Below are 60,948 nucleotides of genomic sequence, written 5' to 3'. Positions count from 1 at the left end.
CGATTTTCTATGAAATTTAATCATTTTTGTGCAACATTTTTATGCGATTTTCTATGAAATTTACTCATTTTTTTGCAACTTTTTTATGCGATTTTCTATGAAATTTATTCATTTCTTATGAAACTTTTTTACGCGATTTTCTTTGAAATTTATCATTTTTTCTGCAACTTTTTTATGCGATTTTCTATGAATTTAATCATTTTTTATGCAACTTTTTTATGCGATTTTCTATGAAATTTATCATTTTTTCTGCAACTTTTTTATGCGATTTTTTATGAATTTAATCATTTTTTATGCAACTTTTTTTATGCGATTTTCTATGAAGTTTAATCACTTTTTAGGCAACTTTTTTATCCGATTTTCTATGAAATTTAATCATTTTTGTGCAACTGTTTGAAGCGATTTTCTACGAAATTCAATCATTTTTTATGCAACTTTTTTATGCGATTTTCTATGAAATTTAATCATTTTTTATGCAACTTTTTTATGCGATTTTCTATGAAATTTAATAATTTTTTATGCAACTTTTTATGCGATTTTCTATGAAATTTAATCATTTTTGTGCAACTTTTTGAAGCGATTTTCTACGAAATTCAATCATTTTTTATGCAACTTTTTGAAGCGATTTTGACAACCAGCTGAGCGTGTTTTTACTTATGGATCTGCGTTAGTTTTGTATTTTGGTAGTTTAACAAATTGAAATAGTTAAACAAAAGTCTACGCTTTTTCTCATCACCCGTTATATCAAAATAATATTTATAGCATTTTTATTATTAAATTACAGCTTTGGTTCTTTGGCTTTATTTTTAATGTCTATGGTTAAGCTTAAAAGTATGTATGAATTCATAAAATGAATGTAATTTGAAAGATTTACTTAAATTACAGAATTTATTTGGAAGAAAAAATAAATTTTATAATTGTCAATTGTTACAAAAAATATTACTACTAAAAATATCGTTTAGCTAATCATATAAATATCTTATAATTAATGGCTGGAATCACTTAGTGTTTTTAAAAGCACTTACAAACTTTAATTTATAAACATTAATCACAAACATTATTTGTTGTTGTATACATTCATATAAATTTATTGTATAGTGTCTTTATGAATATTCGATTTTTCTTTTAAATGAGTTTAAATGTGTTTTTCCAAATGTATAATTGTCGAAGCAAAGCGTCTTTATAAATGTATTTTTATGCATTTTTGTTCATAATAATCATAGCATTTTTCGTTTGTGCGCACATTTTTAACTTTTTTAGATGAAAATTTAGCAATCCATTGCGAAACTACTTCCATCATCAGTCTCAACTATTCCCCGACTTATTGGCTCCTTCTTTTGGTGTGCTCATCGGCATTGATTCCGTATACGAATTGGGATCGTCGGCAATGTAGCCCACCTTGAAGGTTATATCTGTGAAATGAGAAAAATTTTTGTTTATAAACAAGAAAACATTTGTACTATATTTGCATGTGCATTGTTCATCACTCATCGTATATGGGTGGGGGGCTTCACACCGAGTACGTTGCTTCGTTACTTGGCAGTTTGACGTATATTTTGTTTTTAAATTCAAAGAAAGCGCCTGAGCGCCAAGCAACGAAGCGTCGCGATGGCAAGCTTGCTAAATTGATCGCTAGTTGGCAAAATAGCAATCAGCTGTTCTGACAATTGGCATTTGACGGCCAGGTGCAAAGTTTAATAGGAAAATAATAATAACAATAAGTGAAAACAGCAGTCATTTTGTAGTCAAAATTGTGTGAGTTTGAATGGAAAATGCACTCTTAGATGGATTTTGTACAAATAATTGTGCTATTCAAATTTCTTTACTTTCATTCAAAGTAAATTGTTCGTTTTAAATTGTGATTGCATATAATAGAATCGCTATAAATCAGCTGATGGGAAAGCGGATCACCAAACTGTCAGAAATTATAAATAAATTTGCCGCACTACCAACTAACAAACCGCCAAAGTAACGCAATTGGTTTGAGTACCCCTATCGTATGCGATGTACTTTTATTGTAAAGTGTCGAAAATTAAAAATTATGTGGTAGTGAGTGTAAAAAATATGCCAATTCGTTCAACAGTAGTACTTTATGTTTTCTTTGTTAATTAAAGGAAGAATTAAATTTTAATTTGAAATACTACCAAATAAGTAGTTGGGAGTTTTAAAAATAGGTTAAGTAATAAATAAAAAATTAAAAATTAAAAAAAAAAATTTAATGCTTCCTGTGTTAATTAAAGGAAGAATAAAAGTTATTAAAAATATTAAAAAAAAAAATAAAAAAACGATTTTAATTTTCCTTTGCTAATTATTAATTTTAAATAAAAAATTAAGAACAAAATTAAAAAAAAATTAAGCTTTTCTTTGTGAATTAAAGGAACAATTAAGTTTTTTTTTTATTTTTTAACACTACAAAATAAGTGGTTGGGAGTTTTACAAAAAATTAAAAAAGAAAAATTTAAAAAAAAAATTAAAAATATTAAAATTTTTTTTTTTTCGTTTGTTAATTAAAGGAACATTTCATTTTTATTTTATTTTTTAACTCTACAAAATACATATGTGGTTGGGATGATTGGGAGTTTTAAAAATAAAAAATAAAAAGATTATAATTTTCCTTTGCTAATTATTAATTTTAAACAAAAAAATTAAGAAAAAAATAAAAAAAAAATTTAATTTTTCCTTTGTTAATTAAAGAAGAATTATTTAAAATTTTTTATTTTTTAACGCTACAAATTATGTGGTTGAGAGTTTTAAAAATATGTTAACAAAAAATTAAAAAAGAAAATTAAAAAAAAAGTTATCATTTTTCCTTATTTAATTAAAGTAACAATTAAGTTTTTTTTATTTTTTAACACTACAAAATATGTGGTTGGGAGTTTTAAAAATATTAAAAAAAAAAATAAAAAAAGATTTTAATTTTCCTTTGCTAATTATTAATTGAAAAAAATGAGAAAAATATTAAAAAAACAAATTTAATTTTTTCTTTGTTAATTAAAGGAACAATTAAGTTTTTTTATTTTTTAATACTACAAAATATGTGGTTGGGAGTTTTAAAAATATTTAAAAAAAATAAAAAATAGAAAAAAAGGCAGAAGATTAACTATTAATAAAACTAATTTCTCTTGTCCGATTGATTTTAGATGAATCTAAATACAAGGACTTGTGATGATCACCGCAAGGGCTCTACACAAACAGCGATCACTTTTACAATTATCTTTTTTTTTTTTGAAATTTTGCTAAAGTCAAGTCGAAACCTGATGTATTAATGCTATGTTTTATTTTAGTAAAATAAGGAAATTGACTAGCAATTAATGAAAATCATCATTTTTTCGGGCCTCTGACTACACTGAACCCCTTAATTGCGCGCAGAGTTTTGAAGACTTCTCTAAACAAGATTGTGCAAATAACCTAGGGGGAAAAATTATCGTTTAAATTGGCTGTTTCACTCAACTACCAGGGATTAAAGTGAATGAGTTTTTCGACTTAAAATACATACATATGCATATGATATTTCACCTATCACTTAAATAGGTATACATAAATGTTGGGTATAGTCGCAATACACCTAATTCTGTTTTTACACGGTCTTTTTTACACGGTTTTGATATAACACGGTTGGAAAATAAAATATTTTTAATTTTTTACACGATTTTATTCCATTTAGCACGATTTAAAATTTTTTGTGCTTACATTTTTTTTTGTCAAATTTAATTTTTGGGAAATATGTTCATATCAAAAATTTAGGGGAATTCCCTTTTTGTGCATACAAGCAAATTTACTGGTCAGAGCAATTGAAATGTGTTACGAGTAATATTTTGTGAATTATCAACGCAATCAGACGTTTTTGGTAAAGAAATTTTTTTATTGGTAAATTTCTTTTTTCAACGTTACAAGATAAAAGGTAAGCCAAACATATTTTATATTTACTCAGTTATTTATATTTTTTAATTTTGTTAAATATTTTATGTATCCCTAAAAGAAAATGTCAAATACAAAACTAAAACGTAAAGCAATTTCTTTGGAAACCAAAATTGAAATTTTAGATCGCCTTCGAAATGGAGATGGCTCAATATTTCTTGGCAAAATGTTCGGTTTAAATGAGGCCACAATAAAAACTATAAAAAAAAATGAAATTTCAATTAGGCAATCGGAGATTTCTGGAACGAGACTATCTGTTAAGTCTTCATCATACATACACTAGAGGTGCTACTAAAGAAAAAATGGAAAAATCACTCATAATATGGCTTGAGGACAATGCACAAAAAAAATTCCCGTAGACGGAAACAATATCAAACAGCAAGCATTAAGGTTTTATAAAACGATAAAAGACGAACAACCGGCTATATCCCTACAATCAACTCATGAGAAAAGCTACGTATTTTCTGGAAGCACAGGATGGTTAACGGGACTTCTCCAAAGTCATGCGCTTCATAACATAAACATCAAGGGCGAGATTGCTTCTGGAGATCAGAAAGCCGCCAAAGAATTTCCACTAAAATTTGAAAAAATAATAGCCGATGGTGCATAAAGTCCAAATCAGGTTTTTAATGCCGACGAAACTGGTCTTTTTTGGAAAAAAATGCCGAAAAGAACATATGTGGCCAAATCGCAAAAAAACGCTGGTGGTTTTAAAGTTGAAAAAGATCGAGTCACATTTTTATTTTGCAGTAACGCTTCGGGAGATCGGATGTTAAAGCATCTACTTATCAATCGTACACTTAAGCCTCGAGCAATGAAAGGTTTCGATTTTGGTACATTGTCGGTTAATTGGATGGCGAATAAAAACGCATGGGTGACTAACTACAGTTTTCACAGAATGGTTCATTAAATATTTTTTACCAGAAACAAGAAAAAATATGAATGAAAAAGGCTTAGAATTTAAAGTTCTGCTGTTGGTAGACAATGCACCCGGGCATCCTCAGTTGGAACACGAAAATGTACAAGTTTTGTTCCTGCCACCGAATATCACATCCCTAATCCAACCACTGGACCTAGGAATTATCGCAACATTTAAAACTTACTACATCAAAAGAACATTCCAGTACATTTTGCGGCACTTTGGATAAGGATAAAGCTCTTACAGTATTTAATGCTTGGTTAAAGTTTTCTATTAAAGATTGCGTTAAACATGCTGCTTTAGCATTATCAGATTTAGGACCATCAACCTTAAACGGCTGTTGGAGAGCAATTTGGCCAAAATGTGTAAAAAGTAAAAATCCTAAAAATTCAAAAAAATATCCCAATATAATTGTTTTGGCACACGCAGTTGGTGGGGAGGGTTTGGATGACTTGGTATTCGATGACATTGATCAACTGATGATTGATAAAGTTCTTAGCGAAGAGGAAATATTGCATTTCGCCTCAAAGAATGCTGATTCTATAGAAAACAGTGATAGTGAAGAACCTGCAAAATTAACTGCAAATTTAATTCAAGAAGGACTTCGACTGGCAAAAAAATGAGGACACCATTCCATCACAAATGATCGCAATGTCGAAAGAGCTGCACAATTCCAAGGTGAGCTGAATTCTTGTATGGTTCGTTACAAAGAATTATACAAAGAGGTAGGAAGAATTGGCGAAAAACGGCTTATAATAGAGTTCATTGTGAAAAATTTAGATGCTGAACGAGCAAGCGAAAGTCCAGTACAAAATTATTCCAGCGATGATAGTGATTGTATACGCGTTCGAAGCAAGCGAATGCGAGTAAGTGATGATGACAGCAATTAAATTTATGTTCCTGTATTTGTCATTATCACTTTTTGACGTGATAACGTCTTATAATTCGATTTAACAGGCTGCACGCACGAAAAAATGTGTCGTTACCTTGCTCATTTGTCGTTACCTTGCTCATTTGCCGTTACCTTGCTCATTGCCGTTACCTTGAATGAACTGCAAGCGAAAGCGCGGAACGAACGACAAAGCAAACGAACGCCAACGTTCGACATCTTGCTCTCTCCTACTTAAGTCAGCGTATATATGTATGTATATGCGCATATGTACATATATAAATTCACGCATTTGTATTTGCATATGCCTTCTTATTGATTATTATTAATTTGATTTACTTGAAGAATTTAAAATAAAACCAAGTTTGTTAATAATACCTGTTGTTTTAATGTTAATTATTATTATTAATTTTTTTATTATATATGAAGGAAAACATGTATGGTAATATTTACCATATACCTTATAAGATTTGTTGTATACTAATATATGTATATAAACGTGCATATACATATACAATTTCGCGAAATTTTCAAAAAGAACAAATATATATGTAAAGATGCATACAAGTCATGTGGACATATCAAATATACGAATCTATTCCGTACGCAAGCAAATGTAAGCTAATGTGCTTGAACTGCAAGCGAGAGCGCGGAACGAACGACAAAGAGCACAATCGGCCCCGCGTTCGGCAACGTTCGACATCTGGCTCTGTCCTACTTGAGTGAGCATATATATGTATGTATATGCGCATATGTACATATATAAATTCACATACTTGTATTTGCATATGCCTTCTTCCTGCGTGCAAGGTAATGAACCATTTCTCTGTTGAGAATAAACGATGATAGGAAACATAGGAAATGAAAGGGAGTGTTTCAAGTGTAATGTGTCTTGAGAAAGTCAAATCGATGATGATGCCTCTTAGTGTTGTTGACTTATATGTATATTAACGTCTGATGCATAATCGAAATTGAAGATATCTTTCATGAATTTGATAAATGTTTCGGCATTTTTCACGTTTGTGTAAATGTAACTTGACCTATTCCATTGCAATTCCATTTACCTCCTCCTCTATATCCATACAAAATATCTATCAAACAAATAAAATTAAAATTTTGTTTTGAAAATTGCAACCATTCCATCAATATTTTCTTATGACGTTGTCACGTTAAACTATCGTCAGTAAACCGACTTTACAGACAACCTCTTTTTTTAATTGTTTACCTTAAAAATTGAATAACCTATTCTTTTCGTTAACAGCATTGCTGTTTAACATAATTCTTTTTAGTTCCTGAACTTGCCATACATTTAAATTATAATATTTTTAAGATTAGAGTGCATATATTTTTTATCTTTAATAACTATGCTTGTAAAAATGAATACTTGTTCTTAATAAATCCTAGTTTTTCACTAATTTTAATAGGTTTCAGAGATTAGGAACCAATCACCTATTTTTGCATACGATCAATGATTTTTTTTTTACACGGTTTTTTCTGGAACCAATCTACCGTGTAAAAACAGAATTAGGTGTATAAAGTCGAATCTAAAACTAAATATGAATTTTATTGGCACTGTTTTTGTTTTTTTTTGTTTTTGTACAAATAAAGGAAGTAACTGGTTATAAGCATAAAATCTATGTAAGTAGAAAAAAAATTGGAACTTCTCCACCAGCTGCAAGGGGAGATATTTTCCATGAATCCATTTAGACTCGAACTTTATTTCGACTATGAATCGTCTCATAACACAGAATACAAATTATGTTAAATTTCGTTTAGTTTTAGCAGAAAATTATTATTTTATTACGATAAATATGATTAGCGCAAAAATGTGTTACAAGTAGCACAAAAACAAAAAATGTGTTACAAGTTTGCAAAAATTTGTTAAGCATAACACAACAACACGAATGCAGAAACATAACCACAACAAACACGGAAACAATACAATACATAACATAATGCACATACAAAAATAAATACAATAACAAAAAAAAAAATTAAAAAAACACAATGCTTACCTCAAATACGATTGTCTTTTGGGAATTTGGCAAAGCAACTATGAGTAGAATTGAAAGAATTTCAGATGAATAAATGAAAAAATAAATAAAAAACTTGTTTTCAATTTAATGTTTTGAATTTCGATATATTTTTATTTTTTTTTGTTTGTTTTTCAATCGTAGTTTTTTCATGTTTCTTGACCGTTAAAACTAAAAACTAAAATCACTTAAACAATACAAAATAAAAATAATTATTTTCAATTTTTTAGTCATTATCAGCAAACATTATAAACCGTAGTTGAATTTATTTTAATATAGTTTAGTTACCTAAGCTAATTACAACTATTTAGTTATACTTAGAAAAATATGTATAATTAGCTTGAAAATTAAAAAATAACCATAATTTACAAAAAGTTTATTTTTAGACTCTATTCTATTTATTATTGATAGAAACGACGACATTTTGCGTGATTGTTTCTTTGAGTTATTGAAATGTTTCTGATGAAGTTTTTGCTTTTGATATTTTTTTTATTACAAAAACAATATATATATATATATATACATATATATATATATTCATTTATTTAGATTGAAATTAAATTATTACTTTAAATATTTTTTGCGCTAAATATTATCAATTTACAAAAGTGTATTATGACGTATTTTCGTTTTACTAAATACAATAAATTAATTACAAAATTACAAATATTTGGTATACGTTTTATTTCTGTTCTAAAATATTTTATGCATTATGCACTAAAGTGGTCCACTCCATTTGAATTTCAATTGCTTTTACAAACAGCACACAGTGTGTGTGAAAATAATGCGCAACAAAAAAAACAAAAAAATTTTTTTTAATTAAAAAAGACATTTTTAGAGTGGACATAAAATCGTTAAGCATCAGTGAAAATAGTTTTCTGCTTTCGAAGTTTTTTTTCGTAAGTAACCTAATGCTGGATATATGAGAGAATGCGCAACGTAAAAGCTAGGCGGCATGCAGCGCCAGTTACACAGTTACACTATGAAGTGTGAATAAATTAAGTAAAATTTTAAAATTTGCGTTAAGATTTGACTCTGTTATATATGCATATATGCATAAGGTGGCGCAGAATTAATCATCCATTTTTTTCTGTATAATTTTTTTACTTATTGTAGTAAAAATTGATGTTGCGTGGTGGAAATTTTTGTTTCGCGTTTTGCGCGCCATTGCCTGTATGTGTGTATGTATACTGCAGCTGTCTAGTGTAGTTGTTGTTCAGGCGTGTCAAATATGATTTACGTACGTCGCCATTTGCAAAAGTTCAAAAGTTCTAAATCTTCCATATATATAAAGGGTGGTTAAATTTCATAGGCCGATGTTGAATGTGAACCACACCTAAACGTCAAGTTTTTTTTTGCACTTCATTTGACATTTTTCAATTTCAGACTAACTCAATTTGAACCATGGAAAGATACAGAATCGAGCAACGCCTCAAAGTTATTCAGGCTTATTATGAAAACGGGCGTTCAAATCAAAACGCAAATCGCGCACTTCGTGACTTTTTCGGTCAATTTAATCGTCTAAATTCACCTCAGTGGATACGTCAATAAGCAGAATTGCCGTATTTGAACGAGTGATAATGCAAAAGTGATTGCCGAAAAACCAATGCACCCACAAAGAGTGACTGTTTGGTGCGGTTTATGGGTCGGCGGCATCATTGGGCCGTATTTTTTCCAAAATGAAGCCGGTCAGGCATTTACTGTGAATAGTGTTCGCTATCGTGAGTTGATAACGATCTTTTTATTGCCCGAATTGGAAGATATGGATGTGGACGATATGTGGTTTCAACAGGACGGTGCCACTTGTCACACAGCTAACGAAACAATGGTCCTTTGCGCGAAAAATTTGGTGGCCTCACTTCGCGGCGATGTCAATTGGCCGCCAAGATCATGTGATTTGACCCCGTTGGAGGTGGACTTCTTTCTTTGGGGTTATTTGAAAGAAAAGGTGTACGTCGATAAGCCAGCAACAATTCAAGAGCTAAAGGTTGAGATAATTCGGCACATTAACGGCATAGAACCTCAATTATGCCTCAGCGTCATCGAAAATTTGGACCATCGGATGGAGGTGTGCCGCCGAGGCCGCGGCGACCATTTGGCCGATATTTTGTTCCATACGTAATTGAGCCACACCAATATTATCATAATAAGGAGAAATGACAATAATTTCCTAAAAAAATTGTATTTTATTCAAAATCAACACCGGCCCTTGAAACTTAACCACCCTTTATATATACATACAATTGGCGCATGCACGCTTTTTGAGTGTTTGGCCATGCTGCTCCTCCTATTTGTGGTGTGCGTCTTGATGTTGTTTCACAAATGGAGCGATCTACAGTTTCAAGCTGACTTCGAACGGCAGACTTTTTCTTGTATGAGGAGCTTTTTCATGGCAGAAATACACGCGGAGGCGTGCCATTGCCTGCCGAGTGGCGACCGCTATTAGCAAAAACTTTCTCTTCATTTTGGTGTTTCACCGAGATTCTAACTTACGTTCGCTCTCTGAATTCCGTATGGTAGTCACGCATCAACGCATTCGGCTACGGCGGCCGTCATCTTCCATAGGGTGATAGATTTTGCGCCACCTTGTACAAAGGTCGCCTAATTTATATTCTTCAAATTCTTCATATTTCCAGCATTAAGTTGTTTGTTGTCAACTAAATTCAACATTTTTTATAATAACATTTTTACTAAAATTTTTTTTGTTTGCTTTTCTTTTTTTATTTTTCAATATATTCGTGATGTGAGTCGATTTTTTTGCTTAAACTTAGCACAGAAAACCAGTTCTAAATTTATTTATTTACAATTTAAATACAATTTAAAATATTTGCTTCTACGCGGATGTGAAAATATGTTTTTAAAATTAGTTGTTTGACTTTTAAATTAAACTCAATATTAAAATTATAAAACTAAAAGAAATAACACAAAAAAGTTAATTTATTTAATTAAAGTAAGCAGGAAACTTTTAGTTTAGAAATCATTTTGATTAAATACTGTTGTCTAAGTCGGCGGGTTGCCAAGTGCAAAACCGATACGCTCAAAAGCGAAAATTTTCAAAAATTTTAATTAACATAATTTATAATATTTTTTTTATAATTTTTATAATTTCTATGATCGCAAACATCGTTCTATTTCGTGGAGTTTTTGGTCTTCTATATTGCGCTCGCTCTTTATCGGAATATCCATCAAAATATAAAATTATTAAAATCAAATTTAATTCATTGATAAACGGCATGTTTCGCTTAATTGAAGAAAATGAAATTTATGTGTAAATATTCTCAGCAGCATAACTGACTATCGCTCTACCCACTACTGTTCGAGATTACATTTATTTTGTACGTCTGTATGCAGGTTACCAGCTTGCCACAAACCGTCCTCTCTTCAGTTACATTTTCAGGTTAACAATTAATTTTTTTTTTCATTAAATTTGTCAGCAAATTTTAAACAAATAAAATTAATATTTTAATCAAATTTAAAAAGAAATCACTAAATGTTATTCATCTTAACAAAGTATGAAAAAGAACAAAAACAAAAAAAAAAAAACGAAACAGAAATCAAACTATTAATAGTGGTAGGTATTTGGCCGTAGATTGCAACAAAAAATCTGTGAAAAAAAAAATTAAATCATAATAAGTTAATTATTGATTTGCTGTGTGTGTATGTTGCAAATGAAATTTGAGTACAAATTATAATATTTGAAAATTCGGAAGTAATCGTTAAACAAACTAAACAACTAAGGTGAGTGAGTATTCTACTGGTACTATGACTAAACGCACGGAGCGTAGACACGTGATCCGTGGCAGTGAAAGTGAAGAGTGGAAAATTAAATTAGAAGCTAAATCAAACGATTTCTAAAGATGTTAGAAAAAAGCTGCCAAACTACCCAAATACCAAATACCAAACCACAAACAATAAAAATGTAGTAGTGCATCTACAGCCAAAGTGTTAATCGAATATAATAAACAAAAAACTACTTAGTAAAATCAAAAACTTCAAAATGCTTTCAATAAAATAAATAATGTAAGAAAATTTTTTTTTAAAGCGAAACATTATTTTCATATATAAAAATGTATTTTGCCCACAAATTCTGCGGTTTGTAGATAAAAAAATGTATTTTGCCCAGAAATCCTGAGGTTTGTAGATAAAAAATGGATTTCCCTCATATAAAATCCGTAAGAGAGTCACGCAAATGAAATATGATTTCCGCAAAAACTGCTTTTCATTAGTACAACACTTATGCATCAAGGCGTATTTATTGAAGATGGTAGCACTAGACCAACAACAATGTTTTGTACGTTTGATTGTCACGTCAAAGTGGTGGCAAAGCATGAATTCGCCTTGTTTTAATCTATGCTGACAGCCACATGGACACAGCGAAAGAAAAAGAAACAAATCAGCTGATTTACCAACACCATCCTTACTAGATTCGCCTTGGTTATGCATATACAGTTTGTCAGGAAAATATTTTGACATACTAAAATATTCATTCAAGTCATTTGCACTTCTTTAACTAAAACCAACGCTTTTTATTGAATTTGTAGAGCCTTTTAACTGCATTACTGCATTAACTTATGAACTTCGTAACGGTAAACTTTTTTAATCCACCAGGCTAAGCTAAAACAAAAAAAAACTAAACCAAAAAAAAATGCTCCTCTCAGCTTTCAAGCAAATGTTTTTACTTATCGGCATCGTTTGCTTAGACGATTTGATGTTACCTCACTGAGTTGTTGCTATGATGAAAAATTTTTTAGGGATGTACTACTTAGCAGACCGCTATTCGGGATGTCATTCGTTTTGTGTTTGACTAAGCTGAAGTTAAATTTTGTGGAGCCCAAAATGAATGACGTAGAATCCAAAGTTCCTCTCAAAAAAATTGTTTTTTTCACCATACCTAGCGAGCAAACCTGGCATCTATCATCCTTGAGTTGTTGCTAGTGAGCATGGTGAATAAATTTGTGATGGTGTGGCCAATATCAGACCGTTAGCCAGCTCTCAGCAGAATTGACAGAATCAGCTAATAGGCGTACTTAGCAGGGGTTTGTTTACAAAAAAATTAAGAATGTGTTAGTGAGACAAGAAAAAAAACCAACACAATGAACGATTGTTTGGACGAGTGCGCGAATTCATGTGAAATGAGTGTGCAGAATTCAGTTGGCACATTCGACGTGACGTGGCAGCCAAAGTTCTCTTCTTCTGTTTTTCACCATAGATAGCTATTGGCTAAACCTATTAAATCTATGATCCTTGACTAGTGAGCTTAGAGATGAGTGTGACGTCGAAGTTTCTCATGAAACAGACTGCTAAGCAAAAGCACAATTTTACTTCACGAGTTGCTCGAAAGCAGACTTTGCTCTCTGCATGCCATATTGCGAAGGGGTTATATTTCACTAGAACGTACCTTGCTCTGACAGATACCTACTGGGATTATGTGATATTCTGCGATGAGACTAAAATCATGCATCGTTGGCCCCAATATAGTGTGGAGGCAGCCATTGAACGCACTGGAAATGCGGTCAGTGAAATTTGGCAAAACTTTCAGTTATGGTGTGGGTATGCGTCCAGCGAGGAAGTGGGTGATTTGGTGTTTATAAAAAATAAGTTTCTTCCATGATAATATTTGAGTATTTTGCAATGCTCTTTGACAAATGTTGCAACAAAATTTGGCTTCAGTGGTCAGAAAAAACCTCAGCTTAAATTCTATCACTGAAACTATACGAACGAACGAAACAGAAGTCCTTTATTTTCTCGATAGACGGTTGCAGTGATGGATATCTCGTAAATTATGGTTCAAACAACTTAACGTTGATGCTCATTGTCAGGGTGACATTTCACACTAATAAAATTCGTTTGCTGTTTTTTGTGAGTTACAGGGTGTTAACAATGGAAATCAACAAAGCGAAAATTCGCTACATTAAATGCAAGCCAGGCCGCTGAATTGTGAATGGTTTCTATGGTGCCGATGCTGCAACAGTGCGAAGTACGTATTGTACAATTTTGAATTCGTCGATGCCATTCGAGCATTTTTGGTGCTAAAGAAAATGTCGATAAGAAATAATCGAAGTTGACCGGCATCGATCATGAAATTCAAAACTGTTTGCCAATTGCGCCAAATTTTTACGCAGAAGTAATGGATTTCTTTTCTGCCAAACTAATATAAAGGTCAGAATGTGACTACTTTGCAACTGCACCAAATTATAGGATACACCAGCCCTAAGGACGACTGTTAATCTAATAGAAAATTTGTGGGCATATAAAAAGTGGGGGAAGAAAAACAACTAAAAGCAGCGCTCAAAAACGTTGTTTTCGGGGATGGGCAGAAGATGCCACAGAACTGTGATAATAAAGAATTGATTAATTCTATGAGAAGCAGACTTCAAGGTGTTGTAGATGCTCGGGGTAGTCATACAAAGCACAGATTCACATTTAAGTTTCTACTTCTTCGTACTAGCAAAACCGAAGATTTATATCAGTGCTGCCAAAAAATGGGCTCGAATAGTTCCAATGGCCATTTATCGTGATACTGAGCTGGATCATGCAAGGAAACACGCTAAAAGACTTCAGCGGCTGTTAGGTTCGAAATTTTAGATGCTGCCAACAGTCGCTCTCCAAAGTGCATAAGACTACGACTTACTTATAATATGTGTTAACTCATATACAAGATGGCGTCAGATAAATCACAAAATTTTGTTTTTTGAATAACTTTTTTACTAAATGAAAAAAAAAAAAAATGATTTTGAGTGCTGAAATTTTTTATTTGATCACCGTTCCTCCATTGCTTGACTGTTTGTATACTGTAGCTGTCTACAATTGGCAAATATGATTGACGTGCGACGCCATTTGCAAAAATTATAAATCTTCCGATGGGGTGATTAATTTTGCGCCATCTTGTAGTATTTGATTTGACAATTTTTAGTGTCTGCTTAAGTAACTGGTGAGAGTTTTTAAACCATTGTAAAAAATACAAGCAAAAGCACTCTTTTTCTTCTTAATTTTTTATAGGCAGCTTTGGCGTGAGTTTGACAGGCAGTCAAGTGTGTGATGGTGTGCGCGCTTGGTCGTTTTGCCTGAGCGTATGGGCAGGGTTGCTATGCCAAATTGAAATTTTTATGCTAACATTAAAAATAATAGAATATTGGATATGGAATAGGAAATAATATCTTTGACTTTGCAAGTTTACAATAACAAATATTTTTAATATAGAGGGTGGTTAAATTTCAAGGGCCGATGTTGAATGTGAACAACACCTAAACCTCAACGACACCGTTGGACTTCGTTCTTTGAGGTTATTTGACAGAAAAGATGTATGCCGATAAGCCAGCAACAATTCAAGAGGTAAAGGATGAGATAATTCGGCACATTAACGGCATAGAACCTCAATTATGCCTCAGAGTCATCGAAAATTTGGACCATTGGATGGAGGTGTGCCGCCGCGGCCGCGGCGGTTATTTGGCTGATATTTTGTTTCATGCATAATTGATCTATACCAATATTAGCATAATAAAGAGAAATGACAATAATTTCTTAAAAAAATTGTTTTTTATTCAAAATCAACACCGGCCCTTGAAACTTAACCACCCGTTAGATAAGGAACTATGTATTTGCATTTGGTGGTCTTTGGAGGTGTGCGGAGGTTATTTGGCCGATATTTTGTTTCATGCGTAATTGAGCTATACCAATTTTATCATAATGAGGAGAAATGACAATAATTTCCTTAAAGAATTGTATTCTATTCAAAATTAACACCGGCCCTTAAAACTTAACCATCCTGTACTTCTTAGCTATAATAATTGTGCTTTATTGAGAAATACCAACATTTTTGCGTAATTTTTTAGACTTTTTCCAACGATTTTCTATGAAATTTAATTATTTTTCATGCAACTTTTTATGCGATTTTCTATGAAATTTAATAATTTTTTATGCAACTTTTTTATGCGATTTTCTATGAAATTTAATCATTTTTGTGCAACTTTTTAAGCGATTTTCTACGAAATTTAATCATTTTTTATGCAACTTTTTTATGCGATTTTCTATGAAATTTAATAATATTTTATGCAACTTTTTTATGCGATTTTCTACGAAATTTAATCATTTTTTATGCAACTATGTCACAGAAAAGAATTTTTTGGAAACAGGTGATCTCAGCTGTGTGCATTTTCTGACATTCAGCTGAGCGTGTTTTTACTTATGGATCTGTACAATGTTTTAAACTGAGGTTTTGACAAATTTGCTTTTATTGATTTCAAATGCCAAATCACACGCATTTGTCCGTCAGCTCAAATATTCTATATTGGTTTATGAATATATATGTAAATATGGACTAATAAAGCAGGAGCCTATGTGATCGAGTTAAATTCGATGCCAACTTGAATGAGCACTGGCTGCACGAATATACTGTATCTTTTAAAAATTTAAGTTGAAATTATAAGATTTTGAAAAAAAAATTAAAAAAAATAAAACAATCATTAAGTTAAAGTTTTATATTACGTTACACAGCATTTAAGCGAAACACTCAATGTGGGGGTGGCTATGCACTTTCGGCAATCAATAAAGGTATGCTTTGGTGGAAAAGTAGCTCGCTCAGCGAGTTACCAGTGTAAATGAGTTGTAATTTTTGTTTGTTTCTAATTTCAAATTATCATATTTCAATTAATCAGTTCATAACGAATGTGGTATGGTGAGACTGTCAGTTAGGCTGAGATATGTATGTATGTTCATAAATTCTTGTAAAATTTCTCGTTCGTAAATAAGTTGATGGTAAAAGGAAAATTTTATTTTTCAACATTGAATGCCGTTAATGTTTTAAAATTTCTTGCGAATTCAGGGCGAGGTTATGTGAGTACCAAAATAAATAGTGTTTTTTTGTCAAGTTTTCATCATTTTCACATTTCAATATTACAGCTATTTATTGTCTATATGAGTTATGAATATTTATAACCGCATACATGTCTGTATGTATGTATGTATGTATATTTATATGTATTATATGTATTTATGTATATGAATGTATGCATGTACGGTAGTGTGAGTGAGTTGAAATAAATAGTGCGGCTACGAGAGTTGAGAGTTGATGAGATTATGTGGGCGTATCTATGTTTGTATAAACACATACTCGTACATATATGTAGGGTATATGTGCTTGTATGTGCATGCATGTGTACATATGCATACACATACGTAAGTATGCATGAGCGCGAGCAAGAGAGCCTCTTATTTTCAGAAATTCTATTATACATTTTATCGTATCGGTATTCCGTTACTTGCGTAATTTCACGTTTGATAGCAGTGCTTGTTAACATTTTGTTTGACGATGTTTAATCGCTTCTAAGTAATATAGATATTTTAATGCATTCTGTTCTAACTTCGCTTAGAATTTAATTTGCATGTTTGAGCGTTCTTTGTTTTTTGTTTTTTTGTTTTTTTGTTTGTTTGTTTGTAAATAAATAAACTAAAATTAATAAATAATTTAAAAATAATAAAATAATATTAAGTGGTATTATTAATGGTAAAAAAAAACTAAACAAAACAACAAAAGAGCAGTAGAAGTAAGAGGAACAGAATAAGAAAACAACATTGGAAAAATATTATTGAGTAAAATAAACCTTCTATAGCACCTTTGTTTTATACAAGAAAAAATATTTGAAAAAAAAACGCAAGTTTTTTTTCTATACAATATTGTTTTTGTGTAGCATTTAGAAAAGCAGATTTCTTCATTTGGTCACTATGTAGGTAATTGACTTTTCTACTTTTTCGCTTTTTCACTTTTGTTATTTTTCTATGTTTTTCCATTATTTTAAATTTATGTGTGTATGCAAGTAATTGCGAGCAAACTTCAAATTGCAGCATTTCTAATTATTTTTGTGTTTTTGTTTGTTTTTTAAATTTAATTAAAGAACATTAGTCAATGGAATGTGTTTTAAAGTTATTATCGAAATTTAGTTATTATTAATATTATGTATGTATGTATGTATGTATGTATTTAAGTAGATTTATGTATTTAAGTAGATTTGCTGCGCTGGATGTAGAAAAATCCCTCAAAATATATTTCAACATTTTACATATGCATGCATGCATGTATGTATGTATGTAAGTATGTATGTATGCACGCTAATGTGTTTGCTTGTTTTTGTACTATTTTATGTATGTAACTTGGTTTGTTTTATGTTTTTGCTGAAAAATCCACAGACGCATACATACATATCCATACATATAACATATCTACTGAAGTTTATAACTTTCCTGTCACTGTCGAGTTCAATAAATAAATAAAGAATTTGTTTTTTTTTTTATACCATTTTCTACGTTTTCTACAGCAATATTATCTGGTTTTTATAACTAATTTTTGGTTTATTGCATTCATGTAAATGTTAGTGTATTAGTGAGTGTGTGTATGTATGTGTGTATCTCTGTATGTGCGTCGGTGTGTGACAGCGATGATAATGAGTATATAGTATTTTTGGTATATTACGGAGATAAATTCAAAAAACATTCGATTCGAATGACGCTTCATATACATTTGTGTAATTTATGATATATTAAATCTTCAACAACTATTGGATCTCCCTTTCTTTGTTTCTTTGCCTACATATGTACATATGTGCGTGCAGTTGCAGCTTGACATACATACATATGTAGTTTTTTTTTTTTGGATTTTTGTTAGCTAAGAAGTGTTTTGTATTTTTTTTTCGAAAAAATAAAAATTATTCAATTTTAACCAATTGCGATGCTATAGAAAAGCCTATTTTAGCAATAATAACTTCCGTAAAATTTCTTCTCGCCACATTCTTGTTCATTACTGTACGTACTAGGAGATATATTATTGACTTCCTTCCGATCGCAGCGTTCGCCTATGAATCCTTCCGGACATCTGAAATGAATAAGTGTATAAATACGATTTAAGTTAGTAGAAATTTGCAGAAAATATTTATATACTATTTTTATTGATTTATTTAGGGGTTATATACAGTTAGAATTTTCCAAAAATCAATTTTTTTTGAATTTTATTTAATTTGCTTAATGTACATATAAAGGGTGGTTAAATTTCAAGGGCCGATGTTGAATGTGAACCACACCTAAACGTCAACGACACCGTTGGACTTCTTTCTTTGGGATTATTTGAAAGAAAAGGTATACGTCGATAAGCCAGCAATAATTCAAGAGCTAAAGGATGAGATAATTCGGCACATTAACGGCATAGAACCTCAATTATGTCTCAGCGTCATCGAAAATTTGGATTATCGGATGGAGGTGTGCCGCCGAAGGCACGGCGGCCATTTGACCAATATTTTGTTCCATACGTAATTGAGCCATACCAATGTTATCATAATAAGGAGAAATGACAACAATTTTCTAAAATATTGTATTTTATTCAAAATCAACACCGGCCCTTAAAACTTAACCACCCTTTATTTAAGAATACCCACAGAAAACTTAATATCGTTCTGGTGAGTATTTCCGAAGTTACACGCAAATTTGAAAAGGCGTTTCAGAGTGCTTGAAAGTACAAGGCCGGAACGGCGGCGCGTTTTTTGCAAAATGGTGTTTTCAAAGTCGGTGACCAACATTACTCGAAAACGGCTAAGCCGATTAGTATCAAATTTTAGCACGTGCTTTTAAAATGTATTGTTTAGAAAATAATCCAAGATTTTTTCCCACCGATAAAAATATATTTTTTTTATAAACAATTTAAGGCCGAAATTTTGGTCAAAAATCGATTTTTTTTGTGAGAAACCGCCATTTTGTCAAAAAAAAATTTATTTTGTTTATTCCCTCGATTAATAACTAGATTTAACATTACTTTAACCAAATTTGCTTGCTTGTTTAATTTCAGAGCAGCCAGTTCAGAGATATAGTGGTCGCCGCAAAACGTCGCGCTTGAGAGGAGCTCCCGGAGATCAGCTGTAACGTCTTTCCAAATAAATATTTTTTCGAATATTCAGTCTTAAAATACAGTTAAAAAATAACTAAATTTGTTTACAAATCTTCAGCTCAATAAATTTAAACGTTTTGTCAGAAAAAATTCTAGAAAATTCGCTTTTTTCGGCCTTCTAACTGTACATAACACCTTAATAATAAGATTATTCAACTACGAATCGTCGCTTCTCCGCTGGCTTGGTGAAAAATTTGCATGTGAAAGCAACAACAAAGTTATCGAACAAGATTCACCACTCGCGAGTATGGTTAGACTCCAAAACTGGTATAACTCAATATTTTCAATGCTGCCTGCCTCTGATCTGCCTTTCTGCTAATCTCTCTTTTCTGCTAATAGGTAAGTTTCATTAGTCTGCGTTCACACAGCAGAACTTTTATTGCTCCAACTTTGCGAATTCTCTTTTGGTGTTTCCGTCGTGTTCACACGCCTTGATATTGTTTAGTTTTCAGTCTACAGTCAACAAAAACATTGAGAAGAACGAGAAAAAAAAGAATGTTGACAGAGTACGAGCAACACAAGTAACGAGTTGAAGCTGCAAATATTTCCCTTTATAAACGCGATCTTACTAAGGGACACAGCTCCTCCAGCACTTTCAAATTTGCAATGTTGTTTTTTTGCTTTAAAAACTCATTTACAATCTAAGGAATATCTTTTCAATGTCTTAAGCTTAACGGAAAGTCTAAAAACGCGCTATAAAGTCAGTGAAGTTATGAGCGTCGAATGAAAGATAAGTAAGAATGAAAACTTTAATCGCATTTTTCTCGAAATACGTTTTTTCGCCACGCTGCCGAATATAACTCAAAAAGTAATCAAGATATCAACATAAAATTTTACAAGGATATTCTTTAACATATTATTATGAATTTGTTTATACAAAAAAGTGTAATTTTTTTCTTTTTCACTTAAAATTTTTGTCTGGTTGATTTTAGTTGTTGCTGTCCATTCCAACGCCACAATTTTTTTTTTATTAAAAAAATATTTTGTATATTAATTTAAGCATGAATATTAATATGTAATTTATTTTAAGATAATAAATACTTTCAGTTTTTCCCAAAAAATGCTTCGCTGTCTGGCGGAGCTGCCCCACTTAATACTCATTAAATGCTTCCAAACAAGTGCAGTTTTTGGCAGCTCTTTTCCAGTGCTGCCAATATATATTTATTTATCTTCTTTTATTCGCTAACGCTTGGCGAATCGAAGGCACTTAATACCTTACAAGTTGGAATTGAAAGGTGGAGGCAGAAGTGTCACTTTTGTGAAAATCGGTGCTGGTTGTTTGAAAGTAAAACAGAAAAAAACTTGCCGTGGTCAAGAAAGATTCAAGATGCTTCCCAATAAAACTGGACTTAATGGGTGCATCCCTGTGCTGAATAAGTTTCTTCTGTATTAGTCGAAGACTACAGAGCTGCGTATCCACACTTAAGCTCAAGCTTTTTCTTTGGGGCCACTTGAAGTCGCGGGCTTATGCCAACAAGTCTCAGACAATCGGAGTGTATCCAAATAACTGAAAAAACTGCAATTTGCTCGTGAAGAGCGCTGCCTTCATTTGTAGAGGCTTTGTAAAATTTAAGTCAATAATTTTTAATAAAATTTTCCATAACGGCTCTAATAAGCAGAAGCTCTAGTGGCTTCAATATGCAAGGCGATTCGACTGCTAATTGACAGGATATTGTTTTTAAGGCTATGCATGCCTTTTTATAAATTTGTAAACTAATAAAAATATCAACCAATGGGTTTATTCCATTACAGTATTCAAGAAAGGTCCAAAAATACTTTTAGATACTTGAAAGTATCTGGTTTGGTATATGCGCGTATGCAAAAATTTTTCGAAAACTTATTGCTACTTATGATTTAATGATTTAACTTCCATGTATGGTATGTATGTGTGTCCATATATATGTACGCACTTTATCAGCATGTTATACAGTTTACATATCGTGTTTATGCATGTTTTCATGTCCACCACTCATATCAGTGAACTATATTCGCTCAACTTTATTATCTATTTTTAGGCGTAGACGCATACACATCAATTAGTTTATCAGTGCATATCACACAGACTTCAATTCGAAACGTCGAAATATCTGCATTGCATACGCTCACACACAACAGCAAAGTGAACGTCAGAGCACTCAATTTGACACCACAGCACATCGCCCCGACTTGAAGCGACTCTTGGCTCGAGGAGTTTTGTTTACGCTATAACCGTTGATTGGTTTGTCTAAATATAAATTTCTAACAAACACAAATAGTCAAATGAACGATAGCAAGGGCAGAGAGAGAGCAGTGCATTTTACAAAGGATGATGTGCTGTGCTCAAGTGGTGGTTGTCAGAGCGTAAGAGTAGACGTGGATCGTACAACTTATGCGCAGGCAGGGCAGCTATGCTGCTGCTGTATGCACCATATGCTGCTGAACAGTGTAACGTTGGTGGTCGAAAATCGAACTATTTGAATGAAGAATATTTCAAAATGTGCTGAGTGCAGATTATTCACGCATCTAATGAATAAAGTGAGGCTCACTAACTCAGCTGATGAAAGTTTCTAACCTGTTTTGGAGTTGTATTCAATTGCCGGATAAATATAAATTCAAGGCTAATAATAGGCCTTGGCGAATCGACCAAGTGTTAGCAAAAAATACATTTGTTTGGAAGCACTAAAAAAGTATTAGTAAGTCCGCGTTCATATAGCGAAATATTATTTACAGCTTCAACTCGTTACTTGTGATGCGCGTACTCTATCAATTTGATTTGTGTTCTCGTTTTCCTGAATGTTGTTGTTGACTGTAGACTAAAAACTAAACAATTGCAAGGTGCGTGAATACGACAAGAACAACAACAGAGAATTCGCATAGTTGAACCAACAAAAGTTTTGCTATGTGAACGCGGACTAACGAGACTTGCATATTAGCAGAAAAGAGATTTAAAAAGAGACAGGCAGTATTAAAAATAGTTAGCTATACAACCTTTGTGGGGCTTAACCCAATTCGCTAGCGGTGAATCTTACTCGATACCTTTGTTGTTGGTTTCACATGTAAATTTAACCGCCAAGTGAGCAGTGATTAGAGCCAGCGAGCAGAAAAGTGGCGCATCGAAGGCGCCTAATGCCAGTGATGAAAATGGTTTAGTCTCTATTTACATTGACTTAACATTAAATTTTAAATAATAATAAAAATAATAATAATTTTAATTATACATTTTAAAACGCACATCAACAAGTGAGTGCACGGAGAGTTTAAAAACTTTTTTGAGTGCTAAACAGTGTAAACTTGTACAAGGTGGCGCAAAATGAATAATCCACTTTTGTTTATAAATAAGTTTTTACTAAAGAACAAAAACAAAAAAAACAAAATGATTTAGAGTGATGAAAACCTTTTTTTGGAGCTTTACAATTTTTTCGTTTAAGTGGAAAAGATGATATCCATCAAGTGGCTGCCGCCAGTGTTGATACGCGTTTGTGCCTGCTTTATAGTATTTTGCCTATCTGGTTGCAAGATATCCGGTTATAATTGCTTGCATACCTGTCGAATATTCTCATTAACGGCTGCGATTGTCTGTGCCTTACTGGCAAAATCCCATGCGGTCAAGTACGAGTAGTCTTAACGAAAGAAGTCTGGGGCGGATAATCGAATCGAGCATTCTTACTGACCCTGGTAAATCGAGAAAAAACGGGAGATTACGTGACCACGAAACGCTTTTTTCACGATATCCATTGTGGTTCGCGCTGTCTGTGAGATTGCACCGCTTTGTTGTAACCGCATGCTCACCAAGCTCCGCTCATCCAATTCCGGTAGTAAGAAGTCCTTTGGTGATGCTCGATTGCGTGGACCGTCGCCTTGATTGATGTTTTTTCGTTCTTAACCACATTGGCAGCCACAGCCGCGATATTTTCGGCTGAACGACCAGTCTGATGGCGGCCACGTTCTGCAAGATTTCGTGTGATTCCAGCTGACACGACCCGCTCATCTAACTCCGGCGGTAAGAAGTCATTTATCGTGGCTCTGTAGCGTTCGCCAGCAACTGTGTTCGTATTGCCGTCATAAGATGACATTCGCAAAAAAATATGGTCCAAACACTCTTCCTCTACCTGTACGAACGCCGCACCACACAGTGGCTTTGACTGGATGTAATGGCTTTATGTGCATCAGATCCGGATTTACAGTGCCCCCAAAAACGAAAATTTTGCTTATTTACATAGCCGCTTAAGTGGAAATGCACCTCGTCGCTCTTAATGATTTTCGACACAAAATCCTGCTCTTCGTTGGGGGAAAAACTACTCAATATACTTGTGGGGTATAGCACTCCATGACTTTTCTGTTTGGATAGCGCAGCTGTCTAGTTCACAAGTGTCAAAAATTGATTGACATACGACATCAATTGCAAAAACTATAACATCTTACGGCAGGGAGATTCATTTTGCGCTGCCTTATACAATAAAGTACTTTGAAAAATGTATCCTTAAAATACTGGAAGTTTCCCAATGAATTACTTTGAAAAAAGTATAAAAAAAATATATATTGTGCTAAAATCTACCAAGCAGATTCATTAAAAAAACTATTTGCGCTGAAAAATGTTGTCTTATCCATCGATCGAGTACAGTTGAAGTTATTTATAAATAGTAACCATTGCGGCCGCCGTAGCCGAATGCGTTGGTGCGTGACTACCATTCGGAATTTACAGGGAGAACGTAGGTGCGAATCTCGGTGAAACATCAAAATGAAGAAAACGTTTTTTCTGATAGCAGTCGCCCTTCGGCAAGCAACGGCAAACCTCCGAGTGTGTTTCTGCCATGAAAAAGCTTCTCATAAAAGAAACTATCCGTCGTTCGGAGTCGGCTTGAAACTTAAGGTCCCTCGATTTGTGGAACAACATCAAGACGGACCCCACAAATAGGAGGAGGAGCTTAAACACCCAAAAAAAGGGTGGACGCGCCAATTATATATATAAATATAACCATTGCTAAGAAAAAACCCTGAAAAAGTAGCGTAAAATAACAGTGACCTTTGGTATTACGTCACTCGGTGTAAACTCGCCCGTAGTTTCCGCTACAATTTTCCATAGAACGACTACTCGCAACTGAAACTGTTTGCCATCGCATTCAAGAGACGTTCCACTGTGCACCGCCTTCGTCGCGACCGCATCATAAGACTCACATACATCTGTACATATGCATACTCGTATACGAGTACATCTCGTTTGGGGCGCTGCGTTAAAGTGCATTGAAAGTGCTAAAGTGTTTGCGTTGTGGAATTGTTTTGGTGGGGCGTGTTTTTATGGTATTTTAAAATTTCATATTTTTAGTTTCGCTTTACATTTCTGTTAGGTTTTTTCTTTTGGTATAACTACATACATACATACACTCGTAGATGTGTGTGCATTCATTTATGTGATTTCTTACAAATTAACAATTAAGAATGTCGGCGCTAGTGTAAAATGAGGGTCATGTAAGCCGCTGATGTGCGTGCGTGGCTTGGTGGCGCATTTCTGCGTTTGGCTCACGAGAATTTAATTTTGGTCTATTTTTATTTGTCCGGCTCGCCTTCACATACAAAAATAAGAAATCGCATGTGTTCACATAACAAATCTCTGCATTTTTTTACAGTAAACTGTCAACAGAAAAATCTTTGCCATTGCGTCACAGATGTGTCAAACGAACGATGTCGAAAGTAATCAATGAGTTGTTGACATTTTCATTATTTTGCAGCCGTATAGCAAAGGGAGAAAATGAAGATGCGCAAAGTACTTTATGTAAATACAGTTTGTCACGAAAGCGTTATGACATTTACTAATCTAGCGATATGCAGATATGTCACTTAAGAAAATATATATTTTTTCGTGGCTTTCGTTCAATACTGGGTTGCCCATATTCGACGGACCCACGTGTTTTTGTTTTAAATCAAAGAAAAACACAATTTTTTTGATGTTGACGATAATAATAATTTTATTTGGTTCAAGTAGATTTGTTGACTTTTTGAGTATGATACCTCTCAAATGGCCGCCTTGAGCCTGCACGGCGTATTTTGCCCGTTTTGCAACATTTTCCATAGGTTTAGCTAACATTTCGGCTGGAAAAGCGGCTATTCCCTCACGGATGTTGTTGATTTGGTTGATTTGATTTTAAATATCCCCACGGTGGCCAGTCAAAATCGCCATTTTTATTTTTCGACATCAAACGATGAGGAAACAATTTCTTCAAAAAATCGATTGTGGTGCGAGCTGTGTGTGGTGGAGTGTTGTCTTGTTGAAACCAGAACTGCCTCATACGCTTTCGACGAATAATTGCACATCACAAAAGTGGTTATCATATCGCGATAACTCTCCTGATTGACGGTAACAGCTTGACCATCTTCATTTTCGAAGAAAAAACGGCCCAATAATCGTTTTCGCACTAACGTCGCACCAAACAGTGACTTTTTCGTCGTAAAGAGGTACCTCTTGAATTTCGTGAGGATTTTCAGTGGCGTAAATACGGCAATTTTGCTTGTTTACCGTCCCATTCAATAACAAATGAGCCTCATCGGACATGATGTTTTTGTTCGAAAATTGCTCGTCATCTTCAGCCATTTCGATGACTCTTTGGGCCCATTCAAATCGACGACCGACATTGTCCGCAGGCAACAATCTTTGCGTCAATTGAATCCGGATAATTCGTTGTAAAGTGGTCCGAGCAATGCCCAACTGCTGAGAACGGCGATTTGGAGATGTCCTTGGCGACGTCTCAACACTGGTCCGTACAAGAGCAATATTCTCATCCGATCGCCTTGGTCGGTTTTGATTTGGCCTCTTTGGATTAGAAAGAGCATCACCAGTCGAAAACCTTTCGTACAAACCTTTAATGGTGTTCTTAGGAGGCGCACTTTTCACATTATTTAATTTTTTATACGCACGTTGAGTTTTCACAATTGACTTCTTTTGTTGAATGTAAATTTCAAGAATTTGGGAGCACTCGCGTGGCGTGTATTGTTCCATGGTAAAAATCTGACTGACGCTCCCAACGCGGTATGCCATTAAGTGATCTCACGTCTCTGTCAAAAGATACAGGGTTGCCAGATGGGTCCGTCGAATATGGGCAACCCTGTATTCGGTTTTATTTGACTAATATAAATAATTCATAAGCCAATCGTAAAAAAGTTACGCAGTTTTAAAATAAAAAGAAAAAAAATTAAAAAAAAAAAAATTAACAACTGTCGAGAAAGTCTTTTTAAATTTGCAGTTAATAGCTTCAAAAAATGAAATGTGAATCTGTGCTTTGTATGACTACCCCAATCATCTAGAACACCTTGAAGTCTGCTTTTCATAGAATGAGTCAATTTTTGCACATCAAAGTCCTGATGGACGATTCTCGTTCGGGGTAAACGCGAAACGAAACGTTTTTTCCCGTTTTCATTTCACTTTCGATTCGCCTTTGTGAGAAAATGTGAAAATATTTTCATATGAAATATTGCCATGTCGCATTCATTAAAGGTGACGGTCACTAGACGAACAACAATCTTTTGTACGTTTGATTGTCACAAGGCAAAGTGTTGCCAAAGTAGAAAACAAAGAATGAATTCGCCTTGTTTCATTCTGTGCTGACAGCCACATGGACTCGGCGAAAAAAAAACAAATCAGCTGATTTACCGATACCAGCCAAAGCGAATTGAGTATTTAAGATGGCATACGCATAAATTTAATCCATCTTCTCAAAGTGGGTCGTTTTTACTTTTTAGCCAATTTCTACATAAAAATAATTTTGAAAAACTTGGATTTTGCAATAGAAAATAATGACTTTTGAATGAAGCCGATATCAAGGCCCGCAAAAGAGTGAAACCTGCATCATTCACTATACTGAATGGTGGGAGATCTTTAGCTGCCATCAGCGAAAGTACCGCATCTATTTTTTATGCATACTTTCGGGGTCGTATGTATTTGTAAGTTTGCTAAAACACCGATGTAATGAACTAAAACATTAAATCATTACCTAAGGTAGATAGGTAGCTGAAATGGCTGAAGTGCCGGTCTGGCACTCCTCAAGTAGCACTAACGCGCCGTTTTGATACCACTATGAGACCTTCAACAGGCAGATATTTACAGCTAGCCAGAGCTGTTGATGTACGAAAGAAGATTGATGGGATTTAGGTTGGTGCACTGTCCCAGGCTGTCGAAGAAAGGAGCTCTCAGTGACCTTAGTCGTCTAGCTGCCAAACCCGGACATTTACAGAGAAAATGCTCTACAGTCTCCTTCTCTGTAAGGCCCCCACAGCTTCTGCAATGGGGGTTAAATGGTAACCCTAGCTTTTCCGCGTGTGTGCCGATCGTATAGTGACCGGTAAACACAGCTACGAGTTTGGAAATTGAATGGTGAGGAGTCCAAAGGACTTTCTGAGTCCTTCGTATATAAAGCACATGAAGAAATGGAGCTCCATCTGCGCTTTCCCGAGAAATAATTTCACTACATAAAATGTTATAACATAATCGCTCGAAAAATAATACCTTTGCGATGATGACGAGGAAAAATCTGCAGACGCAGACGTTTGCTCACTCGTAACAGAACTTGTTGTGGCTTGCCTCTTCTCTTTTGATGGCAGCGCACACGGAGCAACACTGCAAGTGATCCCACAAATCGCTAGTATTTTTACTCGATTTGGAATTATTCTTGCAGTATGAAGAAATTGCTATTCAGCCTTTGTGACATGATTCCAAATAGCAGATATTCTATTTTGCTTGGTGGAGAATCACATATTTCAATCTTAGGGAGAAAAACATGCGCGTAATTCTTGCAGTCGTCGCAAGTTAATGTGTGTGTGTGCGAAGTTATCCGCATTACTTGCCAGCTTTTTGATGATGTCTGATAGCACTTTACATAGCCAAGGTAGTTCCGATAGCAGTGATAGGCCTAAGCCATCGGCAGTATTATTTAGAAGACTAAACCATCAATAGTAGCGTCGATATTTTTCCAACTCCGCTGTAGTATAGCAGTCGAAATTTATTTAACAAGGGTACTGCAGAAAGGTGTGGCAAAAAGTGGTTTTAGAAATTTACTTCAAACTATTTTTTTTTCGAAACTTATTCGACGCACCAATGCGAATTTCGCCTTTTCGCGTTTCAGTTTTTATTCAAATACTCTGCTACCCTGTAATCTTTCCGCATATTCACACACATGCATACTTATGCTTGCATGGGGACGCACATACACACCCATACAGTCTGTTACATAAGAGCGTTGTCACTTTTAAATAATAACCAAAATTGATTTTTCGAAAATTCGCAAATTTATTGATAATTTGGTCGCCAATACTCAATGCAAATACCCCAGTAGCAAGTCCAATCTCCTGCATTGTCAATTATCGCCTGCCATAATTTGTCGAAAAAGTTGATCTAAACTACATGGCTTGCGTCTGCGAAGCTGCATTTTTATCAGAGCCCATACATTTTCTATGGGATTTGCATCCGTTGACTGAGATGGCCAATCTAAAGTGACAGCTCCGTTTTGCGTCTTCCACTCGCTACACGCTCGTCTCCCATGTTTCGGATCGTTGTGCTCTTGAAGGATCCAGCTTTCATTTTTCTTGATTGTTTAGCAGATGGTAACAATGCCTTTTGATATACATATTTTATTAATTTTTTCGGCATTTAAATTCTTGGTAAATAAGAACAAAGTACCGAAACCTTTGTTTGAGAAGCACCCCCAAATATGAACCTTGACGGGGTGTTTAACAGTCCGTTGCAGCATCCTACTGGTGGAGGTTATCCAGGCGTGTTTGATGCTCGGAAAGGCCCGGAAGGAGGATTCATCAGAAAAAACTACGTTGCTCCAATCGCGGTCCAAGTTTTCCTTCGCCCATTCCACTCGTTTTTCAACGTGTTCTGCACTCAACATTGGTTTTTCCAAAGTACTGCGATATTTCAGTTTATTGGCCAGCAAGTGCCTCCGAATCGTTCCGCAAGATATGTCAACACCTTTGGCTTTCAATTTCACAGCAGCTCCACGTAAAGTCAAAGTTGGATCTTTCGAGAACAATGCGATAATCTTTTTTTCGTCTTTTTTTGAGGCTTTGCTTGCACTTCCGCCATCAGCAAATTCATCAACGTTACCGACCTTTTTATACCGATTTATTCACTTGCTAACGAACTGCTTCGACGACTTTCCCATATATTGGGAGGTTGAATTAGTTTTAAAGGTTTTTTTTTCGAAGATTTGGGGCTTTATTGTGAAAAAACGGTACAAAATATTTCTTTCGCCCATCTTTCGGGCAATTTCCGGATGCCGTTTCTCCAAAATTCTGGCCGGCTATCCATGACTCAACCCATATTTTGGTAGCCTCGTACGAGGAGAACCGCTGGTCCGCCAAATCGAGACTCATATGCCGGAACAAATGATAATCGGAGGGAGCTATGTCTGGACTATACGGCGGGTGGGGTAACACTTCCTAGCCAAGCGTTCCAAGGTATTTTTTGACAGGTTGAGCAACATGCGGCCGAGCGTTGTCATGTTGCAAAATAGCCTTGTCGTGTCTTTTTACCGTTTCCGGCCGTTTTTCTTTCAATGCCCGGCTTAAACACATCAATTGCAGTCGGTAACGATCCCCCGTGATTGTTTCGCCCGGTTGGAGCAGCTCAAAATATACGACGCCGACCTGATCCCACCAAATGCAGAGCATGATTTTCTTGCCGTGAATATTCTGCTTGGCCGTCGACGTTGATGCGTGGCCGGGCAAACCCCATGATTTTTTGCGTTTTGGGTTATCGTAGTGGATCCATTTTTCGTCGCCAGTCACCACCCGATGCAAAAAACCCTTCCGATTTTGTCGCTCGATCAGCAATTCCCACGTAAAAAATCGCCGTTCGACGTCGCGCAGCTTCAACTCGTACGGGACCCAATGTCCTTGCTTTTGGATCATTTCCATCGCTTTTAGACGCTTGCAAACGGTTGATTTATCAACGCCCAATGATTCAGCAAGCTCTTCTTGGGTTTGGCACGAGTCCTCGTTTACCAATTCCCCCAATTCCGCGTCCTCGAACTTCTTGGGCTGGCCAAGACGCTCCTTGTCTTCGGTGTGAAAATCACCACTTTTGAATCGTCGAAACCAGTACTCACATGTTGAAATCGACGGAGTATGGTCTGGGTAGGCCTCCTGCAGCAATTCACGGGCTTGGGCTGTATTTTTTTTCAAATTGAAGCAGAAAAGCAAAGCTTCCCGCAAATTGCGTTTCGACGGCACGAAAGTTGACATACTCGGAGCACGAAAACACTGCGTTGTTTATACTTCAGCGAAATGACAGATACTGATAAACAAAGCCTAGGGATGAGGCTTTGTCATGAATATATATTCAGTATTGCCAACGCGATAAAGTGATAAATAGCGCCATCTGTGTGTCACCTTTAAAACTAATTCAACCTCCTAATATTTCGCAGCAGCAGTTTGCGCTAATTTGGGTCTTTTTTCATGCAAACATAGCAAAATTGCCTCATTTCAAAAAACCACTCAATTGAAGACTAAATTTCACATACAGCTGACTTTTTACAAAAAGCACGAAGGACCGAGGTGCCCTCTATGTAGTAGAAAAAGAAACAGGACGCTCTGATTTTTTATCTATATACGTGTAACAGTGACCACACTCTTATGTAACAGACTGTACATGCAATGAGTACTTATGCGCGGCAACTTGCACTCACTGGATCACTTTGTGACTGCTTGTTGGCAGTGCTCCATAACTGCTGCTTGCAAACACGCGTTGCATGCCACCAAAATATGTCATGTGCGGCGTTTATAATTAAGTGAATGAGTTGATGCACACAGGCACCTTAATTATACCCAGCAAACAATTTTATACAATACACACACACATTTTATTCAGGGGCGAGCACTTTTTAAATATGTATTTGTTCTTTCTCTCTGCACTTTATACACACAGATAAATTGAATTCTTTTGTTGCCATGATGTTGAAGATTTTGTATTTCTAAATTTTGAGAATTTGAAGGTGAAACGCAAGCGGCGAAATCGTTGCTCAAGCGTGGCTCACTAAGTGATCGATTCGCGATTCAAAACATAAGTAATGGTACATTAAACAAAAAAAAAAAAAAAAATTTAGCAACAAAAACGGAAAAGTAAGAGAGCCTGAATATATATTGAAAAAAAAAATATTAAAATACATTCGAAAAAAAAAAATACAAAATAAAAGAAAAATATTTTACTGTATTTCACATTTTTCACATATATGAAACCTTGTTGTGGTCAAATTGACACAAGGGAACGCAATAGTCCCCAGTGTTATCAATATTTTAGTCCACCCCAAGTAAAATACTTAGTCCTGTTAGAAGTTAAGTTCGTTATAGATATGAAATTATAATACTTTTTTTTTAATGAAGTTAGTTTTATTTGAAGTGAAGGAGTCCCGAACAACAATAGAATAAGATTGGTGGAAAAGAGGTATGACACCTAGTCCCAATACGCTTAATAAATTTACTGACGGCTCGCAAATGATGGACGTAGTAGGTCAATTAAGCGGCCAATTAAGCTCCCTGACCATTGCAGTATTTTTCAAGCTTTGCGGTAGGAAAGGCTGCAGGTTAACGAGCAACTCCAACATAAATATATGCATACGTTGACAATCAAGCGGCAATAAAGGCAATAAACTCATATGAAATTTCATCCAAAAACGTTCTTAGCACCAGGGAAGCCATAGAGAGACTAGCCGCAGGCAAACGGTTGCATATCTATTGGGTAGGGCATAAGCGCATTGCATTAAAGGAAATTGTAGATGAGATCGCCAAAAGCGTGGTTTACATACAATTCGAACAAGAAAACGACATACTGACTCCTTTAAATGCGGTCTACAATGACATCGCTGCGAATACACAAATACGCAAAACACGGATAGACGGGAGGTAGAATAATCTAGGCACTTGCAAAACCACGAAAATCATGTGTACATAGAATGCGGATAAATACGCCAGATTCGTACTAGCCCTGTCTATAAAGGAAAGCAGAACTATCGTAGGTATACTAAGAGATCACAATTTGTTAGCGGCACACGCATCCGAGATAGGGATTACAAACAACGATAGCTGCAGATTTTGCAATGAACTAGAAGAGAGGGAAACTCTTTCCATGTTCTTGCCCTGCATTAGCTAGAAACCAAATGAAATGCTTAGGAGCTCTACAATATGAGAGCTTAGAATGTCTCTCAGCGTTTCAGCTCCAGAGCTTACTTAGATTCGCAAAAGACACAGGCGTATTACAAGGAAACGTAAGAGTCAATCTCCATCTGGTAGCACTAAGGACCAATAGGTCTATGTGATGGCTTTCAGCTAGTCAAGTCAACCTAACCTCACCTAGTTTTATTTAATCATAAAAATATTGAGAAAAAGAAATTTTAATTTTCATTCGCAATGGTCACCATTTGCTTTTTCCGCCAGCCTTCAACCGATTAGGCTATTCAGCTATTTCAGCTCGCCGGTTTCCATGGGTATTGACGTCGTTGCTTGCACCGAAGATTATTTGAGACTCTCCGAATTTCTATGAGGCCTTCGACAGGCCATATTCTTCAATTCTGACCACAAACTGTAGTTCAATGGATGCAGACGGTCAATCTTCTGCGGCTATGAACTCAGGAATGTTGTTTTTTAGTCACTTCTGGGCGATTTTTGCCTTATGGGTTGACGCGGAATCGTGCTGGAAGATCCAACGTTCTCGATTGAAGAGACTGCTTCAGCACGCATTCTAACTTCTTCACCTTCTCCTCCTGGTACACGTTTGACCCGGTCTTAGCCTCTTTTGTGCAGAAATGAAGAGACGTAACGCCTTTACAAGACTCTACCCCCTTAAACCATGACGGAGGCTGAGTGGTGGTCACGTGGAACCCTTGGAACAACATTTTTTGCGTCTTTAGAAGTTTTAGCATAGATTTTATTGTTTTGCTTATTAAAATACTTCTGCAACACAGAAAATTTTCTCATCTGTGGAAAGAATATTTTCATGGCCGTTGATCGCGTGCCACCGAAGACGCTGCGTGTATCTGTCGAGTCTAATTTTCTTCAAGCGCGTTCTCAAAAGATGACCAGTGGAGCGACGGAAGGCTTTCATGTGGAGATCATCTGGTGGGTTCTGTGGGTGTCACTTCGAAAGATTCTGCGTAAGGTTTTTGGACCTTTGCACGTTGGCAATGGCGAATATCGCAGACGATGGAACGATGAGCTGTATGAGCTTTACGGCGACATAGATGCAAACTAGGCCGGTCGATTTGTGGGGAGGCAAAAAAATCGCCCATTGCTCTGTGAAAATCATATTCTAGGGATCAAAGTAAGAAACTTTGCCGAAGGAACCATACCTCTAAAACGAATTCTGATGTCCCCCAATTTGGGTCGAACTTTTTGGTTTCTTTTCTCATGTAAAGGCCAAAAATGGTGATATTTTGAAATGATTGTATGGAGAACCCCCAGAGGAGTTCCAGGGGGTGTGCTACTGGCATGGGTGGATCGGCCGTCTAAAGTTAGTGGGGGTCAGTCATACATTTGGACTCGATTGGAGCACTCTAAGTGGGTCAAAGTAGGATTTTTCGTTCGACCCAAATTGGGGGACATCAGAATTCGTTTTAGAGGTATGGTTCCTTCGGCAAAGTTTCTTACTTTGATCCCTAGAATATGATTTTCACAGAGCAATGAGCGATTTTTAAATCGACCCGCCCTAATGCAAACGCTCCGGCTTTGAAAGTATTCGATGCGGTACCAGCTGGTGGTAGCAGATTTTTTGTACATAATGAATATTTAAAAACTTGTACTGATTAAATTCAATAAAAAATTCTTAAAAAAGGGACTAAGTATTGATTCAATTTCGGGCCGCCAATTGCCGGAATAACAGTTCTTATATTGTATTATGTTATCTATCAATTAACCAACTTATATTTGACATAAGCAACGTCTCTTTAATTAAAAAAAAAAAAAAAAAAATAAATTAAAAATCAATTAGTATAGAATTCGAGTCTAGAATTTAACTCCTCTTCCCGAGAGAATCTGGCACAACACATCTGCCATCGTCTGCCTAGTGAAGCCACATTGCCTGTGCCGACACTGTTTATCCCCTTGTTTGTTTGTGTTTCTCACGTTTTGCTTTCATGGAAATTCACCTTTGCACGAAAACGAAAATAGAAAATAAGTAAAGTCCATAAAAAAATTTCCAACATTGTTGAAGCTTTTCTATTTCCAATATTTTTAAAATTTTTTTGTATGTACAAATTCGACACATGCAGACTCACGCCCGCATGTTTGTACATGTGCACTTCTGTATGATCAGTGGTTTTTGGGATTTACACTGTGTTCCACAACTGTATCATGTTTTATTACGTTTTTTATTTGCATTTGCAGTATACGAAACTCAATTTTACGAGGAAATGCACCTTTTTATTTTGTTGATTTGCCAGATTGGCGCAAATAGTCTTTTAAATAGTAAGTGAAATTTTTAGGTTTTAGTGCAGCATTTTTTGTTGTTGTAAATACAAGCTTTTGAAATTAATAAGCATATTGAAATAGACGCACAGCCTATTGCTAAATTTATCAACAGTTATAATTCAAGTTAAATTTTGAATTTGTGTGCAACTCGTTCGAGGCTGTATGAACTTTTAGATTTCCATATTTGAATAGGCGTTAGATTTTAAATTTAGTTATTTTTTATATTGCTTATATTTAGCTATTTTTTCATACTTACATGCAAGAATATGAGCCGATTTCCGAAAAGAAATTACATGTCCCACCATTTAGACAAAATTCAGCAGCATCATCGGGGCAAATGTTACCAGTTCCGCCCATTAAACTTGTGGGATAACGTGGCTCTGAAACGTGTGAAAATGGTTTGAGTTACTTTTTCAGAAGAGAGTTGAAAAAGAGGGGAATAAACTAAAATTAGTAAAAAACTAAAAAATTCTAAAAAATTAAAAATTTCTAGAAAATTAAAAATTTCTAAAAAATTAAAAATTTGTAAAAAATTAAAATTTCTATTTAAAAAATTAAAATTTCTAAAAAATTTAAATTTCTATTTAAAAAATTAAAATTTCTAAAAAATTAAAATTTCTATTTAAAAAATTAAAATTCGTAAAACATTTGTAAAGTTGAGATATTAAAAGCGAAATATTTAGTTTTTATCTGCTCGTATGGAGTTTTTTCAACAGAATTAGTACTAGAATTATCTGCCTGACTTCGGGACTTCTGTAGCGTCTACCAGGCCATAAAGGTCTAAGCCAATAAGGAGGTAACTGTGTGCCTTAACACACCGTAACAAAATTACGATAAATATCTTCTTGGATAGCCAGGCGGCCAACAAATCAATGGAGTTATACTGGGTTGCCCATATTCGACGGACCCATGTGTTTTTTTTTTTAAATCAAAGAAAAACACAATTTTTTTGATGTTGATGATAATAATCATTTTATTTGCTTCAAGTAGAATTGTTGACATCACTTTTTGAATATGATATCTCTCAAATGGCCGCCTTGAGCCTGTACGGCGTATTTTGCCCGTTTTGCAGCATTTTCCATAGTTTTAGCTAACATTTCGGCTGGAATAGCGGCTATTTCCTCACGGATGTTGTTCTTGAGCTCTTCTATGGTCTTTGGCTTATTAATGTAAACCTTTGATTTTAAATATCCCCACAAGAAGAAGTCAGGTGGCGGTGGCCAGTCAAAATCGCCATTTTTCGACATCAAACGACGAGGAAACAATTTCTTCAAAAAATCGACTGCGGTGCGAGCTGTGTGTGGTGGAGCGCCGTGTTCTTGAAACCAGAACTGCCTCATACGCTTTTGACGAATAATTGGCAACACAATTTTTTTCTTTTCTTCTTCTTCTTCTTCTTCTTCTTCTTTTGTTGAATGTAAATTTCAAGAATTTGGGAGCGCTCGCGTGGCGTGTACTGTTCCATGCTAAAAATCTGCTTGGACTGACGCGGTATGTCATTAAGCGCTCTGACGTCTCTGTCAAAAGATACGGGGTTGCCAGATGGGTCCGTCGAATATGGGCAACCCTGTACTAGGTCAAATATTGTTCAGGAATGCCCGGCAGCTCTAACTGATATTAGCACCGTCTTCAAGGTCAGCTTTATATGTGTTCCGGGACATAGAGATATTGAAGGAAATAGCAAGGCCAAAGGGTACTAATGTTCCATTGCTTGAAAACAGAGGCAATATTGGAATTCTTATAAAGGAGAAAAATAATATTCTCCAAAAGCCCAATAGGGGATGGAGTGAAGAAAATACTTGTGTTTCAACCAGTCTAATTTTGCAGCAAATATATAAGAAAATGTAAGGATAATTGCACAACCTCTCAAGGGAGGTCGTGACTTGAGCTCGTATAGAAGTCAGCTTTGGAGAGATCTTATACAAGGTGGCAGAAACTAAATCACCGTTTATGAATTTTAGTTGTTGCATAACTTTACTATGAAATACAAAAAATAATAATTTTGAGTGATGAAAATCTTTATTTCAATGGAGCAGTGGAGGAATTGCTTGTCTGTTTGTATACTGTGGCTGTCTAGTTCTCAAGCGTGAAATATGATTGACGTAGGACATTAGGGTGATTAATTTTGCGTCACCTTGTATCTACTTAAAGTGGCGAATATCTCGATTTTCACAAAAGATTTTCTATAAGAATCCCAGGGGAAAAAAATTTTTTTTGGTGTTTTTGTTTTATTGACTCTATTATTTATTGTTATCGTTAAGAAAGGTATGAATGGGAAGATGCCATGGATCTATATTCAGAATTCATTATAATTCATACAGCATAATATTTATAAGTTAAGGGACGCCTTCATAATTGGGTTCCTACCCACGATCTCTCACCGAAACCTGAAAATTTGTCTATTTGATCACTGCAGCGTGCATCAGACTTTGGGCGACCCTATTACGGTATATGCCTGCTCTTAAAACTAAGCTGCTATTAAATCTTTACAATCAAATATCACCATCTCGAAGGTATATGACTATGAAACGTAGTAGATCCTTCGGGATGGCGATACGGACGAACTGAGAAACTAACAAAGAAATCAATAGAATTATTTGTGGTAAACTGAAGAGATTAGCTTATTTTAATGTAAATTTTCGACACTTAACGTATATAAAGGGTATGCTTCAGTACAGGGTGTTTTTTTTGGCTGCATGGTAACTAATGATATCGATAACTATGATTTGGCAGCTGAGAATGACAAAGTGTGACAGCTGTTTCTAACCAGCAAAGTTTGACAAGTCATGACGCATCGTTTAACGCCAGAATAACACTTCCAAATCGGGGAAATATTATTTTGAAAAAAAAAAAAAAAATCTGTTTGCGCACTTCATAGAGCGAATTGTTGAAGAAGACGCCAAAAAGCCGATTCGTTGTCATTCTCATTTTGTTGGTCTTTTTCCTTTGACTACGTGAACAATATTACGAAAGGATTTTGGCTTACGTGCCTATAAAATATAGCGCGAGCAGGAGTTGAAGCCAAATGAGCATGGTTTGCGTCGCATATTTGCTGATTGGGCTCACTTAGATTTCCTATTCAAATTTATTGGAAAAAGTAGTAAAAAATTATACTTATCGAATGGACCATGTAACTCGTAACCCCGGCAGACATGTAACCGGCACATAATAAGGGGTGGTTAAGTTTCAAGGGCCGGTGTTAATTTTGAATAAAATACAATTTTTTTAGGAAATTATTGTAATATTTCTTTATTATGATAATATTGGTATAGCTCAACTACATATTGAACAAAATATCGGCGAAATGGCCGCCGTGGGATCGGCGGCACACCTCCAAAGACCACCAAATGCAAATAGTTCCTTATCTAAAGGGTGGTTAAGTTTTAAAGGCCGGTGTTGATCTTGAATAAAATAGAATTTTTTTTAGCAAATTATTGTAATATTTCCTTATTATGATAATATTGGTATGACTCAATTACGTATGAAGCAAAATATTGGCCAAATGGCCGCTGCGGCCTTGGCGGCACACCTCCATCCGATGGTCCAAATTTTCGATGACGCGAGGCATAATTGAGGTTCTATGCCGTTAATGTGCCGAATTATCTCATCCTTTAGCTCTTGAATTGTTGCTGGCTTATCGATGTACACCTTTTTTTCAAATAACCTCAAAGAAAGAAGTTCAACGGTGTCGTTGACATTTAGGTGTGGTTTACATTCAACATCGGCCCTTGAAATTTAACCATCCTTATTTAAAAAATAAATGTCATAAAACGATCTACCAAATTACAATAAAACAAAAAAATACGTTCCAACAATATTTCTGTTCTATTCTGTTCTCATTTTAAGTTCTCAAGCTCCTAAAAAACACCCGATACATACCACTGTACAAACACTAATCGCAGAAGCAATAAAGCTAGTGTAAAATTGGAAATGCTGCGATAAATTAAAAACTAATTGGAGCGTTAACATTTGTATGAAAATTGCTCGTATAGAAACAAAGTAGAGTACAGCGAAATCTCGGTGTAACGAACGTTGTGAACTTTTCTATACAAACATTGTTCAGAGATATAACGAAGGCATTTCAACCATGATGCACTTTGATGGTTAAAGTCTCATTAGCAAAAAAGTTATTTAAGGGGGGAGCTTGCTTTAGAGGCTTCAAAAAATCGATTTTTTCGTGAATTTTTTTGGGAAAGAAAGAAATTTTCGATTGTAACGAAACTTTCAGGTCTTATTTTTATATATTTCAACAGTCTTATCAAATTTTTTCATTAAAATATATGTCATATTATGCCTGGTACAAGCATTTTGCCGAGACGCCTCGAGTGTACATGTGTCGAGCGGCGGGAAAGATGCAGGTCAAAATTTTCATCAGAAACCAAAAACCCAAAAAAAAAAAAATATTTTAGTATAGTATAGCTTCTAGTTAAACCAAGAAAATTAAAGTGAGAAATTCAACAATTTTCGCTAATTAAAAAAAAAAAAATTATTTTTTTGGAAAAAAAATTCACTTTAGATTGTTTAAAAAGTGGGTTTATCATAACTTTCTTAAGGTTTTTTAGGTTCAACTAGAAGAGAATTTAATTCCAAATACAATCAATGTTATCTCGTTTCAATAAGACGTTTAACTTTTTCGCTGTCTTTCTCGCCAATTAGGAAAAATCGTAAAAGTAAAAAACCGAGAAATCGCACTTCGACCGATCCGGCCGCTCGTATACCTGCTCGACGCTTGCTCACAATTTCTTCTGTAACTCCGAAAATATTTTGAATTTGCTTCTGAAATTTTGAGGACACATGCTTGGATAGTTTGGGAAGACATTTATGCAAAAAAAAAAAAAAAAATCGATTGTGTGAAGCTTCTAAAGCAGGTTTCCCCCTTAAGGAAGTGTCGACTCAAAAGCTGCTACATAGCGAATTCTGAATATTTGGCGGTTAGAGTCCGAAGTTAGTGAAGTGTAATGCGTTGAGCAAAATTGTCAGTTTTGGTTGTCAAACTGAGTTATGCGGTAAAGCGCAAGTCGATTGGCCCACCTGATAAAACAGCAGTCGAAAATTTATTGGAGGCAAAGTAGTCCACGCCGTATTATGTTTTTGTGGATTTGACAGCTAACAAAAAATTGATTGTTTGTTTTAACCGAAATGAGCGTAAGCAAATCAAAATAACTCTGAATGATGTTTTTACTACTACAAAATCAAAACAGCATGTTTTTATTGCTTGTTCTTCAAACAAAAAAAAAATTTTTTTTTCAAAAATTTTGCATTTTTCGTTATACAGGTATTCTGCCATCCTATAAATATAACGAAACTAAGGATATAGTAAAACATTTTTTCAACCCCTGCAACTTTCTTATATCGCCGTTTCACTGTACTCATTAAATCGAAAAAATAAGCAATAAGTTGTAATAACGGTACAACACACATAAAAACACAAAAGCGAAAATACACCTTCGTGTTTATATTTCACGACCACATCTACGCATATACATATGTAAGTGTGTGTGTGTATGTAAGTATGCAGCGTATTTCTAGCTACGACCACTCACCTGGATCTGCCTTGATTAAAATGGTGCGTCGATCTGGCTCCTGGTTGATTTTATTTTTAGCGCGGCACTCATAACGCCCCGTATCGGAAATATTAAACGAACGAATGATCAGCTCAGAACGCTTTCTATTTATGCAAAAACAAACAAAAAAGTAGGGTTAAGTGTGTGAGAGATGGATAATATAAAAAACAAATAATGTAACGGGTGATCAGATTACAGGTACTTGTTCTAATAGGAATTTTTTTTGACAGATCACGCGTGCCTATTGGCAAACTAAAAACATCATTTTTTTCAGTATTCATTGACATTTCATCGTGGAAAGGCTTACACGTCTCAACAACGCTTATAAATCGTAAAATTGTATCACGAAAATATCAACTTATAGCCTTCTACCGAAGGCGCTATGTGGCAAACCATCCGCGAAATTGTTAATAATTTTACATTATTGGATGATACTCGACCGATTAGACCGTGTATAGCCCCGAAGTGAGGAGAATATGTTATTGCGGCTGTAAATGAGAGTTTCGCCGAAGATCCGGAATAATGGATTTGGCGATTTTATGCAAAGATCTTGGTTTGAAAGCGTAAAAATACAGCTGGGCCAAGATTTGAAGCCGGTCGATCTTCCAATATTGAAAAACTCGCTGTAGCGACTAGCGAAGTGATGAGGCCCATTTTCGCCCTAATGGCTACGTCAGTAAGCAAAACTGCCGTATTCGGGCTGAAGTGCAACACGAAATAAGAACAGCCATTACATCCAACAACAACAAACGTTTGGTGCGACCTATGGGTGGGAGAAATCATCGACCCATATTTCTGCAAAGACGAGGCTGGCGTCAATGTAACAGTGAATGCTAAACGCAATCGCGCTATGATACGACTTTTTGATGCCGGAAAGTTATTCACGAGCTACCGACCGAAGCCCTCCAGTGGTCGCAAATCATTCAAAATTGGTTTTTATGCATGTTCGAATTACGGCGCAGTTGCGGCACAACATTTGAAGGGGATTATCTTGAATGGTTCTACACAAAAATAATAAAAATTGCCCGATTAGTTTGAATTTTCGATGGTTTACCTCTAAACTGATCACCTTTTATTAATGAGTTTGAAAAAGTTAATGTCTGCAAATAAAAAATGTCTTAATTGTAACTCACTTGAAATGCCGGAATTTGTAAAATTTACGATTGCGATTAATCGATTTGCCATCCTTGAACCAGGTAACTTTGGGTGGCGGTCGTCCTTGCACCTTGCAAACAATATGCAACTCTTTACCGATTTCCATCGTCCGATTTGTGGTTATAACACGTATCGATGCGAGCTGTGCTGTAAAGAATTTAGAGCAAATATATTTCGTAATTATTAACGAGTTCAACACTGAAATTCCAGCTTAATAAATAGACACACATACATATGCGTTTATATAATCTATTGAGTGGCAAAAAGTATGTGTTATGCCAGGCAAAAATTTGAAAGAACCATAATGAGAAAAATCTAAGGTCTTATTCGGCTTGAAAACGGAGAAGTTTTGTAAAGATCGAAACAAAAAGTAATCAGATGGTAAAATTGCAGGACTGTATAGTGCATGTGGCAGAACATACCAACCAAGCTCCAATAATGTTTGCCTAGTGGCCAAAGATGCGTGTGGCCGTGCATTGTCATGATGGAATACAATACTTTTTCGATTTGTCAATTCGAGCCGCTTTTCTTCAACTGCATTCTTTGATTTCGTTAGTTGTTCAATATAGGCATCCGAATTGATCGTTCGGTTGGGTGGTAAGAGCTCAAAGTAGACAATTCCTTTGTAATCCCACAAAACTGATAACAAAACCTTCTTTTGTTGAATAACATCTTTTGATGTTGTTTGCGTTAGTTCAGCTGGCGACGATCTTTTCCGCTTGATATTGTTGTAAACAACCCATTTTTCATCGCCAGTTATCAGTCGTTTTAAAAATGGATCATTGAAATCCGCAATTATTTAGTTGCCAACTTAATATTATAAGAGGGGGGTGGTGTAGTATTGTAATTAACGCTTAAAAATATACGAAAGCAGAAGCCAGCAGAAAAATTTATTTCAGTTTACTTTTTCGCCTTTAGGTACTAAAGAGTTTTCGCCGAACAAGCGAACTGATTTTTTTCATTTTATTTTTTAAATGTAGCACTATTTGTGACTTGCTTACATTTTTTTTTTTTCTGAAAATTCAGTATCCAGGAGTGTGCGCGGAATGAACCGTGTATTTATTTGTTCAAGCTGTTTTAAGTGAAAGTAGCAAGATTTTGTTTGTATATACAAGTAAATTGCTATGAAAAGATAAATTTCGTGCGGAATTGTAAACATATTTTTTAAATGTACGAAAAATGCAATAAAATGTAATAACTTAGCAGTGGAAAACTTGGAAATCAACTCAAGCAATAAGAAGAAAAAATAAATGCCTATGCAACGGAAGTACAGCAGGTGTATGATTATGATACAAATATGCGAACTTTACTGACTGGAATTTTTCTACTTTTTCACAGCATACATTTTTTTCTGGCATTTTTTTTAACTGATATTAAGAGGGCCTCTTATCAGTGGCTTCAAAAAAAGGTGTTTTTTCTCAATTTTTTTTCGAGGCGAAAAAAGCGACACACAGGAATAATCTTTTGCATTTATTTGAAGGTATGATTGAATAGTAATAAACAATTTTTTAACATAAATAAAAAACAAAATGGCGGACATATGAGGGATCTCGCACAGCTTCTTGGTGCGCGCTAGTAAAACGACGTGTAAGATTGCGGCCGTAGTTTTCAGCTGAAACACAAAAGAAAAATATTCTCTTATTCAGAAGGCTTTCCCGCATATAATAGACTACTCTTGTATAAGAATATGAAAAAATGGACACAAAATTAATTATTGAAAAAAGTGCTTTTTTTTGAAATTTTGTTTTTCAAAAAAGGTGTTAAATAACATTAAAAAATGAATTTTTTTTTTGTATTTTGTTGGTTAATTAATAGCGCATTTTAATTATCTTTATATAGATTATCGGTTTGAAACCATAACTTTCGTCGTTTTTTTTTAATCTTATACGCAATTTTCAAAAACATGGTTTTGAGTAAACGTGTTTCAAAGTTTTCAAAAGGTAGACAGTATACTCACACGAGGGACGGTACACAGGCCTGTAACTCCGAAAACACTTTGAATTCCGCTATAAAATTTTGCGGGCATACTCTCCTATAATATATCTGTCGATTGCAGTAAAAAAAAAACAATTTTTTAAGATAATGTTAAATACTTTTTCTATGACTGATTTCGTTCGAAAGATAAAAATCATGTGTTTTGAACAATAAACGGGTATTTTTTCACTTATGTACTCGTATGCTTCAAATATAATGCCTACCCTCATACCTGTAATATACCTACTCAATTTATTTGGCAAATAAATTTAATATTGTACAAAATACTTAGTCACGCCCATCAGAAACACCCACAATATATACATACTATATATGTGAATGCCAAGAATTCATGATTTTTCTTTCGCTACACACCCAACACAAACACACTCGTATGTGCACAAGTGTAAGCGACTTTGGCTAGAACGCGTTAGGGTGCGCACGGTCGTATACGTAACCCAATTGATTTCTCATCATTCATAGCAGCAGCCAAAGATAAATATCATCATGTGATGCTAAATCAGCCGACATTGTTACACGTCTTTTGCTTCATTTTTATGCTTGGCACTGGGCGACAAACTTTACGCAGTTATACAATTCGCACTTAGTCATCAATGAATCGAAAGCAAGGAATGTGACACATTAACCAAAATAAATCGGACAAATGATTTTTAGCGAATTTTCGAAAGCAAAAAAATAAACACAAAAATAAAAATAAAAACTAAAAGGAAAACTAAAACTAAGAACTACAAAGCACAATACGTACTTGATAGGAAGGTCGTCTGTACTTTTAAAAAAAGATATGGTTTAAAATAGCTAAAACAAATTTAAAAATGGGCAACAGTTGAAAAAGTCAAACTGTTGAATGTGCAGAAGATATTCCTGTAAAATATATATTATTCTTAATATACGTATGTACACTCATACTAGCGATTCGCAAGCAGGTAAATACATACATTTGCGGCCAACACGTGATTTATTTTTATAAATTACGGGAATTAATACCTACAAAGCAAATCGGCGGGATTGTAAATAATTTGAAAACAAACTACTTGTCATTGCATAAAAACTATGCAAAATTTAATTTCTTGATTTACATAAATGCCAGGTATTTCAGTATATTTCAGCAATAGGTGATTGGTTGAATGAATTTTGTAGTACCTCGTAGGCACTAAGCTGGCATAGGTTAATAAATAATCAGGCGTAGTTATTAGTATAGTGTTTTTTACGTGCAACAACCACCTCAAATATTGCATTCATATCTGGCCTGAAGATGTATAATGGAAGTGAGTGCACTTATATTTAAGGTGAACATTTAATAGTTAGGCGAATGGGTTGGTGCGTGACTACTATTCGGAATTCGGGGAGAACGTAGGTTCGCATCTGAAACACCAAAATGAATAAAACGTTCTTTTTAATAGCGGTCAACCCACGGCAGGCAATTGCAAACCTCCGAGTGTGTTTCTGCCATGAATGACGTTGACGGTGGTGCAAAATTATTCACCCTATCGGAAGATTTGTCAATTTTGCAAATGGCGTTGCATGTCAATCATATTTGACAATTGTAAACTACGCTGCTGTAGCGTCGAAACAGGCGAGTAAGGCGGAATGTGTTAAGGTTAAAATAAAGATTTCCACCACTCAAAATTATTTTAGTGAGTAAAATCTTAACGTTTTGCTTTAGGTACTCAAGGCCTAGCAAACAACATTGAATTGCATGAAGCCATTGATAAGATTGGCAGGCAATAGTAGCTGATGTTGTTGTTGTTATTGTAGCAGCATAAACATTCCCCATACATATATGAGAATACTGCTGAAGTGGCAGTCCTTGGCCGGATATAAATTCGGGTCGTTCCGGTTACATAGAATCGACTGTTGTGGGAACGAGCAACATAAAAAATAAGGCTTTACTTGGCAGTAGCTGATATTGCAGATCGCCAAAGCCAATAAGTAGGAGCTGTAGTCGAAGAGAGTAAAATATTAAGGGGTTAGGGCTAGTCAGAGGCCTGAAAAAATTATGATTTTCAATAATTCGTTTTTGCTAGTCAATTGCTTTATTTTACAAAAATAAAAACATGGCATTAATACATCATGTTTCGACTTGACTTTAGAAAAATTTCAAAAAAAAAAATTAATAATTGTAAAAATTATCGCTGTTTGTGTGGCGCCATTTTCTCCCGAAGTCCCTTGTGGTGATCGTCAGAAGTGCTTGGAGATTCATCTAAATTCACGCGGACAAGAGAAATTAGTTTTATTAATAAATAATTTTGTGACTGATCGAAGTTTTTTTTTAACGATAAGGCGGCCTCAGGAAATATTTTTCAGATTTTCCGAAAAACCGAAAATTAATTGTTAAAAAAATCGAAATTTAAAAAAAAAAACTCGCTCGATCAGTCACAAGTTTTTTATGTTTTTCAAAAGCAGTATGCATTTTATTGAAATCTACCAAGCGGGTTTTAAGTTACAGTGATCACCAGTTAAAAAATATAGTTTTGAGAAAAACGCATTTAAAGTTTTGCTATCGATTTCCGGAGCGCCCGAGCGCCCTTTCTTAATTGTTGAATAACTCGAAAAGTATTTGTCGGATTCACTTCAAATTTTCACACAAGGAATCCAATTTTTTTAAAATTCTGACTACCCATAACCCCTTAAAGACTGGAGTATACTACTGGCCTAGCATAAGTGAGTCTTATAAATGTATTTGAGGAAATTTTGCCTGCTCTCAAAAAATTTAAAATCATTTCTATTTAAAATTTAAATTAAATTTAAAATCATTCTATTTGTGGTCCCCTAATTTCTTAGTCGTTGAAAAGTGCCTATAAATATTTCGAAATGCTTAACTTTTATTTCGTTTATAACAAACAACGAAAACTATTAAGTTTCACTTTTAGTTTAATTTCAGTTATTTTATTGCTTTCAATTCCATGAAAAAAAAAATTGCTAAGGCATTTACTCAAGTTGCTCATACGCCATCGCGCACTCAACAAAATCAAATAGCAAAAGAAACAATGCATGAATCACGCTTTTTATATTTTTAATACAATTTGTTTTTGTGTTTGGTAAAATCCGCATGCTTTTCTCAATAAACAACCTGTGTATGTGCATATGCATATGTATGTGTGTACGTACATATAAATATATATATACTTTTGTGTGTGCTTTAAATCGAAAACATTTAGCAATGCATGTAGGTGTTTGGCGACTCGTCAGTTGGCCGTTCGTTTTTATTTTCTTCTGAATTCAAAATACACCGATTTTCAAATAAAAACTATTTTGTTTTTGCTTTTGCATGTTTTGAAATTCAAGCGTTTCTAGTTTAGATTTTTCGAAGCTTTTTTGGTATGTTGTCACCATCAATGATTATGAGCAATAGGATCTCCTACCAACAAATTCATATTGAATAGATTAGGTATTATATGATTTGGTTTTGTCTGGCGACACAGTAAACAAATATTAAATTTATGATTTCATTATTTTGGCCGGGAACTCTCCTACGAATGTTTGTAGTTATGTATTATTATTAGTGGGTGCTGTGTTGGTCTAAGCGACCATAAATTAAGCATTAAGAAATATGAAAATAAAACAACATTATAGTGTTACTCACGCGGTTTTTTGTGATTTAGATGTATTGGATAGAAAATATTTTCCTTGTTTAATTTTTTTATTGCGCTTATTATTGGAAAGTGTCCAAGTGTATACTTTTTCTAATATAAAAAACAAATCAAAATTTATATATTGGCCTATTAAATTAAGAGGCATCAAAGTGGCGGTAGATGACATTTTTCCAAGAACCTTTTATCACTGCAAACGACGAAGTCAAAGCTAATTGAATGTGACTCTAAAAAGCCAGCTCAGGCTAAAATTAAAAATTGAAATTTGAAAAGGTCGAGCCAAGGAGCACCAGTAGATTTGGGGGCTCCTAAAACACTCAGGCTAAAAAGCCCATTCTACATATTTAAGGCGGGAAGTCCATGTAAAATTTTCAAAAAATCGATATTTTTTCAATATTTCGAAAGTATAGTATCTTAAGAATAAACTGTGAAATTTTCATGCGAAAATTCCCAATATTATAGCTTCTAACTATAGCCCATTGACTATGTAGAGAGCGGTCTGCGCGCTCCTGTGCCTCAAACTTAAAACTCATTTATCTCGAAACTGTATTTTTAAAAACTGCTCGTATTGTAACGCAAAAAATTATCGACTGATTTGTTTGAAGTTTGGTGTGGCCTTTCTGTACATTACTATCGGAAGTATAAACCTAAAAGATATTTCGCGTTGATAAATTACTTTTTGGGGGATAAAAATGTCAATAAAATAGCCCTAAATACTGATTTTTTTTCAAAGGCTCATTTTATAATTAATTTTATATTTGTTTTTTTAATTTTATAGGTTCATCATTTCCGTTAATATGTTATAAAAAAAAGCCAATTTCATTTTTTTGTTTCAGATCGATAGATTAAGAGTAATAAATAGAGCAGTTCGGGACCTCGCGCCGAGAAAAAATTTGTTTGTACTCTCGATAGGTTAAATAAAGTTGTGTTGAAGCTTCAAAATAATATAAATATTTTATCACCTTTAAAAATATGTTTATAAAATTACCGATTTGGAGGCTTCTACATGGACTTTCTTCCTTAAAGCACTGGAAAGAGGTAGTCAAGGAGGGAAGAAGAAAAATATCAGAGAAAGATATAGGAAAGAATAGCGACAGAGATAGAGATAGTTAGTCCTATGAGAATTTTCCAGATTCTTTGGCAAATCTGTAAATATCCTCCAGTTTTAGAGAACGAATATTACTTGGTCTCATGACATCTGAACCCAAAGCTCGTAGCCGTGCTCTAGCAAAAGCAGGACACTCACAGAGAAAGTGCTCATTGCTACCCGCCTCCTCCATGCGTGATAGGCTCATTGTCCTCAATGATTTCAATGGTGGTCATATACTGACCCCATGGGTTGTGTTCTGTAATGATACCGACCATCAACCGAACGTCTTTCCATCTTCCAAGTTTTAGTAGAAAGTTTGACAGTTTTCTGTTCGGACTTGTCACAAAACAATTTGCAGTTCTGCAGCGTTCTAAACCAGACCCAGTTCAGGCTTCTTGAATTCAAATTTGCATTTAAGTGCCTCAGAAAAATAAAAAAAAACATATAAAGATAAGAAGCTGCAATCCCTTTCATTCCGCTATTTAAACTTGTTTAGCCAGGTTTTGCTTTAATAAAAACCATTTGCCGTTTGGCGTCGACCTAAAATTTAGGTTTCTTCATTTGTGGAACAACATCAAGACGTACGCCACAAATAGCAAGAGGCGCGTTCGGGAAACACCTAACAGAAGGCCGCGAACCCTTTTGTTTATTTATTTATTTGCTTTAATTACGAACTAAATTGAAACCTGAGCGATTTTAGTCACCGGATTAGGGCGCACTGCAGCCTCTTGCCTTTGCACGCACTTTTACGCAAAGTTTAGTGGAAGTTACGAATGAATTCTTAGCACTTTGAAAACTGAAAAACATAGAATTAACATTTTATGCTTTGTAATTCCACACACAAATCCAACTTGAAAAAAAAAATTAATTATTAAATCAGCAAGCTGATGTGCCTAATAAGGTGGACATATGAAATTTGTTATTTTTTTTTTTGTAATGGCATAGCAAAGTTATTAGATATCTCAAAATTCCTCAGCTTGATACGGTTTCGAGGTACCCCCAGACTAAGCAAATTTGCAGAAACAAACAAAATTTTCCAAAAATTTTAAGTTTTATGTTGGCAACTTGTTTTTAAATGTAAATAATAATAATTCTAATCATTAGTAATAATTCAGTTGATCAATACTAAATGCTGGCCAATAATGCAAACCCGCCACTGCAAGTCATTTAATGCCACCAAATACATGAAATTACGTTCTAACTTTCCTTAGTAAGACAGGAAAGCGCTTTGAAATCGATACATATAAACATTAACACCAACGAAAAGTGTAGACGCGAGTACTAATATATGAAGGCGCGCATGCATACAAATAATTTGGTTCCAGCAAGACGGCGCTACTTGTCATACAGCCCGTGAAACAATGGATTTACTGCGTCGTTGTTTCGAGGAGTAATTTATTACACGTCTTGGGCCAGTGGATTGGCCTCCAAGATCATGTGATATCACAGCTTTGCACTTTCATTGTGTGGGGGTATGTAAAGTCTAAATGTTTTGTGGATAAACCAGCTTCGATTGAGGCATTGGCAGCCAACAATACTGAAGTTATTCACGAGCTTCGATTGAGACATTGGGAGCCAACATTACTGAAGTTATTCACGAGATGCTGACCGAAGTTCTCCAGCGAGTCAGTCAAAATTGGTGTTTTTGGTGTTCGCGGCTGGGCAAATTACGGCGCAGTTGTGGTTAATAATTGAAAGGGATTATCTTTAAACAATAATGGTCATGACTAGTTCTACCAAAAAATAATAAAAATTGCCCAATCAAATTGAATTTTTGTTGTTTTATTTTATTAATTAAAAATCTGATACCTCTTATTGATCAGCGTTTATAATAAGAAAGGAACTGAAAACATTGTAGAAGAAGAAGTAGGTAATTTTGAGATTTATTCGTGTTCAAAATTTTGGTATGGAGTTCTTCAATATCAAATATCTTTAATTAAAAATAATACTTTCCAAAACTTTTTTTTTTAACGAAATAAAAGGACTTTAAAAGACGAAAAGTCTAGTTGCCATTTTAAAATAAAACGTCCAGATTTTGGTCTGCCAGATTTTTCTCCCCCTTTTTTTTCTATATTCGCCAGACATTTTGAGATTTTTTTTCGTGAAATTTTTTTCATCAACCTTTGAATTGACTTGTCCGAATGATTATGTCCACCAAAACATTCACTAATCTTGCGAAATGTTCTTCTTGATGATGAAAATGTTCATAATAAGTTGCAGTAATTTCAATGCATGGACATATCGTTTAAAATTTTACGCTTGTCCACTTGACAAATGTCAAATATGACATAAAAGAAGGTATCGTTTAAGAGTTTTTCACTACTAACATCTAGGCAACAGATTATTTGCGTTTATTTTTGAATAACTATAACTCTTTTTAATCTAAATTTATTCAGTAGAAAGACACGCCCTCAGATGATATGTCCCACTCACTGGGTTATTTGGACGATGTTAATTGGGACTATATATACATTCGGTGGTGCTGACGTACATATCAACTTACTGAATCCACAGTGCACTTACTTCACTTACTCGAACGGCAAATACTAACAACTGCCAAGAGACTGTTTCTTATTTACATACATCGAACGTGAATTGTATTTTTGACGATGTTTTTAATTTCTTATAGGAAACAATAAAAATCACGGTAGTGAAAGGTGGAATCCCTCTATGCAATTTTTAGCTCATAGTTACTGAGCTTAGTCTCACCTATTAATGAAGAAAATAAGAAATAAATCTAAGATGAAATTTTCAAAAAATTTTGTACAAAATAATAAAATTTTATTTAGAAGGCATCTTTTAGTTAAAAAAAAATAATAATAAAAACTTATAAAAACGTTCAAAATGCAGCTAATGGACTTGAAACAACTGAATACCAAAATTTTCAACTCCAAATAAACCGCAGAACTATTAACTTTTTTTCATGATTTATTCAGTTTACTTCTTATTATAATTCTACAAGCCTACAGTAAATCAATTTTCCGAAAAAATCAAGACTATGTCCAAAACACTTGGATCCCTTGGACATCACAAACATGGAATCGCTCCTATTCCTCTGTTTATTCTATCTAAGTAGTAGGTTTTGAAGATCGTCTAGCTCACGAACTAAGGAGGAACACAGGACGCCAGGAGAAAAATTCTTTCCACAGTGATAAACTCTTTAATGCTGTAAGCCTCTCCAAACAGGGCCAGAGCAAAAAAGTTGTATTTTAAAGAAGCACTGCAGGTCAGTAAAATAAGTGCGTTGAGGATCGCATGTGCCTTTGGGACGGTGTCGGACTAGGCACTATGCGTCATAGCTTCCAAAATGCTTATAAATATCCGGGTAAATGTTGCTCGCAAGGTACCAAGTCGACAGAGGAACTGAAAGAAGCAGAATGTTCTGCATCGATAGGTAGGTAGGTAGGGTGGCTGTCGCAATGACACACTTAGACCTTTCGAGGGTTTATTGTGATACTACTTACGCTATGGATTCCTTTTCAAATCATCCGGTAGCTTTAATAAACAAGCAAAGCTTCGTTAGTTTTAGATGCGCTATGCCCGCTACATCGGTTAAAAATGCTGTATCAAGAGTGCGCAGTAGGCCGGGTCGATTTGTGGGGAGGCAAACAAATCGCCTATTGCTCTGTGAAAATCATATTCTAGGGATCAAAATAAGAAACTTTGCCGAAGGAACCATACCTCTAAAACGAATTCTGATGTCCCCCAATTTGGGTCGAACTTTTTAGTTTCTTTTCTCATGTAAAGGCCAAAAATGGTGATATTTTGAAATGATTGTATGGGGAACCCCCCATAGGAGTTCCAGGGGGTATGCCACTGCCATGGGTGGATCGGCGGTCCAAAGTTAGTGGGGGTCGGTCATACATTTGGACTCGATTGGAGCACTCTAAATGGGTCAAAGTGGGATTTTTCGTTCGACCCCAATTGGGGGACATCAGAATTCGTTTTAGAGGTATGGTTCCTTCGGCAAAGTTTCTTATTTTGATCCCAAGAATACGATTTTCACAGAGCAATGAGCGATTTTTAAATTGACCCGCCCTAGTGCGCAGCCTTCTCATAGCTAAGCTTTCACACTCACATAAAAGGTGTCTGACTGTTTCCTCTTCTGCTGTATTAAGACAGCTTCTACAGAAATCGAAGTACGGGAGTCCTAACCTTCTAGCGTGGCTACTTATTAAGAAATTACCAGTTAATACCCCTACCATTTTTCTTATAGCTTCTCTGTCAAATCTTAATAAGCTTTTTGATCGACCGCTGTTCCATTTCGGCCATGCCTGTGTGCTTATTTCGCATGTTGTGAGGTTTTGCCAGCTTGTATTCACCTTGCTGATGGTTTCCCTATTTACAAGTGTTGTACCGGTTCCAGCAAGTTCATCTGCCTTCCAGTTCCCTGCTTTATACCTCGATAGCTGAATGGCAATCAAAATGGGACCAGCCACCAAGAAGCCGGTGAACGATTTGGTTGATCTCATGGACTAACGAGTTGATTTTTCGAAAACACGGAGACGTTGATTTTTTCCTGGTGCAGCTTTTAAGCGGACACGGATGCTTCCAAAAATATTTGCATCGTCTAAACTTGGGTGGTAGTTCTTATTACAAAGAATGCGTGGACGAAGAGGAGACTGCTGAAGAAGCGGCCTTTTATTGTAGCGGGAACGCTAAGGAACGCGACGATCTAGCAACCAAAACTGCTGTGATGCTAAAGCCCAATTTTCAAGTCACACAAATGCTTCAGTTGGATGAAAAGTGGAGGGCGGTGCAAGCTTTGCCAACACGAATTATCGTGGAGCTTAGTAATTGATTGGAGGTGAAGGAATGATGCTAGACGAATGCAGCAGCGGGAATAACTGCCGTATTGATAAAATACAGTAAGACGAACAGCAGACTAATGCAAGTGACGATTGAGCTCATTGCTCACGACGACCTCCAGACGTAATTACCAAAAATGGTATGACTGTAGGATGAATTGCCGGGCTTGGGGTGTTTTCAGGGACATCAAAGACCGACACTGACTAAAGTTTTCGATTGATTTTATATCTCACAAAAAGAAAAAACAGGTCCCGAGTTGGCACACTAGGTTTTATTAGCGTGAATTATCATAGCATTTAGAAGTTCTTTACTTGTCTTAATATTATGGTACAAATAAATTTTAATAGTTTTTCCCAAACATAACTTCGGTATCTTCTCAAATACTTTTTCAAATTTGCAGAAGGCACATGTGGATGTAAGAACGTAAGTGGAGTACCTTGGCTGCCATCACTTAAGCAGGATGCGCTCTCTTTTTGGCCGAAGCAAGGCCGTCTTCAGAGTGCTCGAGTGAGTTTGCCTCAACACCGGACCACATCTGATGGACGATGAGATGCCTGCATATTTCACATGTATGTTTTCTTATCCTGTTACTATCAGTTAAGAAAGTGGCTATTAACCTTCATTACGGATATGGTAGCAGATGCAGCAAATTTTCTCAGTTGCAATGCCTCTCCGTCCCGCTGATACTGGATGCCTTATCTACATATCTATCAGTATGTATGTATGTAGGTTGCTGCTGACATTGCTAAGGAGCAACCGTTTGGACAAGATAAGGTTTTCTTTTGGGTTAAAGCCTCATACTGACGGCCACAATGCTCATCACTGCTTTCGATGCTTTCCTCCTACTAAAAAAGATAAACATTCCCATGATTTGTAAACACTTTCCGGGCATGGGTTATACATTTGCTAATAGTAAAGTCGATGCATATAAGAAATGCATTGAGAAAAAAGGAACATCTATTTGACAGAATAGTAAAAAAGTACCGAATTTCAATTTTGTTGTTTAATTTTTTTTCAAGGAATTTTTACTTTAGTACTTCTCTAATTAAATTCGGTTTTTTCATTCAGTTCTTGGGCATTTGGACAATCGGTTAAACTATTCAAACCACTAACCACATTTATACAAAAATTATATGAGCATACTAAAATATGTGTGTATATATGTATGCGCTCGTTTATTTTGCTTCTTTACTTCGTGCTTGACGTACCCGCTGAGTTGCGTTGAAGTAATCTATTTTCGAAATGTAATTATTTAATTTTCATATGCTGCAAACGCAGACAGGCCCGTAAATTTCTTAACAATATTATTAACTCATAAACAATTCTTTTGATTATGTCATTAGCGAGCGTACAGAGTTAAAATGTGCAGGAGGCAGCTCATAAGGTTCACTGAAGTTGCTTACCAAAGAACCAACCGCAACGGCGTTAAATTCTCATGATTCAAAAGCGAAAAGAAACACCGAAAAATATTAAAAAATAAAAAAATATAAAGAAATAAAAATAAATGTAAAATTCAACAATTAAACTAAAATTCAGTGTAGCTGCTGTGACGCCTTCTTTTCAAAATTGGTTTCATCATATTCCACTTCTTACCTACTCAGCCACTTCTGGGCTACTTGTCAAGCAGAGGTAAGAATTCAAGTGCATGTGTATGTGCGTATCAGTCGGCTTATTTGTTGTCTTGGAAGAATCGCGTATCATTACGACTTAATTGTGACATTTTTACGACTGGCTGAATAGCCGGCAGCCGCAGTAGCGGGAAGTAGCAGTGACAACGACCGAAATGTGAGTCGCACGCAGCGCTGCTAGCAGTAAAGTGCCCTTTGGGTTACTAAACGAATGCTTTTGATGAATTTTTTAATGAGGTGTAATCACTGGAAATGTGTGAAAATTTGCGAAAGAATTCCATGATTCCAATAAGGAATTTGTGTTGGCGTAAAAATGTTTAGCACTTAAATAACTTTTGAATATTATAAAAAAAAATCACTGCTTGTGATTAAAATTAATTTGTTCGTCAGAGAATATCAGTAATTTTAGGAGGCTTTTGAAGAAAGGTGGGTCAAATAGCGCTTCCGCTTAAGTCATGCCCTAAAATCGTAGGATAAAATGAAGAAACTGAGCTGCTTTACGTATAATTTTATATAATTAATTAAATATTATTTAAATAATATTAAAAATTATTAAATAATAAAAATTATTTAAAAATTCAAATAATTTAAATGCAATTTAAATAATTTTATTTATAATTTACTAATTTTATTTATAATTTTTTCTTAAAAATTGAAACAATTTATAAGTTAAATAAATTTTAAATAATTTTATTTAAACAAAAAAAAATTATTGTAAATAAATTTTAAATAATTTTATTTAAGCAAAAAAATTTATTTAATTTTTAAAAATTATTTAAAAAATTTGATTAATTTTTAAATAAATAAAATAAATTTTAAATAATTTAACTTAAATAAAAAAAATTTATTTAATTTTTAAAAATTATTTTAAAAATGTACAATATTTAATTTTTAAATAAATAAATAAAATAAATTTTAAATACATTAATTTTACTCAAATAAAAAAAAATATTTAATTTTAAGAAATTATTTTTAAAATTAATTAAATTTTTAAATAAATAAATAAAATAAATTTTAAATTAGTTTACTTAAATAAAAAAAATTATTGAATTTTTAAATAATTATTGAAAAAAACCTCTAATATTGAAAACTAGGTGACAACCTCATTCGAAAATATGTATTTCTAAATTAAAACTGTATTCGATAGGTATAATATTTAATAAAATTTTTAAATAATTTAAATAAGTGATAACCTGATGTATAATTCTGATTTATGAAACTTATTAAAATGTTTCCAATTGTTATCCTCATTTGTTTAATCATATTGAATCTCATAAGTAATTAACTAAAGCGATTTGCACTGAAAGTTAGTTGGCAACCCTGTTCGAAAATATTTCTATATTAAAGTAGTTAAAATTTATTTTATTTTAACAATAGTATTTAGTTAAATTTTTAAGTGATTAAAAAAGTGATAACTTTGTCCGATTATTTTCAGAAATAAAATCTCTCCAGTTAAGCCTTTTTCTTTTGTTACCCACGTGTGTTTAATTGTATTGAATCTCATCTTTTCAAGTTTTTTTTTTCAAGTAACTAAGTAAATAAGAGTTTTGCACTGAAAGTAAATCAGTAAAAAGTTATTTTATTTTAATTATAGTATTTCGTTAAATTTTTAAGTCATTAAAAAAGTCCTGACTTTGTCCGATTATATTCAGAAATAAATTCTCTCCAGATAAGGCCTTTTTCTTTTGTTACCCACGTGTGCTGAATCACATTGAATTTCAAAATTTCAAGTAATTAAGTAAATAAGATTTTTGCACTGAAAGTTAGTTGGCAACTCTGTTCAAAAATATTTCATATAAAAGCTTTAAACATTTCTTTTCTTTTAGCTATAGTATTTAAATAAATTTTTAACTGATTAAGAACTAATTGTTTTCCTTTCTTTGGGTTTTCTTTTCGTTGACATTATAGGGCTCTGAGCACTACTACGAAATATATTTTTAAAACTCAAAAACTGCCTCTGTCTCCTCTTGTTAGAGTTCGATCAGAACAAATGACTTTGAAGTTTCTGCTTCTTCACGCACAATGTCACGACCTTAATATTTGCATTGGAAAAGCGTTCGTTTGGCAACTTTCAAAACTACTGAATTCAGACAATCCCGAAAGGCGCTGAATCAAGCAATCATCGTTAGTAAGAAGGCAAAATGCGAGGAACTTCGAAGTGATCTCAGTAGCAACCCTAGCGGACTGCGCTATAAAATTGTAACGGGGAAGCTAAACGCCAACTCCACAGCCCCACATCTAGACAGCGATGCTATTCGCAAAATAGTGGACAGACTATTCTCCACCCATCTTATGCTGTGCGGAGACCGAGTCCCCCAAGAGGGCGAGATGCTTCTACACTTCACTGAGGAAGAGCTTAAAACTGCGGTAAGAACCCTCAAAAGAAATAAAGATCCACACCCAGGCGGCATCCCAGCTGAAGCTCCCAAACTTGTGGAGGAAAGCCGACCAGACGTGATGCTTGAGGTTTACAATGCATCCATTACTCAAAGCATCTTCCTCAAGCTGTGGAAAATACAGAAACTGACGCTGCTCAGTAAGGGTAAAGGCGATACAGCGCAACCATCAGCCTGGCATCGGCCGAGCATGCTGGACAACGCAAGGAAATTGCTTGAGAAACTCATACAGTGCAGGCTTGCAGAATCTGTTGAGAGTGCAGGAGGATTGTCAGCAAGGCAATATGGTTTCCGGCGCCGAAAATCAACCCTCGGCGCAATAGAGCAGGTGGTAAGTAGCGCTCAATGCAGAGGCAAGTGTCCGCACCGTATCACCGTCCTGGCAATGCTTCATGTACGAAACGCCTTTAACAGCTTACGATGGATAGATATTATAAAGGCGCTACAAGTACCTGCTACCTTTCCAGAGCTATTTACGACACATTAGATAGTCAGAAAACAAAAGCGGGAACGACTGACGCAGCTCAAGGATCTTTTCTCGGCCCCGATCTGGAATCTAAGCTACGACGAGATATTGAGCATAGAAATTCCCGAAGATACATATCTGTGAGATACGTGGTCGATGTAGTGGTCCTCAGCCCAGACACTGAGGAAGCTCAAGTAAAGTTATGACAAGGACGCAAATACGGCTTCAGGACCACGGCTTGGAACTCGCCAAACATAAGACCGAAGTCAAACTTGTGACACGAGGTCACCTGCCACTCGAGGTATGCACGCAAATAGACAACACGTTTTCAGTAACCCAAGAAGTTGTGAAACACATAGGTATTCAAATTGATTGCAGGCTTACTTTCTGGGCGCAGATGCGGCATGCGGCCACCAGAGCAGCAAAGGTCACAGGAGTGCTAAGTAGATTAATGACATCTGTGGGCCAACACAGACCAAAAGAAGGCTTATTATGGTGGGCACAAACTCAATTCAATTCACCTGTACGGCAGCAAAATATGGGGAATTGTGCTAAACTGCAAAGCCAAGCGCAAAGCACGGAAGGCTGTGCAACGAACAGCGGCACTCAGAGTTGCCTCAGCCTACCGCACTGTGCCGGGCGCTGCAGTCTTTGTGATCAGCGGGGAGATACCCGTCGATCTCATGGCCTGGGAACGAATGGGTGCGTGGGACGCCTAGAAGAAACAGTAGGTGAGGAAGTAAATAAATTTACCAAAACAAAATGCATGCAAATTTTTCACCACACAGCACAGTTCCGTACCAAAGAGCCATTGTGGCGCGACGCATTAAATGCACAATTAATGTTTTTGCTTTATTTTTCTTTGGCGGCATTTTTTGGGCTCGGTTTTGCTAATTAAAGGAAAATTTACGTGTCAATTTAATGAGGTGGCACATTTTATTTGCGCTACTTTGGTAAAGAGAATGTAAATTTCTCACAACTTGCGTATGTGTGAGTACACACATTTACACAAATATAGATACACATACATATACACATACATGTACTAGTAGTGTTCAGCAATAATTCGTGTTTTATGGGACATAAGGAGGCTATTAAAATGAGCAATAAACTGGACGAGAGTATCAGTCAAGTATTGGGTGTCCCATTAAGATCGTGTACGAGTATTTTGAATTTAGCGCCATAGAAATCTGAATGGAACAGGTTTGTCATGGAGTATTATATATCGATGCGTGCAAGATGCACAAGGAATGGAAATTGTGAGAATTGTAAATCTAACAAAATTGGTATAGTTCTGTTGATATCCTTCGGAAATGCCGTTTTTCCATGCTGTGGCGTTTTGGATTGGGCAGCAAAAACATGAATTTCGATTTTTGGGTTTTTTGTTTTGCAAAAAAATATGTATGACAATAACGCCAGACCAGTTTCGACGGAACTGTCTTTTTCTCCTTTTTCTCAATTGGCGCGATAACCGCTTACGCGATTTTGGCGGAGTTTAACAAAGCGCGACAGTCGTTACTTTCTTCTCGTGCTAACCGGCACCAGTTGGACAAACCAAGTGAAGCCAAGTCCTTTTCCACCTGATCTTTCCAACGCAGAGGAGGCCTTCCTCTTCCTCTACTGCCACCAGCTGTTAGCGTTTGTTTCCATTCTGACGCGCTGTCGAACGGAACTGTCTATAGAAATAATAATAACAAATCCAACGATTGTCTTCCTCCCGTTTAGTTGTGACGTGAGGAAGAGTCCGCAAGACGTAGGTATGAAACATTTTTGTTTTTGTGCCGGGTCTTAGAATGACATGAGGTTTGTTGAGACATCATAACTTGAATATAAAGCGAGAGGTGATTGCCAAAAAATAAATAATATAGATTTCTTAGCAGGTTGAAGCGCGTCTGACAAATCAAGGGTAGCGGCCTTATTCGTGTCATTCCGTTGCAGCCTGAATAACAGACGGCGGATTGGACGGGTATGTGAATACGTGTGAAATAAGCGGGCTGAGTCCCCTAAGACGTGACAGCCGAAGTTACTCTCACAATTTTACTTCGATTGGCCAAGCCTTTTAATCTATCATCCTTGGGTAAAAGCCGCTTTAATCCTCCGTTGGGCACCCTGGTCTAGCCAGTTTGTTTTTTTCGACTTTGAACGTAAATTTGCCATATTTCTTTTATAGCTAACGCCTTAAGCTTCTAGGTGGCTTTCTAAAATTTAATTTACGTCTCTCCTTTTCCTCTTAAAAAGGATACTCGAACATCACGAAAAAAGGCTATATCTGGGTCCAAGCGAAGATTGCAAAAAAGGTGTCCAAACGAAGGATCAATAGCACTATGAACGAAAATTAAATCAAAAGGCATCACACAGAGCGGTTGAAAAGATCTGCGACGCGCTTTTCTCATACCCATGTCGGCGCTATCCGATTTTACGAACACTTTCCTATGCTCTAGTCGGTTTTAAAACTAGTTTGAAGAATCTGATTCGCATTGTACTACTGTGGGCAAAAAGTAAGGTGAATTTATTTGTCAAACTTCGCGGGACTAAAATTTCGCTCTAGTTGTTTTTGTTCATGAGTTGGCAGCACTGTTAATAACATCTGGGCCAACTTTCATGTGAATGTCATTATCAGTAATATATTTACGCTTGTGTTTACCAAACGACCAAGAGTGCATTTTTCGATTTTTACAATGTCTGATTTGATTGAGCAGAGAAGTGCCATCAAATTTTGTTTGCGGAATGAAATTTCGGCTGCGGAAACGTTTAGCATGTTGCAGAAGGCATTTGGTGATTCGACCATGTCGCAGAAAAATGTTTCTAAGTGGTACAAAGACTTCAAAGAGGGTCGAGAACGTGTTGATGACTGGGAGCGCTCCTGATGACCATCGACGTCAACAGATGAAAAACACGTCAATAAAGTGAAGAAGTTAGTGCTCAAAAAATCGTCGGTTGACTGTTAAAGACTTTACTGATATGATCGGAATATCAGAAGGATCTGTTAAAACCATTTTGAAAGACCATTTGGGCCTACGAAAAGTCAAATCTCGTTTGGTTCCGAAAACTCTCAATTTCTTGGAAAAAAGTCGTCGCGATGATGTGTGTGAAACAATGATTTCAGACTATCGGGACAAGCTCAAATGCATCATTACGGGA

General features: G+C 35.2%; 1 protein-coding gene across 1 annotated transcript; it reads right to left on the bottom strand.

The window, feature by feature from the left end:
* Positions 1–1,305: 1,305 nt before the first annotated feature.
* On the bottom strand, positions 1,306–48,713 carry LOC129240612 (protein vein-like). Its single transcript, XM_054876522.1, has 6 exons — positions 48,665–48,713; positions 41,812–41,980; positions 40,658–40,782; positions 35,371–35,494; positions 18,562–18,623; positions 1,306–1,412 (listed from the first exon to the last, which is right to left on the bottom strand). The coding sequence occupies exons 1-6, from the start codon at positions 48,711–48,713 to the stop codon at positions 1,306–1,308; spliced, it is 636 nt and encodes a 211-aa protein (XP_054732497.1).
* Between the last annotated feature and the right edge of the window lie 12,235 nt (positions 48,714–60,948).

Source organism: Anastrepha obliqua, chromosome 3 (genome assembly GCF_027943255.1).
Source record: "Anastrepha obliqua isolate idAnaObli1 chromosome 3, idAnaObli1_1.0, whole genome shotgun sequence".
In the NCBI taxonomy this organism is placed as follows: Eukaryota; Metazoa; Arthropoda; class Insecta; order Diptera; family Tephritidae; genus Anastrepha; species Anastrepha obliqua.
Note: the sequence above shows the minus strand (reverse complement) of the source record. Positions and strands in the feature narration are given on the sequence as shown.

Excerpts from the sequence above, each read along its gene's own strand:
- LOC129240612 (XM_054876522.1), bottom strand. The coding sequence starts at position 48,713 with ATGAGCCTATCACGCATGGAGGAGGCGGGTAGCAATGAGCACTTTCTC. Across the intron at positions 40,783-41,811 it reads TACAAATTCCGGCATTTCAA|AAAGCGTTCTGAGCTGATCA; the intron begins GTGAGTTACAAT and ends TTGCATAAATAG. Across the intron at positions 35,495-40,657 it reads TTTAATCAAGGCAGATCCAG|AGCCACGTTATCCCACAAGT; the intron begins GTGAGTGGTCGT and ends CACACGTTTCAG.